The sequence below is a fragment of the Physcomitrium patens genome, chromosome 26, assembly GCF_059467195.1.
Source record: "Physcomitrium patens ecotype Gransden chromosome 26, ASM5946719v1, whole genome shotgun sequence".
Taxonomy (NCBI): Eukaryota; Viridiplantae; Streptophyta; class Bryopsida; order Funariales; family Funariaceae; genus Physcomitrium; species Physcomitrium patens.
In genome coordinates, this window is record NC_143435.1 from 9,081,632 (window position 1) to 9,153,720 (window position 72,089).

Below are 72,089 nucleotides of genomic sequence, written 5' to 3' on the forward strand. Positions count from 1 at the left end.
AAAATCTCAAGAAGAACAAAAGACCAATGCAAATGTCTTTAGCAAGGAGAAACCACAATTTAATGTAGGTGACAAGGTATGGTTACTTCATCGTAATATCAAGACTACTCATTTTTGTAATAAGTTGGACTATTGTAGACTGAGACTTTTTCCTATTTCTGAACAAATCTATCTTATTGCTTATTGATTACTTTTATAAGAGTCTATGAAGATCCACTTTGTATTTCATATGTCCCTTCTTAAATCATATAAGATAGTGAATATCTTGAAAAGAAGACAAATGCCACTTCCTCCTATAAAAGTACATAATAATCAAGAATTTAAAATAGAAGAAGTCTTAGACTCAAGGCGGTGTCAAAATAGGTTAGAATATCTTGTTCATTAGTACAGATATGATATTAGTGAATATACATGGGAACCATCAAAGAATCTTGCAAATGCAATAAAGAAAGTTAAAGCCTTTTATCAACGACATCCATCAAAATTAAGATGAAGAATTGTAAAGATCTATAAAAGATGATGATCGCTTCTCATGGAACTCGTCCCTAAAAAGAGGGATGACATCACGGATATATACATTTACCTCTATAGTTACTTATATGATTAGATAGAAATAGGTAAATATAAATTAATTTCATAAATTTTTTTAGATAAGCTTTTTAGAAGCTTCATAGATGCGGTTTTGACTTTAGATGTGTTTGTAGGTTGGAAATTTGGCCAACAAGTTAACCACATGTTGATAGCTTGTGGAATAAGTTAACCACATGTAGTAGCTTATAGAATAAGCTAACTATGTGGTGCATACATAGATAACTTGCCTTGTAAGTTAAAACTTATAACAAGCAAAGTCAACACATATTAGAGGTCCTAGAGAATATCGCCATGTAGCTCATACTTAGAGACTATATATGGATGTAAGAATGAAGCCTTCTTCATTCTTATCAACACTTTTCTAATCCTTAGTCTTGTTTCAAGACTTTCTAATTTTCTTGTTTTTGGCAATAGCCATTTTAATATAATATTATATCATCTTTGAGTGACTTTTTAGTTCCTTTCAATGACATAAGACTGTATTGAGGATTTTCTTTCTTTGAGATTCATGTCTTTGATAGTATGTTTTAAATTCCTTATGGAGCAAGAAAAGATTCAATGTCATCAAGAAAATTTATACTTATATTGTGGAAAAGCTAAGCACACTGTTTAATATTGTACAAAGAAGCAATGTAATCACAAAATGAAGAATACAATTGCCAAAGAAGACAATCTATTGGAAAACAAGTTTTTTCAACTACAATAGGAACTATGCAACTAATACAACACCTAGAAAAGGTCATATTTTCTTCTCAGATTTTTCACCTTGTTTTATAATAGATGTGTTTTTAAGACCTAAAAATCACAAAGTATTTTTATTATTAGATTTAAGAGCCTTGACATGTTTTATAGATGAAGACTTTGTCAAAAAAATAAGAAATATCTTTAAACAAGAAAATTAAATCTAAATGTATAGAAGTCATAGATAGTCATTTGTTGCCTTCTAGAAATATTACTCATGAGATTGTTCTTTTAAATGTAGCAATTAAAAATCATAATAGTATAATAATATTTAATGTAATAAGATCTTTCTCTAATCTAGTTATTATAGGATTATTGTGGTTACAAAATATAACTCTAAACTAAATTAGATTTTTTGTAACCTTAACTTTTTTATAGTTTAATCCAAAATTTTTATAATGAAATACAAATAGATAAGCCTAGTACATCCAAACCTTTACTAATAGATAAAAAAACTTTCATACATATGACAAAAGAAGGGTCAGCTTTTGCTATATATGCCACATTCATTTTTGATAGTGAAAAAATATTAAGATATGTTTCTAATCAATATTAAGATTTTAAAGATAATTTTTAAAAAAAGAATGCAAATATTCTTCGAGACCATTAATCCTATGATTATACAATTGATCTATAAGAAGGAGCTCAACCACCATTTGGACCAATCTACAACTTAATGCAAAATGAGTTGGCTATATTAAAAGAATACATTGACAAGATCTTGGCAAAAAACTTCATATGCCACTTGAAATCTCTAACAGGAACTTCTATTTTATTTGTGAAGAAAAAAGATGGTTCTTTGTGGATGTGTATAGACTATTAAGGACTTAATAAGGTCACTATCAAGTATAGATATCTCTTATCTTTTATTTCAAGATTTTTTGACCAACTTAATTAAATAAAGATCTATACAAAAATAGATCTATGATAAGCATATAATCTAGTCTACATTAAAAAATGAGATGAGTAGAAGATTGCTTTTTGAACTAGATATGGACATTTTGAATACAATGTCATATCTTTTGGACTCACAAATGCACTAGTTATTTTTTAATATCTCATGAATGATGTCTTTTGTAAATTTTTTGATGATTTTATTATCTATTATTTAGATGATATTATAATCTACTCTAAAAATACATAAGAACATGAATTTCATGTTTATCATGTAATACAAAAATTTAGAGATGTAGGATTATATACAAAGATAAAAAAGTATATATTTTATACTACTCAGGTTGATTTTTTAAGGTATATCATTTCCAAAAAAAGGTTAATGATGGATCCTAAAAAAGTTCAAACTACCATGGATTAAAAGGTTCCAAAAATAATCAAAGATGTGCAATATTTTTTGAAATTTTCCAATTATTATCCAATCTTCATAAAGAACTTTTATCAAATTGCAACTCTTCTTACACATCTAAAATATAAAGACAAGCTTAAGTGAAGCAAAGAATCAAAAACATCTTTTGAAGCTTCAAAGGTAATATTTATTTTTACACCAATTTTTTATCATGTCAATTTTTTTAAGGCATTTTTTATAAAAACAGATACATTGAATTTTACTATGGGTGTTGTTTTATCACAAATGGAAACAAATCATAAGCTCCATCCAGTTACTTTTTATTCTAAGAAATTCTCATCAAATGACATTAGCTACAAGATTAATGATAAAGAGCTTTTTGCAATTGAGGATTCATTTCAAGAATAACATCATTATGTAGAAGGTGCTTCTAAAACACTTATTATGTATACAAATCACAAGAATATTAAATACTTATGTCGGTATGTATTTTGAATCATTGCTAAGCCCATTGGAATATGTCTTTATCAAGATTTAATTTCAAAATCACCTATAGACCTAGAAAATAACAAGGTTTATCAAATGTCCTTTCTAAGCATTCTTATCTTCTACCAAAAGAAAGAAATGTAGCTTTTGATCAATAAAAAATAATTCTTTTGAAATTAGAGTATTTTTATCTTTAAGCAATAAAATTAAAATTTATTGTTGATTCAATCTTTGTCAAGAAAATTCAATCAAGTATGTCTTTTGATCCTCTTATTCATGATGTTAAGAATGATTCTTTTAAATTTTATAATACTTTGAAATTCAAGTTTAAAAATAATCTACTTTACTTCAAGGGATGATTATATATTCTAGAAGGCAAAGCATGATTACATATTCTTCAAGTTCGTCATGACTTTTTAATAATTAAATATTTTAGATACAACAAGACTTTAAAGCTAATATCTAGAGATTTTTGGTGGCATCAAATGTGAAAGGCAATTAAAAACTTTGTACAATCATGTGATATTTGTTCAAGATCCAAAACTCCTTGTCATTGACTTTATAGACTTCTTCAGCCATTACCTATTCTAAAACAACCATGGTCTTTTATTTCTATAAATTTTATAATTGATCTTTCAATCTTAGCTTTGTATAATTCTATATTTGTGATAGAAGATTTTTTTATCAAGATGGCACATTTTTTGCTATGTATAAAATTTATTATAAGTGAAGAAACAACTAAGTTCTTTTTTTAACAACATCTATTTCTATCATAGATTATTATATCAAATGGGGGGACTCAATTTATATCAAGATTTTAAAAAAAATTCTTTAAGATATTAAAAATAAATATAAAGCTCTATTTGGCTTTTCATCTTCAAATTGATGGATATACAAAATGGATGAATCAAGTTCTAGAGTAGTATTTGAGGTGCACCATTAATTATCATCAAAATGATTGGACAATTCTTTTGTCATTGACACAGTTTAAATATAATAACTTGATACATTCTTCTACTCAAAAAATACCTTTCTTTGCCAATTATAGTTATCATCCATAATTTGATACTTTTGACTTTTCAAAGTTTAATAATCCTACAACAAAAGATTTGGTGAATTATTTGTCAGAATTACATGCAACAATGAAGGAACAATTAAAAAAAACTCAAGAACAACAAAAGATCAATGCGGATGCCTATCGCAAGGAACAACCACAATTCAACATCAATGACAAGGTATGACTACTTTGTTGTATTATTAAGATCACTTGTCATTGTAACAAATTCGACTATTGTAGGCTTTGATCTTTTCCTATTTGTAAACAAGTCAATCCTATTGCTTATCAATTATATCTACCTGAGTCTATGAAGATTCATCTTATATTCCATGTATCTCTTCTTGAGCCATATAAGACAATAAATATCTCATGAAAAAAATTAATGCCACTTTCTTTTATAAAAGTGGATAGTAAATAAAAATTTGAAGTAGAAAAAATCTTTGATTCAAGGTCATGCCAAAATAGGTTAAAATATCTTATTTATCAGTATAAATATGATATTAATAAATGGACATGAGAGCCCACAAAGAATCTTGCAAATACAATAAAGAAGTATGAGATTTTTCATCGATGATATCTATCAAAATTAAGATAAAGAATAAAAAATATTTATTATAAAAGAAAAATGATCTAAAAAAGATAACATTCTATCTTCTGCTCTTTTTGGTACTTTTATGCATTTATAATGCTAAAAAAATAGAGAATCAATAATCAATAGATTCAACTCAAGAACTATCTCTTATTAACTTATTAGATAAAATATTGTGATTGTTACAACTTTTAAGATGATATAATCAAGATGAAGATCTTCAAGAATAATACATCCTTCCTTAAATAGATGGTGAAATATAATGTGTTTGGTATCACAACTTTTGAAAAGACTCCCAATATTTAGTAATTTTATTAGAAATTGGAACAACTCTTGATGGTATTCTAAATATTTTATTTGAAGGAAGTTACAAAGGTCTCAAAAATAAATAATTAATAAGGTAATTTTTTTACCCTGGTATGAGACACTACCTATAGCTAAGAAGATCTATCAACTATCTTCAAAGAGAACAAGGATCAAAATATGTAATAAATACAATTTACCATATTTTAATTTTTATCAATATATGATGACCACTCCTCATGGAACTTGTTTCTAGAAGAAAAAATAATGTCAAAAACATATATATTTACTATGATATTTATCTATATGATTAAGTAGAAGTATGTCAAAATAGATTTATTTCATAATATTTTTTAAAGATGCTTCCTAGAAGCTTCATAGATATTGCTTTGATTTTATATGTATTTATAGGATAGAAACTTAGTTAATAAATTAATCACATATTGATAGCTTGTGAAATAAGCTAATTATATGGTATACATATAAAAAATTTATTTTGCAAGTTAAGATATGAAGCTTGCAAAGTCAAAATGTTTTGGGGTTCTATAGGAAATCGCCACATAGCTCTTAGATAAGAGTATGTATAGAGGCAAGAATGAAGCCTTCTTCACTCTTGCCAATGCCTTTTTAGTCCTTAGTCTTTTTTTAAGTCTTTCTACTTTTCTTGTTTTTTGCAATAGCCATTCTAGTTTAATATTATACTATCTTTGAATGACTTTTTAATTCTTTAGAGTGACATAAGAGTATATTGAGGATTTCTTTCTTTAAGCTTCATGTCTATGACATCTTCTTGTCCTAGAATAGAACATTATTGATGGTTGAAAAGACCTATCAAATACTTTCAAAGGAAAAAAATATCAAAATATGTGACGAATATAATTTACTGTATCTAAGACTTTGACAGCAAAAAATCTCTCCTATCCACTTTAAGAAGAAAATTAACTATACAATAAGTTTGAAAGATAATAGAGACTACTTATGTAATTAATTTAATGGTTAATTAATTAATCAAGTAGTTGTAGTTCTAATTTTCTAAATAATACCTTCCAAGCAATAATTATCATTTGATATAACTTAAAACAAGTAATAAAAAATGAAATAAAAAAAGAAGAGAATGAGATAGAAATAATAAAATAAAAGTAGTCGATGTTGTATAGTAACACAACTATATGGTAAAAAATAAAAATATGGATGTTATAGAAAATCCTAGTAAAAAGATGTGGTAGAAAAATAAGTATAAATAATTAGAAGATAATAAAAGATTTAGTCTTAATACTATTTTTTAGAGAAAGAGCTTCTATTTACTTTATAGGGACATAAATGCCTCAAATCGAAGTAAATAAGATAAATAATTAATATAGACATATTTAAAAGAAAATTATCAAAAGTTTTTTACAAAAATTACTTCAAATTATCAAATATTGATATCCAAAGAAGATCGGTTGTCAATCCAGATCACAATCATACCATAAGGTACAAAATTGCATATCTATAGTGACTCAAGGATTTTTATGTAGATCAAAGAATAGAATTTGAAAGAAAACTTGATAAGATTCTTTTAGACATTAATTTTGAGTTATTTCAGTATGTAATGACTTTTTAAGAGCTTTACAAAGTAAGATTTATTTTGGATGATTCTAAAATTTATGAAATAAAAATAATATTAAGTTTTGAAGAATTTTTAAGTTTAATAGTAGATCTATAGATCAAATTTTGAGGACTTATGTGAATAGTTGTCCAAAGTATATGTTGTAAGTTTTAGCTTGATCAAATAATTGAATTGAAGGTTATTAAATTTCAAGTAGGTTGCAGTCTCAAAAATTAGACTTTGAAGGATAGTTAGGATTTCTAAGATCTTTAGAAATCCACTACTTGGATTAGAGTGAAATTTTTATGTAAAGATAATAGACTTGATTTGCTATACATTTGTGAAATTAAAAAATAAATAAATAATTTGAAAAGGATATATTAGCAATGGAAGTTTAATATTTAGATTGGAGTAGGAGGCCAGCCAATACCCAATTAGATTTTAGGATTTTTCTTCTATTTGGTAAATGCAATTACCTTCAAAATCATTTTATTATTTTTTAACTAAGAGATTGAGAGGTCTATAAATTTTTAAGCAAGATCAATAGTTTAATCAATAAATATTAGGATTCTAATTTGCCTTAGGATTTGATTTAGGCTTTAGGATTTGTTTAGGATTTAATTTAAGGTTTAGGATTTTTTTAGAATTTGATTTAAGATTTAGGATTTTTTTAGGATTTGATTTAAGATTTAAGTTTTATCTAGGATTTAGTTTAGGATTTAGGATTTATTTAGGATTTGATTTAGGATCTAGGACTTTATTTAGAATTTAAGATTTGTTTAGGATTTGTTTAGAATTTTATTTAGGATTTAAGATTTATTTAGGATTTGGCCTAGAATTTAATTGAAATCCATTAGGATTTTAATTTAGATTAAATTAAGACTTAGTTTAGATTTATTTAAGATATATTTATGATTATTTTAATATTTCTTTAGGATTTCTTAAGGATTATTTTAAGATTTGTTGTGGATTTCTTTTGAATTCTTTTAAGATTTTTTATTATTTCTTTTAAAATTTCTTTAAGGTTTCTTTTAAATTTGATTAAAGATTTTTTAAAATTATTAAAATTTTAATTAGAGTTATTTAATATTCTATTAGAATTAAGATTTTGTTATTATGATTTCTATTCTACTTTCTATGGCTAGGTGCTTCGTACATTTTTTAGCAAGATTTCATATAATACGACACTAGATGAGGAAAAAAGAAAAAAGAAAATAGCTAAATAAAATATCACAATTGAATGAAAATAGTACTATAAGACGGAGATAGCACTTTTGGATGAAATAGAAAAATCAAATAAAAACAATATTATTGGATAAAAACAGCACTATTAGATGAAATAATATAGTTGGATGAAAAAATTTAATTAGATGAACATAGCACTATAAGATGAAAATACTGCTATTGGATAAAATAGACACTATTAGATCGAAACATTGTTGTTGAATGAAAATAAGTGCAACTAGATAGAAACAATATTGTTGGATAAAAATAGATGTAGCTAGATAAAGATAGTATAATTAGATAAAAATAATCATAAATGGATGAAAAAAATAGCACATAGTAGAGCAATAGCTATAACAAACCTCCAAGGCAAGGAGTAGCACTAAAAAACCTCTCAACTTCAAAGTCTTATAATTTTTTCAATTCATATCTAAATTTGATGATTTTTTTTTCCAACCTTGTATCTCTAATCTAAAAAAATAATGATAAATAAAAAATAATAATCCACTAATAATGAATTCTAAAAGACCAATAAAGTTATAAAATAAGCAACTTATAACATAAATTTATAATAAATAAAAACACTACAATTCTTTAATGCCTCAATAGGTCACCTTTATCAAGAGCTCAAACCAAAGGTAGAAGAAAGAGAGACAGATGAAGAATAAGGCTTTGAAAGGGCCTTATATACATGAGCCTTTAAGCCATTCATTGGCAATTATCTTGTCAATAAATTATAATAAAAAATAATTCAAGAGCCTTTTCATTGATTAATCTATATAAGTGTTATAACTTAAATATCAATTTATCTAATTTTAAATAATTCTAACTACCAACTAAGATTTTAAGCACCATTATTTATTAAGAGGTCAACCTACACCTCTTAAGATCTCCAACCAATGCTATTTGTAGAAAAAATTAATAATTGGCATCCATTTATCACAAGGTGATGATAAATCACCATAGATACCAATCAATGGATAGGTTTTAGTTTCTAATAACTTATTTAATTAATACTCATATAAAATAATTTATTAACTTTTGAGAGAGATTAATTAAGAGCCGACTTGATTTATTATCATTGCAGTAATGGTTGAAAGATAGAATAGTTTTCTATATTTTTTCTTCACTATTGCTTGTGGCTTCAAGAGTCAAATAACTTTCTATCTTCTTCCTTCACCATCTCTTATAGCTTCAAGAGTAGAATAACTCTTCATCTTCTTCCTTCTCTATCTCTTCTAGCTTTAAGAATAGAATAACTTTTTATCATTTTTTACCATATTCCAACTATAATTATTTCACCTTTTCTAAAAACTTCATCTTAAATAAGAATTAATATTTTTTTAGAATTTTATTTTTTATAATTAGATTTTTTAAAATCAATTTAATAATTAAAGTTTTTAGTTTATAATTTAGACAAAAAATTTCTATTTTTTCACAAGTAAAAAATAAATAAAAATTTTACTTATAAAAACATCAAAAATTAATTAAATAAAATTTTGATGCAAAATTTAGGATTCAGAGACTTCGTCAATATGTAATTTTTACTCCTCATAGAACTCATCTCTAAAAAGGGGAGTAATATCATAGACATACATTTATTGTAATTCTTACTTAGATAACATGAATAAGTAGATTTTATTTAATAGATTATTAGATAATATAAAAAATTAGATATTTGATCTTATTTGATAAATAAAAATAGATTAATTTCATAATATCTTTTAAAAAAGCTTCTTAGAAGCTTCATAGATGCTGCTTTGATTTTATATATGTTTGTAGTTGATTAATAGGTTAGAAACTTGGTCAATATATTAACCACATGCCACACATATTCATAGCTTACAAAATAAGCTAACTATGTAGCATTCATATAGAAAACTTGCTTTACAAGTTAAAACATATGTCATGGAAAGTCAACACATTATTGTAGATCCTATAGAATATTGCTATGTAGCTCCTAGATAGATAGTATATATAGAGACAAGAATAAAGTCTTTTTCACTCTTATCGATTCTTTTCTTGCTTCTACTCTAGTTTCAAGAGTCTCTAATTTTCTTGTCTTTTGACAATAGCCATTCCAATTTGTTTTTAATATATATACTTATTTATTTTTATTTTGTCATACTTCTTTGAAAAAGTCTCACTTATTTATTTGCTTTCATCTAGTTTATGTTTTGATAATAAAACATTATCATAGAACTTGTAATTAAATAGTATATATAGAGGCAAGAATAAAGCCTCCTTTACTCTTGTCAATGCCTTTCTAGTCCTTAGTCTTATTTCAAAACTTTCTAGTCTTTTTGTGTTTGATAATAGCTATTCCAATTTAATATTATATCATCTTTAAATAGTTTTTTATTCTTTTTGAAAGATATAAGAGTTTATTAATATTTTTTTCTTTAAAATTCATATCATTAACTATATATGTTATATTTGAGATCATTTTTTTGTTCTCTTTCTTATATTCCTCCTTTAAAAAACTATCCAAATTTCATGTGATATTTTTAAAAATTCTATAACTTTTTGGATGCATTTGGTCTTTAGAGAAAATTACAATTTTTGGCCATTCTATAATTTGGTTGCTAGTTGGATTCTAGTAATAATATATAGCTTGTTATTATGAATAATATTGATGGTTGTAGGATTTTGACTACATTTCTTAAGAAAAATTTCATTCTTCTCCCATCATATTGACTAAATTATTTAGAAGTACTTAACATAGCTGATGTTAGTTGTAAGTTCTACAATAGGTTTAAGCTTCCTAGAATGGTAGATCTTATTTGATAGCTAAATCTAGATTAAAGGTTATATTTTTTACTTGATAATTACATATTATAGTATTAAAAATTACTATGAACATCATATAATACAAGAATTGATAAAATGATAGAATTAAGAACTGAAGATAGGTTTTCTTTTATAAATTTTTAACACAATCTTCCTTTGAATTTAAGAAACTTATGTAATAAGTGATGTACATAGTTGCAATTTTAAATATAATAATTTTAGGTAAGTAAAAAAATATTTGCATGCAAGGTACTATAACAAAAATATTAAAAATTTATTCAATTAAGTTGAGTGTCTTCAACTCCTATTGATGAGTCAAAAAATAGTAACTCCATATTTTATTTAATTGAACTATATTATGCAATTCAAATTTAAGCCATAGTAGGAAAATGAAATGCATAGAAAAGTATCAACATTGTAAGAAAATAATAAAAAAAAAAAAAAAAAAAAAAAAAAAATCATTAAACATTTAATTTTACTACACATTTGCAAATAATTTCATCATGTTATTCAATTCTAAAATTTTACAATCTATTCTCATACAATTCTTATTTTTTATTCAATCAACATAAAAGCACCAATCATCATAGTCTATCAAAGCTTATTTTAAACAATACATATGCAATATAACAATACTTTGTCCAACTTTCTACTTATTGATGTTTTGTCTTCCATTCAACTGAAGGTAGTAATATGTCTATTTGCTCTTTGGTATTATTTATTGCAAGCAAAAATTGGCATGAAGATAATAATTAAAGCATAGTAAGCAATCAAAAATTATTTGAATGATGGAAGAAGATAAAGACTTATGCAATGTAATTACATACACACAACTATGAATAAAATCACTACTACATGAAGAAAAAAAATCCCTACAATCATCATAAACAAATTCTCATAATTGATGTATTATTTTTATTTCTTAGTTTAACCTTTGCATTATTTTTATCAAAACTTCTAATGAAAACAATGATGATTGAATGATGCAACTAATTAGAAGACCAATTTGTCTCTTTGGTTTTATCCCATTGATTTATGCCTCTCCTTGATATGTTTTATAATATAGATTTATTTATTTAGTAGAGTTTTTTGAAATGTCTCTTTGCATTGTTTTTGTCAAAACTTCTAATGAAAAAAATGATGATTGAATGATGCAACCAATTAGAAGACCAATTTGTCTCTTTGATTTTATTCCATTGATTTATGCCTCCCTTTGATATGTTTTATAGTATAGATTTATTTATTAGAGTTTTTTGAAGTGTCTCTTTACATTGCTTTTTGACAAGGGAAGAAGGTGCAAATGGAGTCACCTTTAGAGACTTGGATCAAGTTTAGAATGAATTTTTTTCCTTATGAGGTGAAGGAAAAAAAAAAAAAAAAAAAAAAAAAAAAACTCATTCTACATCAAAAACACCACATCCTGGAATATATATATATATATATATATACGATAAGTATTGTCATACAATACAAAACCTAGTTGCATTAAATTTCATTAACTTTCATTAATTCACCCACCCACATTCAAGTACTAACATTAAAGCCAAATTCTAACAGTTAAGATGGAGTCACACGTAAAATGGAAAAAACATATCAGAAACGTAGCAACGGACAGAATTAAAGTAAAGTAAGCAAAGTAAAAGGCAATGGATTGAAAGGGGGTTGCTTGAGACAGGCAACAACGGGACAACAACAAAAGCGAAAAAGCGCGGGCCAAGTGGCGAGCGGAAATAGGGGGGATGTGACGATGACAGGGACCCAGGAGGCGCCCATCACCAGCTGTGCCGTAACAACTCCCGCCACTTATCGGATGCGTGCCTTATGACCACCACTTTGACTCAGACGGATCGAAGCACGAGGATCGAGGTGCACGCCACCGCTCTATTCATGCTCGGACGATGCTTCTCATGGCATCTTTTACTCGCAGGAATTGCTGGTGTCGGTACTGCAAGTCGTGTGCGGAGTGTTCGTAGTGTTCGTAGTGTGCGGAGTGTTCGTAGAGTGCGTAGTGTGCGTAGTGTGAGTAGAGTGCGTAGTGTGCGTAGTGTGAGTAGAGTGCGTAGTGTTCGTAGTGTGCGGAGTGTTCGTAGAGTGCGTAGTGTGCGTAGTGTGAGTAGAGTGCGTAGTGTGAGTAGTGTGCTTGGTGTTAGTATTGTTTGCCGCTGGAAGTCTCGGGGCGACGCGGCTTCGGAGGTTTCTGTGGCCGAGAGCGAAGAGGAGGTTCGACTAGTGTTCGTGAGCTAGGTTTGGTGTGAGTGTGTGTGTGTTGGAGTGGAGTGTCTTAGGACCATGGAACACTTACCTGAGGGCACGGATCCGCGGTCAGGATACTGTAGTAGCGATGGCATCTACTATAGCAAGCGGCCACCGGTGTGGATTCCGCCGACTCGGAATTTCGACTTGGTGAGTTTTGTGTTCGCGCCTCAGTTCGGGGATAGGGTAGCGATGGTGGATGCGCCTACGGGGCGGAGCTTGACCTACGCTCAGCTGGAGAGAAACGTTCGTGTGGTGGCTGCGGGATTGTACAAGAACTTGGGAGTGCGGCAGTATGATGTCGTGATGCTTTTGTCTCCGAATTCTATCGAGTTCGCGGTTGTCTTCTTTGCCGTTATGTCCCTTGGAGCGGTGCTGACCACGGTTAATAGCGTGAACACCACGGGGGAGATTCAGAAGCAGATGAATGACGCAGGTATAATGTCATCTCTACTCCCATCTCTGAGATGCCGTGGATACTGCTTTGTGGCTTCTACACCAGCAGGTTCACATTCACTTCTGCATGAGTGTGATTTGGCTGTAATCTTTCCAGTACATCAAGAAACAAGTTAACGAGTCGGGTATTGGATGAGCTGTCTTGCTCTTGACACACAATGCAATTTGAATGCCTGATTTGTGCATGTTTTCTTCTGTTGGCAAGTAACATTCATTCCCCCGTCTACGCACATGATACGAGTTATCACTTCGAGACGTTTGTATGGTGTCTCAATAAGGAGCACTTTTGCACAATGGAATGAATTGGAAACCTTGAAATCTTAATATGAGGTTTGAGTGGACGCTGGAATTATCTGCCCACGTTTTCCTTTTCACTTGGACTCTCGATTGCGGCAGTTTTGTGTATTACTTCATGGGGCGTTTTGATGATTTGGCAATGTGGATGAATTTGGAAAGGGAAGGTTTATTCTGATCGATTTGTGAATTATGTGCATCTGCAGGGGCGAAGTTTATTATCACTACGGCTGCCCTAACGGAGAAAATTGCGGGGGTTGACCTACCAGTGGTGATCTTTGGAGATGATGAGGTGGTGCCTAGTTTTGGTAGTAGAGCAACTCATCGATACTCTGAATTGCTGAGGACTGACACAAATGGTGTGCCAAGGTAAAGTGGAATAAAGAGACTGTTTTGCTTCCCTTTCTGAAATGGATTTAATGTTTGACGAACTCTACGCTCATGGTTTTTTCATGGTCAGTTGCCTTGAGAACGCATTGAGATCGTAAAGCTTAGCAAAATAATGGGGGTTTTACAGAAAATGTATTCATACCTGGTATTAGATTCCTGTAAGCTTTGTCTTCGGTGTGATCCAGCTTTTCTCTTCCTAAATGTGATTCCAGCTTCCAACTTGCTTGTATGTATTGTAATACCAGTAACCTTGAATGACTCAGTTGGTTCTATTGATATAATTTTCTGAAGTGTTAACACATTCCTGATGACGTTATGCAGGATTCAGATTTCACAAGATGATATAGCTGCTTTATTGTATTCTTCTGGTACTACCGGCCTGAGTAAAGGGGTGGTCGTTACACACAGAAACTTCATCTCATGTTCCTGCTTATATAATTCGGGAGTGGATGAGGTTTTTTCGTCTGATCATGTTCTTTTAGTCTTACTGCCAATGTTCCATGTGTACGGACTCGCAATCTGCACAATGTGCTCTTTAGCTCGTGGAATAAAGGTCGTTGTGATGCCCCAGTTTAACTTCGTCGAAATGCTCTCGTTTATTCAAACATACAAAATTACCCATCTGCCTTTAGTACCTCCTATCATCATCGCACTCGCGAAGCAAGACGTTGTACTCAAATTTGATTTGAGTTCTTTGTTCCAAATTGGAAGTGGGGCAGCTCCTTTAGGGAAAGATATCTTGTCTCTTTGTGCTAAGCGCTTTCCGAACGTGAAGTTAAAGCAGGTATGATGGATGACAATTAGGCGTGTTTATGTTTGGAGCTTATTTTCTTTGCAGATTATTATGTGACGTTTTTTGGCCTACTTGCGAGTGCTGGGATTTGACAAGTTTGTGTTCACATATCAGAAAATCCATATGCATGGATGTTCCAATTGGAACTATGTCCATACTTCTGGGTTCTAATGGATGTTAAAGTGTGCAAGAATCTCAGGGATATGGATTGACGGAATCAACAGGTGCTTGCTCCACAGCCCCAACAAATGTCAGTGATATGGACGCTCATTACGGTGCTTCTGGTATTCTTCTTCCAAATACGCAGGGTATGATAATCGACCCAGTTACTAATAAGCCCATGCCCCCAACCAAGCAGGGTGAATTCTGGATTCGAGGACCAAGCATCGTGAAAGGTATCAGAATTCAGCTTTAGATTGCCAACCGTGTATTGGATATCTAGGTTATTTGAGTCAACCTTTTGTTGAATCATATACAGGAAAACGTGGACATAGGAGCGGTAAATTAAACTTTATCCTTTTATTTTCACGTGTAGAGTACTTCAAAAACCCAAAGGCAACATCGGAGACCATTGATAAGGATGGTTGGTTGCATACTGGCGATCTTGTTATGATTGACAACGATGGGTATATTCATGTTCTGGATCGGCTGAAGGAGCTCATTAAATACAATGCTTATCAGGTGACCTGAACACGTGTTCATTTTGCAAATTTGCCGTTTTGTTGTTGTCGCAGTCAGATATCTTGCAGTAGCTCTAGATAATCTATTAGTTCATATTTCATATTTCATGCAGTCATCTGCATGACATCCTGTTCAAAAAACTTTATGGACAATCAGTTTAATGAATCCTTGTATCTAATTTTCACAATTCTGGCAATTACCTTAAGCACCTGCGAAAATCTTGAGCTGTTCTCTTATCTGGAGAAATGCCACCATGTGAGCTCTGTTGGCTAAACTGTTCACTATGTACTTGGTGTTGACCATTAAATTGATTAAATGTCTTACCTGCCGCCTTGTTGGTCCCGTCCTGGCATCTAACTATTTGGTTTTGATTGGAAACAGGTGGCTCCTGCTGAGCTCGAAGCTTTGCTACTATCTCATCCCTCTATTCTGGATTGCGCGGTCATTCCGTAAGTGGGATACCACTTTCTTGTTTGTGTCGTATGAATCCGAATTACAGCATGCCTTTTCGTGGAAGCTTCTGCGATAGTCATAGATTTCTCCACCAGCATGAATCTCAAGTTTGAAGTGTAACACCGAACCCCTCCAGGAATGAGAAAATATTGTGCACTTTTTGCTGGTTGTTTTTGACTCGGTCTATATAACAACTAACTTAGTTTGATTATTCTCAGGTATCCGGATGAGGTAGCTGGCCAGATTCCAATGGCATACATTGTGCAGAAACCAGGTAAAAAATTCACTGAAGACGAGATCATGGACTGGGTCGGGAAACAGGTAAATCCTTCATTTCATCAATTCATTGAAGAAGAGGTTAATCTCTCAGCGGCTTTACTGGTAGCCCTTAGTTTGGAGCCCGCAAAACATTGTTGCATGTGCTAGTTTCGCAAGCAATTACTAGAGTATTGAAATTTCGCCCAACCCAAAACGCTGTGAAGCATCGCCTTGTGTACATAGAAGCCTGGGCAATTGCAAATCAGCATATGTAATCTTATTGTTTAAAACGTGCATGTGTATTGCTCTTCAGGTAGCCCCGTACAAGAAAGTAAGGAAAGTTGCCTTCATAAATGCCATACCTAAGTCTGCATCGGGGAAGATTCTGCGCAGAGAACTTTTGCAGTCGGCAACAGCTAAACCACGTCTTTGAGGTGTGTTTCGTGTGCAGATGGGCAATAGTTAGGCTACTGGCGTTCACTCGAATATGTTGTATATCATGTAGAAATGGTCTACGTGCAAGGGGATTAGTATTCCCTTATGCTTTTCGTAGATAGGAATCAGAGAAGAGGAGGATGATTTATTCCTTGATGATCATCGTCCTAAGTATAAACTAAAGAGATCTCGGATATGGTTTCAGTGTGTGCCATTATCTCGGATCAATCTAAGTACTTGTCATAAGTCGGTTGTTCAGTATGCAATTTTTATTCTTACAGAACAAGGTCACTCTCTGGTCGACCTCAGTAGTCGCGGCCCATTCTCCTCCTCTGACCTCGTTATACTTCATTCCTGGAATGGTTTTTTTGTTTTCTCCTTTTCTTCTTTCCTTCTTTCTTTCTTTCAGTCTTCTTGCTTCCTTTTTCTTCATTGCGAGCACGTACTTTGATTTCTCGATATCTAAATGAGAGCATCCTATCAATGTATCTTGAGTAACAGCCAAAATCTTATAATTTGTAGTACTTGAGGTCTTTGAGGTTCGTGTTATACACAGTGAAGCAAGTATGATTTAGCAAAACTCACATCTCCAACAATGCATCTCTAGAAAGGCAGGCTGCGAGATTCATATAAAAGCCAGTCAAACGGCTCTTCACGAATCTACATTGTTGGGTATTTTTTTGGCCCTGTGCAGAGCAGAATAGAACAGAAAGGAAGCTGCTAGAGCATTCCAATCAGGCAGTGATGACTGGTCTGCAACCCGCTCTAAACCCAACCGCATCAGCATGCGTCTGCGATTGAATACAAATCTCGGCCGCTGTCGTATCCGAACTCAAGTGATAGTAAATGGTAAACGATGAGCCAGAAGACGGGGGGAAAGGTCCAGAACAAGAAACTTCAAGCTGCCGAATCAAGATGATGCACCATGTGAACGTCATGGATCTCGTACATTCAAGCGAGCGAGAGGCGGCAAGCTGCGAGTGCGAGGCACTGGAATGGAGGTGGAATGTTTTGTCACACGAGCTAGCATTGTCATGCGGAAATCATACCGCATCACGTTGCAGATATCTGGACCTAATGGATTACAGGTCGCAAAGGAATTCTGGGTGCACAACAAGCGCTTCTGATTTCCGTTGATTCTGCAATCCTGTGACTCCAAAGTTCTATATGACCCCCATAGAAAACACCTAGACTAGAAACCGTGAGGTGAGGCTGCAGAATCTCAGTGTTGCAGACTAGGTCAATAGCACCGTCCAATCCGATAGCCTATTGTGGACTACCTATTTGTTGACTAGGTTAACTGGCTCTGTTTTACATCTTCACACGGGGCACTCGGAGCATGGATTTGTGACGACATTGCTAGCAGCACGATTGTTGGAAAAGCCAAAAATCTGATGTATTTCGAACGACTCACAATCGACTTTGGCTCAAATTGGTAAATGTGGAACATGAGCCATCGGCAGAAGATTGGATCGACTTCTGAGCCACGGTAGAAGTATCGCCTGCGTCTGATTGAGCCCATAGATGATAATTAACAAGTGCTGGTCACGGAGAAATTGTTAGAAACTTGAGGAAAGACGAATGGGCATGTGGATAAGAAGACGTCAGTATTAAACATGTCTAAACTGTCAATGAAATTTGGAAAAGTTATTTAATGAAGCAGAAGTTTGATGTGACGATGAAAATGCAGCAATGTGGTGCAAAAGTAACGTTCCATCAATATTTCTGCCCCTTAAATGGAAAATAAGCACGTGTGCATGTCCACTCACATGGAAAATGTGTACATGTGTATATCTCTCATTTCGAAAGTCAGCTATTCTACTGGTGCTTTGTGGAACACTCTGGAGGAAATGAGGGACGATGCCTTAAAGCTGCGAACATATTCACATTAATGCCTGTGCAGAATTCTCTGACAATTGTGTCTACATGATTTAAACCTGGGTGAATAGCAGTCGAGCACATGGTTTGAAGGCCTGTAAAAGAATGGCGACTGCAAGGGCATATTTTTCGCCCCCGCAGGTTGTTTCCTAATTCGAATTACTACCGTAATTGAATAGAATTAAACGTTCTACATATCTACACTGCAGAATCGCCTGGACTAGCTTCGCTACCTATAAGGTAAGAATTGAATCTCGCTCCCTTAGAAGAGCGTCCATTTGCTGACTGTACAAGTCCTTCTTCAGCTTCAGTTGCTGTTCCCGCTCTCGTTGAGATCTCTCTTTCCAGTACTCCAGACATCTATTTTAAATCAAGCCACCCAACTCTTTCAGTTTAACCCCGTCAGGATAGACTCCAATCTGTCGGCAAAGAGGGCATTTGGCGTCACAACGGGCTGTTTTGGGACCCTCGTGTCCCAGCATGGAGGAGGCGGTGCAAGCGCAGTTATTACAGAACAGATGTCCACACCCCAAAGCTATAGGTTCAAACAACGGTTCCTGCATTAAGACAGCAAAGCACATCGATGTTAAAAATGTGCGCTGGATTACACGATTATGTTGACATGATAGGAGTAAAACTCAAAAACGCAAGTCATCAAGTTGCGTAAGGTGGAAAAACATAGGAACAAGTAGTTTGGAGAGTAAAAATAGACGGATAACACGTACCAAGCATATGGAGCATAAAAGGTCGAATTCCAGACTCGTAGACTCCCCCACCTTGCAAGTAAGAGTCGGCGAACAACAATCTAAATCGCACGTAAATTCACCGAGTGGTTCCGTTTCTGCAGAAAGATTCTCTTCAGCGTCAACAAAGTTTAGGTGCAGCACTCCAAGTTCAAGCAGATATGGTGACTTCAAGAGCTCGCCCCGCAAGGCCATCAAGCGACTTTTGAACAAACATCCTTCAGTCGATCCATGAACCTGCTTGTGAGGGTGAAGTTCAGAACCTGAGATGAAGGATTGATGAATATTTTGACAAACCAAGCCGATTATTTGAGCCCTAGCACGAATTATCACATTCTCAGACTTCACATTCTACATTCGGTTCTTGCGTTTCCCTCGCAGAATATACTTCCGCAATCCTGTTGCCAAGTGCAACTTTACCAACTGCTCTGCACGATTGTTGAAGCATCCAACCACTTCCAATAGCTTCTCCATCAACTCCCCAAAAAACTTTGCGTCGCCACCTGCAGGCCGCAGAAAGTTGAGAATGCTGCAAACATACAGTGAAATCAACCAACAGCCAGACACTGAAATACCTTATCGTACCTTCACCTGGCGGACACGGTTCAAAGACGGAAGGAGTTCGTTAAGAACCGACTTTCATGTCCACATTTCATCGAAGATGATAAAAGCTCAATAACCTCAGGCTAGTAGCTTCTGTCACGCAAAAGCTCTCCGCAAAATGTACCAGTCAGTCATCTTTTACTCGAAGTCAAATGCTACTCGGTAATTATCTTTGTACTTCAGCACCGATTCATACCCCGGCATGACACAGGACATTCTCCAGTCTTCAATGGAGATACGGGCAACCCTTTCCGAAGCTTCGTCTTCCTTTGGCAGCTCGAGATAGGCTTACGACCTGAAGTCGTGCAAGCCTGGGAATCCTCACAGCAAGAATGTGAAGAGCAAGGGGAGGTCGCGAAATCAAGGTCGTCGCCAGAGCTAGAAGAGTCGGGCGTTGTACATTTTTTGAGAATTTTCTTCAACCTTTCAAACTTCACATAAGAACAACCTGCCAATTGGTTGCAGGCCACTTCTTTCTCAATGAATTCAGTGTAAGTCTTGCCAAACTTCATCCTTGAATAGCCCAATCTGTTCTCTAAATCAAGTAGAGTGTTCGTCCAATTCGCCATTCGAGGATGGTATATTGTTCGGAGAGAAAGATTCAACCAAAAATGCCACTTCGACCAGACCAGAATCGAATGGAGTAATAGTTTCTAAAGAAGTTCAGAACTGGTTCTGTGCTACAGACTCACTCGCTGTCTAGTGAAGGATTAAGTGCCTTCCACCAGATTCCATTCAGAATTCCTGGTAAACGTAGTAAGGGTGAGACGCAGTCTAGGCACACGACGACGTTCCAAACCTACACAGTCTTGGCACAACGATCACAGGATCACGCAAGAGGAGGAGATAGGAGGCAGCTGCTGCTTCGGCTGCTACTGCCAGCGCCGTCTCACAGTTTTCCTCAAACTGTAAGCTCGAAAAATGAAAAATAATCACCAAAAATAATCTACAAACCAATGAAACGTGTGCCAAGACACGATTGACCACCGAGACAACCTGATAGTTCACCACATGGACCATGTGGCTCCAAGGGTAAGCTCGAAATACGGATCGCCATACTCACCGAGGCAAATTCGGCAACAGGGACAGAGTCACATGAAGAATCCACCAAGAGATCGCGTTTATAGATGTTTTCTATCTATCAAAATACTTATCTATAAACATGTTCATTAAAATAATTGTTTTATTCCTAAAGTGTGTAAAATTTACATTATTTTTACTAAACTATGTAATTAGAAAATAAAATATATTCATTTTTTAGACTTTATAGATAAAAATTTAATGTGCTTATAAATCTGAATTCTTATTGAAAATCAATTTTCTAAAGAGAACCTCGGCTTTGAATTTAAAATCAAGAATAATCATACTCTTGTAAATATCCTTCTATTACAAAAGCATAGTAAACTTTTTGACTATATATATATATATATATATATATATACTTCTATTTTTTTTTTTTAAAGCAATGAATAATAGCTAAGAATCATGTTGTTTAGAGAGAGAGAGAGAGAGAGAGAGAGAGAGAGAGAGAGAAAAGAAAAAAAACAAAACAAAACATCGATACAAATAAAAGAGATATGTTATTTAAATATGTATAGTTTTTTGTGCATATTATTAGATAAATCATATTGAATAAATTATATTGCTAAAAGAGAAAAAAAATATTATTAGATTATTATAATTGGCTCTCTCTCTCTCTCTCTATATATATATATATATATATATAATTACAACAGCTTTATAATATTGAATGAATAAATAAATCCATATTATTTGACACTATATTGAATATGCTACCAAAATATTAATTTTATTGTAATAATTGCATTAACACAATTGTATTGTATTAATTTATAAGAAAACATAATACTACCTTGTATTATTAACCTAATATAAATAAAAACAAACAAACAAACAAATGATAGCATTAGTGTATCAAAATGTGGTTTGATCAGGAGCACAATATGAAATTTAAACTTAAATGCTTTTTACATCTGGCCATTTCTACAATTTAATTAATATGATCTATTTATAAATAAAACAACCATAAAGATAGGGCCACTAAGTCTGAATATTAAGCAAATATCTTAGACCTTCTCAATAACCTTGCATCTATCTATTTCAAATAAGTAAGGAAATTTTTAACCGTTTTTTTTCAATTAATGTGAGTAACCATATTTTAGGTTTACAAGTGCAAAATTTGTTTAACAGAAAACCTGTGAGTTTTTATTTAGAAATAAATCCAAGATAATTTCAGTGTGAAATCATGTTTTGAATGTACAATCTCAAGAAATCTCGAGAATTGATATTTTGAACTAACATTATACCAATTTTATATTAGATGTGCCTCATGTAGTTTCAAAGCAACAGTAGAATACAAACTGTGCTTCATAAAATCCTGATCTAGTTCCAAAAGACAACCATATGACAGAGCACTGATACCATATTTGGTGGTAGACAATGATGGTATGTAACACTATGTATTGATTATAGTTTTTTTGTGTATTTTTTAACACTTGTAACCTAAAAAATACAATGAAGTTTTCGATGTCAACATTATATTTCTACTCTAAATCTCAGGTCAACCCCAAACCCACTTAGGGATGATCAATACTAATCTGGTAGATTTCAACTGACAAAACCCTAAAATCCTGAAACCTGGTTGCTTCAGGAACTGTTCTCGTTGCCAGGGTGGCAGTTGAAAGGAACCCCATTACCGTGCTTCGAACCTTCCATGCAATGTCGCAACAACCAAGGGAACCAGAATTTAGCATTGTTTGACCCATTACCACGAATGGGATGAGGACGAGTTACCACGACTTTACAGGGTCGAGATTAGGGGAAGGCTCTGTGTTGCCTCCACCTGGGATGCCACGGTGGACTCATACGCCACGTCGTCACTGCCATGTTATGGATAAGTATTCAAGTCCCCTTACTTTCGTGTGCACACCGGATCGGTAGCGCGCTTTTTGAATTCAAACGTCTCCAGACTGAGTTTTCTGAGGATTGGAAGGAAAGGATCCATGCAATCAACGGCGGCCTTTTTCGAAGAGATAGATCTCCCAAGACTTCGGGATTGTCTCAACATGCAGCACAGGTTTCTTTGATATTTGTTTTGTCTCCTGTTCTACTTCAGGTTGCAATTGAGATTTCCACGATCGGTGAGAATTGAGTTCTGGAGTTGCTGCTTTTCTCCACCCTGCGCAGTGGTGAATTACCTGGGTGATTTTACTCTCAGCAGAGATTCGACCATTGGGACTCTGTTTTAGATCTGTTAATTCTGCAAGGCCGGGAACCGAAATAGCGGAGAGAGTTGGATTGTGAAGGTTTGCTTAAGGTGTGCTTGTCCGGTTATCCAAGTGTTGGCCTCGTAACGTGCTGATTGCTCGTTACGATCAGAGTAATAGAGCTTCTGTATCGGCAATATGAATTCGATATTTCGTCAGGCTATTACTCTATTGAGTAGAAGTGGAATGATAGGCGATGGAATCAATGACGCTGTAGGAAGTTTATTAAGTGTAAAACATATAACTTGCTGCAATTTTGCAGAACAGGTTCGTTAAATTTGAGAGTAGGTGATGATCATTCTTGTTTTTGAGTTTATGGACAGTGGACTGGGAAGTTATAATCGAATCACAATATTTTTCATATAATAATAATAAAATGTTACTTATACGCACAGAATGTGAATGATAGAAAAGATATTTGCTTTTAGTTTTCGTTGTGTTTATTGAACTAAAACCTTGATACGTAACACTAAATACGTATTAATAGGAAAACCTACCCTGCTTTAGAAGGCACCATGTGAATGAATAATAATAAACAAATGAATAAAAAAAATACTGGTGAGACCAATTAAAGGTATTTTAACAAAAAAATATTGGTTCTAATGATATAAATCATTTTCTTAATAAAAATCAATGAACATGTCGAGAAAAAGTCAACAAAAATCTTTCTAAGTTTCTAATAAATTACATGCACATGCAATTTAGCTAAAAATATTTATTTTTAATCTTATGTAAATTTTGTGTAAAAAATATATAAATTAAATAAACGAGTATGAATATATATATATATATATATATATATATTTAAGAATTATATTAGTTTTGTTTATTCATAATAGATTTAATATTTTTGAAGTTTTCAAGTTTCTTAATTACATTTGAACCCGAATGAAAAATTAGAGGCAATACACAAGTATGATTATTATGCTATAGCTATGGTTTTGTTACCCAAGTATATGGATTAATTTTTAAATTGATGTGAGATTCATCTGCCTTGATACTTATACCCGGCGCTACTGCCGTCACAGTGAGATACCTGGTCGCGCCAAATTAAGGACAGGTATCTGGAAGCACCGATACCCTGTGACGCGTTTTTCAGGTATATACCCGGATTTTTCCTGGCTTCAAAACCCTAAACGTCGAAGATGGCGGTTGAGCGTCGGAGTATTTATTGTCCTCCCTCCATGCCCTCTATGTATTGTGGTTGTGGAGAATTGTGTCTGTGTATGTGCTGTGTAGCTAGGGTCTCTTGCTTGTTAATTTTTTCAGGTCTGTTACTGGCCCCCTTTAGGTGAGGACAGTTGTTTTATCATTTTTTTTTTTTTAATTTACAGTTCCGCGCATAGTGCCTTTGGTCGTGTTGCGTCGCACATAGAATGTCCTCATTTTCTTACGCACTTAAAAAAGCAACAAGAGTAGGGTTACCTATGAGCCTTGTTGAAGAAAGAGCTGCAAGAACATTAGGGATGGGGTGTGAATATGTGGCGCTTCTTCAGTGCGAGATCGTCACCGTCACTCTGTCTCAGCATTTACACCTTTTTTAAGTCCTCTTTCCTGTTCTTCTCTTAGGATGAAATGGTGTCCCCATCTTTTCTTGAGAGCTTACAATCTGTTTATCGCGCGATGATGATGACGCCGTGAGGCATTGTGTAGAATGCGAAAAGCATTGTGGACAAATACAAAAACGACTTCTTCTTCCACTGAGCGCCTGACTGGTATTTCCCTGAGTACTTACAGCTGACGATTTGATTTTTCGTTTGATATCTATTCAGCTCAAGCACTGAAACATGGATATGTAATAGATTTCAGTCGGGATACTCGGAAACCTTGTGCTACCTTCGAAATACTGATTCTGAAATATTTGTACAATTTCAACGGGATTTCCCGTTGAAGTTTAGGCATCATACTCCCCTCCGGCATAACCTACTCATTCTGCATTGTAACTCAACCTCTTTAGATAGCCTAACGGAAACCGACACCTGCTAACCCTTGGACGGTTGATTTGCTTTCGGTGGGCGAGAGTAAAAGTGCGAATTGACAACTTTTCCGATAATAAAACTAATCCATTAATGTGTACGCTGACGATTGCAAACTCCACAGTAATTTGAAGGATTTGTCGTAAATAAAAGTATCGATGACGATCACTTCTAACTTATGGAACAAACTATTTATAGTAAATTGACAGGCGAGTTTCGATAGACAAGGGACAGATCCCTATTACACAAGGAATGAGATCATACGATGATCCTTCTGTGTTTTAGCTTGGTTGAACGTACAGAAGTGATATGGAACAAACTTGCTCTGTAATCCCTCGATGCGGCGGTTAACAATCATGCCAGGGGATATTCAACCTTGTGTAATATGTACTATCGCGAATTCTGAGATTTGGTTAACGGGGTAGATTATTCTTCTGCACGTTCAGCGTCAGTTTGCAACGAATGCACTATTCAACTGAGTGACATTTGGCATGTCTAGCTCCAGTGGATTCTTTTCTACAGGATTTGTTCTCATGCTCCACAATAATGCAATTCATTCATCAGAGCGAACACCTGCTGACACCAAAGATAACATGTTGAAGTATTATTATCTGCTTGTCGTGTTTGCAATGGATGCCAATGTGTGCTCCTAACCGCGACCTAGAAACGAGGATTGATGGAGAAATTGCCGCTCCAGGCGCCATTCCGGAGACCCAGTAGCTACAAAACCTGCACCTAACCCACCGTACCACACGTAACCCAGGGATCCCTGGGGTCATCCACCACCATCCTGACGTGCAGGTCGAGCGGTAATATGAGTGACAGTGAAGTTCGCACGACTGCGCGTGAGCAAGTGCCAACCGCATTGCCTCGCACTCTCTCAGTTCGCTTGTGCAGTCCGAAGAGGAATTGCTGCAGAATGGACCTCTACTATGCCGTTCCTGCGAGGCGGAAGCAGTTTCCGACCACAGTAGGTAATTTAAGTGGATGCCTTGTGGTAGCGTGGATTCTGAGTTTAGTTAGAGAGAATATACTTCGGCGTTTTATGTCTGTATTAAAAAATCATGGCACCTACAACGGAAGCAAACGAACAATTAGTCCAAGGCAGAGGCATTTGGAGTATTGTGAGTGAAGCAGATGTCGTGGACCAGAATAATTTTATAGAGTAATCAATAGAATGGGTTGCTATAGATTTGAAGAATAATTCACATGCAACGATGGTCTGACACTCCGACGCAGTGTTTCAGCATCGGCGTAGTGAGGATGAGCTGGGATTTTACACTTTGAATGAGCAGGCTCGCAACGCCGAGCTTCCCACTGAAATTTGCACTGAAATTATGGACCATTGAGTGTGACACCGCACGAAGGCCCATTCCCGTGAAGTTGTGGTGGAAGTTTAGCATTGTTATTACACTGTGAGTGTTGGTTGAATCCCAAGTCTTCGACAATGTGATCACCGCACCACCTTCGCCTGCAGGGAACTGGTTTCGACGTCAGCCACTGTCCAAGGCACATGTTGAGCGCAGGAGCGAAGATCGCCGATCTGTATAATTTAAGCAACCATCACGGAATCTCATCTGACCAGAAAGATATGACGACAAGAGGGTCGACTGACACTCACAGCCCTGGAGTCCGTTTCGCTTGGCCACATGCGGAAACTTAGGGTATGCGCAGTCTATGTTAAGCGCATGCCGGGTGGGAGCATGTTGGGTTGGATCAGGCATCGCCGAAACACAACCGGGAATGCGACAAGAGATCGCGGATCCGAACGAAAGAGTTGCGCGCCGAATCGAATTCGTTCGGCTGGATCTATTTATAATCACCGAAGCACGAGTCGTCTTGCTAAATACCCAACTCCCTCTCTCGAGTTCGGATTTCAGCTTTTAACTTCCGTTCAGTTAAGTATTTGTCGCTGCTCCTGTTAAGTGCTTTTCCTTCCACTCCACGCCGTCTTGTTGCTGTTGGAGCTCGCTTCCATGGTCCTGATCACAAGATGCGTCGTGCTTTAAGTGTGACACGAGCAGTAGAGCACTGGTAGCACTCCTAAGATTGCCTTCTTGGAAGCCCATAACTAACAGAATGTCTTCAAAGCCGGAGAAGCTGTGTGGAGTATTGACAATTTTCGTCTCAGCACTGTCAGCAGATCGTGTGGCAAAAGATGTTGTCTAGACAGCTAGTTTCTCTGCTGTTTGGTTGGTGAAGTGTTGGCGGTTGATCAGAATTCGGCGAGCAAGTTTGCGCAGAGCAGCTTTTGAGTAAGTAAGATTCAACCTACACCAGAAGATTCCATGAGTTTGTTGATGTGTCGCGTTCTGGAATCGTATGATGTTGCTGGGTAAGTCTAATGAGCTACTCGTCATGAAGGGTCCAACCTAAGAACTCTCATTGGAATCTCCACCCGAGGAACGCAGAGTGATGATCAATTTGTCGAGCAATTCTTCGTGTTATTTTAAAAATTTGTCTGCACTTTTAGTGGTTGGTGAGAAGTCTTTGTGGTGACGTGAGTTCTATAAATAGGCTTGGTTTGATCCCTCGGCCAGCTTTCGAACTCCCCCAGAGAATCGACCCACGGGAGCCCTTGAGTTGTATCGTCAGTCGTTTACATGCACCACTACCGAAGCTATTGCGCCAGTGCAGATAGTAATGCGACGGTTACTCGTACTGACCCTGCCCAAAAAGCTCAATTAGCAAATCCTCAAGTGTTTTCGTTTGTTTGAACTGGGCAGGGAGCGATCCACAAAGATGTTGGACCCGTCTCCGTCGCTGCTGAGCCGCAGGGCGAAGCTGAAGGAGCCATCCAAGGCTGCGGAGGAACAGACCTTGATCGGCGAGACGGACATGCCGCACTTGATGCAATCGCACGCGCTGCGCGTGGCATCGGAAGCGCTGGACTCGCACAACGTCACCGACTGCAAGGAGATCGCGTGCTACATCAAGAAGGTTAGTTAGTCAAACGCCTGCTCGGCGATCCCTTTGCTCGTTCATTCGCAGCTCGTCGCAATTCTCGTGGCGCTGACGATGGCTTCGGGTGCTCCGCATTGCAGCAATTCGACAAGACATATGGCGCAGGGTGGCAGTGTGTCACCGGCGTCGGCTTCGGCTCCTACATCACCCACTCATCGGGCTCCTTTATTCACTTCTGCATAGGAAGACTGGCGGTCATGCTCTTTAAAGCCGCAACGTAGTCATCTCGCGGAGCTTGCAGCAACGGATCGATTGTGTTGTCGGTGTAGCACGATGTATATAAGTAGTTCTGTATGAATCACGGCATAGCCTTGTGAGGTTTATGTTTATATCTCTAGCTAAGATTGCCACCCGCTGTGTATTTTGTCAAGCGGAAATGTAACGCCCAGTGCGACGGGGCACTTTTTCTTCACTTCTTTGTCTGTTTTGAAGCGTCGCATATTCATCATTAGTCTTCTTAATAACTTAGTCGAGGGGAACGCATTTCTACCAGAAAAATGTATCAAGGAGCCATTAAAATTCACCCGCATTAGAAGACGAGGATGAATGATGGGTAAGAGTGATTGTATCCATATGCGACAACGCTGTGTCTGTGAACGGACAATCACTTATATTAAAACTTTTCAGTTTATGAATCAACTATTTACTTTCGTACTATTGAATGATTTCAATGTTTCTCTAGAAACGACCGCTACTGCAGAACAGAACCTTTCTCCTCGATCACCTATCCCATGTACTAATTATGTCACAAAAATGAACCACTCAACAACTGTTTTTCTGCAAATTGCTTTCTGAGAGCTGGGTAGTTTACAGGAGCGGGAAGCAGAGAGAGACCAGTAGTATCATTAGAACTACTGTGCCATGATGTCCAATCTCCAGAACCGTCCATGAACACGAGGGAAACATCGCTCAAAAGCGAGGGTCTACCAAGGTCTGGCACCTTTAGATCGTCATCGGACACTCCATTTTGCCCTCCTAAGCGTTAAAGTAGCCCTGCGTAACCAGAAACGTATAATCAGGAACATGAGGGACTATTTGGTCACCAAATCTTCAGACCTAATCATAAACTGTTGAAACTTCGAGTTCTGGGATTCGGCGTAACTTACTTGAAACAGAGGGAAATCATAGTCGTGACAGGTCTCGAGAAACTACAAATCCTGAGAAAAATCATCCGTGAACTGGCAGGTGGATTCCGAAACTATGATGGTTACGTTCTTGTTTCCGGGTCAACCTTCAACGCAACCGCTAGGAAAACGGCAGGGGCTACCTATGTACAGAAAAAACTCAAACTCTTTTAATTTCTAAAAGTATAAGGTTTCTGAGGAAAGTAATCTATAATCGGCTACTCTGGCCCCGAAAGCAAAATAAACTAACCTTGGCTACGAAAAAATGCACTAAAGTGTCATGAGCAACATATGCCCGCTAAAGCCTCTGCGTAAATAATATAGAAATTTATGTTAGGTTTGGTGCACTAATGAATAGAGAAAAACCAATCATCATTGTACTCTCCTGCAACAAGACAGTTCGGTCAAACGGTTACGAATCTCAGATTGTTACAGAGAATCTGCTAATTTGACCAGTAGTCCTTATTGATCACCTACTTGAGTTTTAAGTCTAGGGCTTTTGAGATAGTTTTGTAGAAATGAATGTGAGGTTCATGATCCCGGATCTTTCGAGGCTTGTGCACATTGTACGCAGGGTTCGGAGAAATCTTCTCCGTTTGTGCGCATTCTTGCAGCAGCTTCAGGCTTGCATAGCTACCAATGGCAAACGTTTGGTTTTCACCACTTGAGTTCAACGAATGAAGAGAAGCAAAAGTCTTGCTAGTGACTTTCTGTACTGGCAATGAGTTCGCTTTTGTCAATTTACCAAGCACAGGGACCGCTAGCGGTTTCGGAGTTACAGGTGGTTGTAGTTTTGACGGTGGCTTGGATAGAGAAGTAGATGATCTCCGAAGCTTGCTGAAAAATCTTCCAAATTCTCCAGTTAGCCTTTTGGTTTCAGTGTTACCACCGTCTGGCTTTAAGTCCTGAGAAGAGTAACAACAGTACTTCATTACTTAAATGAAGGTTGTTTTAACTAACCGCATTCTCTACACGAAAACAAAAAAAAATCAGAAAATGTTTCAGGACAAAGCAATCAGCAGCATTCGTCAGCATGACTAAAGATGCCCTCCACAAAAGCCCCTGCACAGCCAATTTTGTTTTACACAAAAATGTTTATTGCTTACAAACTTGATTGAGCCTCACCCAGATGACTAGCATAATTCGGACATTCAGACACGTAACTATATGAACAAGAAAGAAATTAGGATCAGCCAATGGATGTGATTAATGTACAAATGTAGACTATTCTAAAATTTTCGATTTAAAGCAAGTTGTGCAAATTTAGAATAGAAAAGCACAAATCACCCGTTCTTCACATTAAAGCATAACTGGTTGAAGTCGGTCTTGACACAAGTGTGAAGATATGGACAAATTGAATTCTAGTTGATGGTGCGTAGGTCTTGAAACCCGAAGAAGAGTTGTAAAGTACAGTGTCGATTACCTCGCCCGCTGTCAGGAAATCAAGGTCTTCGTGATATCGGACCCCATTGCTTCGGGGCAGAGAAGAGCGATCAGATACGGATTCTTTTATCTTGTCTTCAGTTGAAGATACGAAGGTACTGGAGGCCGGAAGCGACATATAATCGTGATTGCCCCCACCGCGATATTGCTGTGAATCCCAGGACTGAGCCACCGTCCCCGTCGAGTTCGATCGATCTTGCATTGCAAATCCATTCTCAGTTTCCAGAGAAGACATGGATGCTCTCATTGCGGTCTTAGCAACACCGCCTTGACCCCTCTTCACTTTGATGCCATGCAGGGTAGGTCGAACAAACTTCTTGGGCATGGGCGGCGCAGCCTTTCCGATTTTTGCTGAACGATCCCAATTTGGTCTCTTGAGGGGGCTTTTGCTGCGGTTTTTTTGAGGCAGAAATGACGATGTCGTTGCTTTTTGGGGTGGACTGGGCGACTCAAGCATTACCTCGTTGATGAAGGAGACCCGCAAGGAACAGCCCCGGCTTGATTCCGTCGATCGGAGCGACATGCTATTGCTTCGATCGTCCAGGGCGTTGTCCGAATCAGATCTGCCCGCGGGTTGTGATGAAGGGATTCCATTTTCGAGTCTAGTGCTGTGATGACGGTGGTTCTTTTCCGGCCGAGGACCTATTAATTTGGGTACCGACACATGATTAGTGGGTTCAGTCGCGGGCTTGATTTTGAGATGATCCTCAAAACCTTCCACGGGCATTCTATTATCGGCACCATCCTCAAGCTGGTCTCTTGGGGAAGTTCTCTTAGACTCGGACAAGGTAAGCTTAGACGGGGCAGCTCTGTGGATGGAATGCGGGATGCAGACATCTCCATTGATCTCTAGGAGAGGAGTGGAGCGATTGTGATTGTTGTCTTTCAGCGGTGGAAGGCCACCAGGAGACGCCTTGTTCTCCTTCACTGGTAGCCAGGCGCTGTAAGACGTCCCGTTTCCATTAATGTTTACGAAAGGCCTGGAGCTGGTCGTCTCTGTCGGCTGCCATTCCTTGAGGGAAATGCAGTCGTTTCCATCGTCATCTTCGACTTCATTGTCGTTTGCCTGTGGAGGTTTGAGTGTGGCATTGTTTAACGTGGAGGGCTGCACAGGCTTCAGATGCGCACCACCACTCTCTCCCCTCATTTGCGACGCTGGGAGCTCCGACTCTTTCTCCATAACTGAGGCAGAAAGAAGGCAACCATTTCACACTCCAAACAGAAGAGATGCTTGAAGTAACATGCGATCACCCTTGTTTATTTGTATTAAAATCCTATGTTCGTTCCCTAAGACGAGAGCCACTCAAGCATTCAAATTGCCAATCTAGGAATTCAAAGAACTCGTATTCTTGCGTCCCGAAGGATCGACCTGACGATGGCATTTAAGAAATGCGCAGTTAATTAATAGCCTAAGGAAGTGCTAGAAATGCGCCGATCGCATACTATGAAATGGCCATGAATCTACAGAGGAGCTCTGAAGCCTCTCCTCGACGACTCGAGATTCTTTTTACAAAGAACAACCTAATTACACGAACCAGGTTGTCAAACTCATATGACATTCAATTGTGTAAACATGAGGGTCGTCACAGCCAGAGCAGCATCGCAATCAATATTTTTGCGCGATAATTTGATATACTACTGCACGAGAATCAACAGGCTCACCGAACGACGCGAACACACTGAGAACATGAAAAAAACAGCATAAGATTCAGAAGTGCCTGTTAACTGGATACCAGACGCACATTGAATCTAGTACGAAACGAGTTCCTACATCTCGCGCTCAACAACAACCCCGAAGAAAATGGAACAAAGTTTTTCCACACGGTACCAATCAATGCCAAAATCGAGATTACAATAACAGCACATGAAGTGTCTCTAGTAGACTTATGCTTTCCCTCGAAACGCAGTTACACACGAATCTCTAATCGACATCCACCAAACACGCGAACGCAACAAACAACTCAACATGAGAAAAGAACAATTCCACGATCCAGCATCCCAGACCTGATCCAAAAACTATTCCACTCATCATCCAGACACCAGAAACAAGCGATCTGGACACCGTACTCAATTGTCGCACCGGTCCGCGAAACAAGCCACGCACAATTCCGACCTCCGCTCCACAAAAACGCTACCAAAGCAAAAATAACAACAACAATCTCTCCTCGCTTACAACAACCGAGCCTGCAACACAATTGGCACCACAAACGTACCTAACCAAGGATCAAATTGAAGGTTTCGCGCAAGCCTGCTCGTTGCGCGCCTGTCCTTTACATGCCACAGCAATCGGAAGCCAAACAGAATATAACAACAACAACAATACACGAAAAAAATGTGGAAAAAAATCAGGAAAAAAGCTGAAATACAACAAATAGCGGCTCAAAAGATAGCGGCAAAACGATGGAGGAAATGTGAGGCAAAGCCAGCACAGATTGACGCGAAACAGAGCATTGCGTGTGAGGAGTAACGATCCAAAGGCGAAGCAAGGCAGCGCTGAGCTCGCGTTGCGGATGCGAAGCCATTCCATTCCCAGCTCTTGTTTTTAGTCCCCGCTTTCAACACTCTTCACACTCTATGCAGCTTTTGCTTTTTTCACACTCGGGCCGCCCGAGCCGGCGTGACGCGTGCACGTATTCCACGTCATCTGCCCGCCGTCCACGTCACGCGGGTTACAATAATTCGAGTCGCTTACCCGTGCTTTTGAAAAACACACAAGGGGGTGTGTGACAGGACTCACGCGATGGGGTGAGTCCCGCCAAAATATTGCCAGTGCCACGTTGGCAGCGGCAACGCCAGCTCGGCGTGGCGTTAGGGCTGACTGGACGGGGGGTCCCTTGATTGGAAGGTGCTCCGTCATGTGATGGATGCAAATGGGGTTTTCTTTCATTGTTGTTGTTGTTGTTGTCTGCACTGTTCTGCGATTGTGACTTAACGAGGGGGGTGAGACTTGACTATATGATTTGTAGCCAATAATTGGTCCTTTGGAATGGCCAAAACAAAAGAGAGGGAGAGAGAGAGAATAAAAAAAAAAACAAAAAAAAACAAAAAAAAAAAAACTACAATTGTTGTAATGCATAATGGGAGTTTGGTAGCTATATTAAAAAGCACTACCAAATTGAAGCAGTCAATACATGCATGTATACACATATAGATACACACACAAGCTGATTTCATTTTTCTACCTTCACATGTTTGAATGCAAAACACTTTAAAATAATAATGGCGATAGTATCACTAGTGGTTATGTCATCTAAATTGGTTAGAAAGGTGTCAGAATAAGTAAATAAAATACATCTATCTTGTTTGTTTAAAATATTGGGATTATATATATATTCTATGGTAAATTTAACATATGTATTCAGAGAAAAAAAAACAGAACAAAACAAATAAAATCGTAGAAGTTGCCTAAAACCCAACATGATTTTGCTAAATTAATTATATCACGAAACAATATTCGAGCCCAAAGTTACTATTTATGAACACATATTTGTTTTGAATCAGCACACAACCACTCCAATTTGCTGACAATAATCGAAAGAAAGATTACAGTTATGTGCTTCACAACAGGCGAATTGAACCAGATTTTAGGATTTAGGGTTTTTACTACCAACGTGCTTTTCCGAAAGTAGACGGGCAGATCGCGGAGAATTTGCGAAGGAAATTAACTAGGCGGAGCGATGGCCATTGCTGGGAGACCTTCACGACAAGCTTCACGGAACCCAACACAGACAAGCCAAGCTTCCTTGTCCTGAGAGTGCAAGCGAAGAGCATTTTTGGAGCTTGGCACCAAACTCGGCAAAGGTCCACAACCCCCGACGTTGGCACGATATTTTAAGCACCAGTGAATCAGCACTGCCGGAAACGGCTGTCTGGGCCTCCTCCCCTATTACCCAATCGAAGCAAAACTGGCATGAGTCACAGCTCCCTTCGCAGCAGCATCTGCAAACCAACGGCAAATACAGTCGTCGCCATTTTCTCCAATCCCATGCATTGGCTTCGAATCCTAATATTAGCCCCAGATGGTGAACGATAGTGTCGCGAATCGACGTTTTCGTTACAGAAACACTCTCCGTCGTGGGGATTGGAGTCTGTCGAACTTCGGAATGCGCGTTTGCGGTCGGAGGCGAGTGCGGACACTGGTCTCTCGTCTTCCCCATTTCGCCACCTCTCGCCACAAATTTTAGTGCAATCGAATTGTCCCGAGGTGTAGAATTCGTCCTTCGTTGCTGGGCTTCTCCGGCCACGATTCGGAGAATTGAGACAGGACTGGAGTGCGCCGTAGTCCCGAGAGGAGCGCTGTTCCGTGGGGTCCGCCCCGACAACTATCGGACTATCGGATGGACGATGGATGGATGATCGATGGATGTGAGTTCTTGGATGATGACGAGATGTCTTGGCTTTAGAGAGGTTTTAGTGTTATTATATAAACACCCTCTTTCATTCAAAGAGAGATATATATATATATATATATATATAATATCACACCTACAAATAGCCATCCTTGCCCTATAAATTAGCACATAGGGAAGTTGTGAAAATTGATGATGCCTTTTTCATCTTAGCATCTTTAGTAGTCCCATGCTTTTTTGAGCTTTTGGTCTTTGTACACTCTATGCATTATGAACTTACAATGTATGTACTATTTTACATAAATTGTTTGGGTAAGTTTTGTGGGATTTAATTATTTCCTCAAGTAAGTGTTTTGGGATTACGTTGTTTATGAAGGTGTGTGATAAACGTAAAAAATGAAGACTATTTTATTTTTATTTTTTATTACATGAAGAAATATCCAATAAGTACAAAAGTAGGTGGTAAAACTTTGTGTTCTACATTGCTACAAATACAAAAAATTAACTTGAGGATACTAAATAAAGGTGCCTCATATTTTAAAAAATATAAAAAATATTTCAGAAAGAATGGACTAATGTAAAAGGACAACCAATTTGTAATTTTAATTTGTAAGTAAAAGAGTTCCAAATTAAGATAATTCATAGCTGTGTTCATTAAGATTGTTTTTCTTTTTTCTTTTTTCTTTTCAAATAGCTTATGATTATGGGTTTTCATGGAAAACTATTCATTTTCACCTTTGATTTCTGGCATCAAGTAATCCAATTTATTTTAATAATAAGTGTGACACACACACACACACACACATTTATACATGTACACACTCACACATTTATACATGTACACACACACACATTTATACATGTACACACACACACATACATAAATAATTTGTTTTAATTATTTCTAAGACTACAGACTTTACAATTGCATACATTATTTCATGCAGATGAAGACAAATAACAGCATGGATTTTTAAATGTTATCTGAATTTAGTATTATTATTATTGCTTTCTTACTTTCTTGTTTTCATGCAGGTGTGATTTTCAATGATGAATTTTAGACAAATATATACAATTCGAATTGATTATAACTAAAAGATTTAAATATTTTTTTGTAATACCAAATCAACAAAGGATAATGTTACAATACTTCTTGGGGTTACATAAAATAATGGAAGAATATGATGTTGGTATATAACTGTAAAGCATCACTTAAAAATTGATTTTATACATTGTAATTTAGAATAAAAAATGATATGATAAACAAAATATTTTTAAAAATTAAGATATTTAAGAAATTAATTTAAGTTTTTGGTGGTGAAAAAGAAATTGAACCAACACATGATTAAATTATTCAATATAAAATAAAAAATGTGAAAATTTTGGTTGTATTCCTAAATTTTTGAAAACGAATACAAAAACCATTTAAGCCTTTAAGGGAAACACAGAAAAAAAAAAAAAAAAAAAAAAAAAAGTAATGGTGAAATTTTTTTACAAAAAATCATAAAGATGTATTTCTTTGGAAGACCCTGTTTGCTTATGTGAAATTCATGGAATAAAAATCATTATTCTCAAAAATCTGGTGGAAAATACACTATTTTTTTACGTTTTGGTAAAAATGAATGAAACCGTTATTTTAGTGAGATATTATAATATGTCATGTAATTTCTTATTTTGATTTATTGTACCTTAGAGTAACCCAAAGAGGTCTACTACTAAACATATGATCAAGTTCAATTTATAAAAACATATTTCATATAAGGAATATATTTATTATTTTTCAATCTATTTTAAAAAATAACTCATACCATGTTTTTTCCTTAAATTGTACAATTAAAAAAAAAGCTTAATAAATCCAGGATAATATGTAAAAATAGATTATACATTCTTATTTCAATTGAATGGTGAACTATTTGTATTCATTTTCTTAAAGTTTATTGACATTCACTCTTTTATTATTTGGGAAAAAAGTCAAAGCATGTTTATATAACAAATATTCAATTTCACATTTGTACGATTTTCTGAATGGGTATTCTTTATTGGGAATTATTGGATAACATGTTTATAGTGTATATGTTTAAAAATAAATAAATAAACAAAACTTGCATTATACATGTTTATAAACTTCGTAATTGAAATGAAATGAAAACAAAAAGTAGAGGAACGTTTTTCGTTTTTGCTTTAATCAGCAATGAAAACATATTATGTGGACTTTTCATTGCTGATTGAATGTTTCTGTAATCATGTGCAAATTCAAAGAAATTTTTTCTTTTTCTTTTTCAAATATATAATTCATGAACTGTGGTTTTTCTCTGATTAAGTCAATGGTATTGGAAGTCTAGTAATTAGACACTTTGTTTCATTCCTTAGTGACACATACAATTAATTTAAGGTACAGCTATTAATGATTGCAACAACAAATAAGACAACATGCATGTTACAGTAAAATTTAGCTAAACAGAAATAATACATTACATCCTATGCACATGATTTTACTGTACAAAATCTACAGTTCATGAACTTGGACTTGTACAACATAATAACTTTGGTCCAAATTTCATCAATAATTTTGATGTGTATGTTTGTTTAATATAAGAAGATGTATGAAATCCATGTTGAAAATCTGTTCTGCTCAACAGTACATTTTCTCACTTCTGTTGTCAGTTGAAATTGACCATATAGTGAACTTGGTGTTAAAACTTAATTGCATTAATTTGAGCACAAAATTAGACTATTTGAAATACCTGATGTATTGAAGTGGCCATGTTATTAATGAATACATTTCGAGGAATTCACTCAATTTCATCACTAAGATTGATCAATTGATATCTATATATATATATATATATATATAATAACTTCAAAAAATAAAAAAATGACCAGCAGTCTCTTGTTGAGTGCTAAGCCTACACTAGAAATAAAACAGAAATCAAGAAAATAGTATCATTCAATTCAAGTAGCAAAATTCTTGTAGTCTGATGTTTATTTTTGATAAATCCTTAAGCTCATAGTTCTTACAAACCAAAGCTACGATTCAATACTATCAGGTTCTATCATCCCATGGTCTACATGGTCTACAAAAATGAACATCACAATCAACCAAAGCTCAAGATCAATCCTCTACGGTCATTACCAAATCAATCTCATCTATCCTCTCAAATTCAGTATATAATTTGTACATTAGATACTCAACTCATAATTTTTTTTGATAAAGCAGCTGAAAATTTTGAGTGATTTTTCCTTGTTATATATATATATATATTAGCTTGAGTTAAGAAGAATATATAAATACACACAGTAGATTTAGATTCAGCTAGGATTAAAATCATAGTTAGTATCCATGTTCCATGTCTCATTTTTAAGCTCAATGCTACACATATAAGAGATGCATCAATCTAGATAAGCTCATAAGTAAGGAATTACCATTGAAGAGACCATTCAAAAACAACATTCTCAGACCCCATGACAGACAATGCTTTTGTGGACAATACTTTTGTTTTTGATTGTACTTTTTGCTGGATTAGGTATGGCGACTGTTGCCTTGCCAGCTCTTCTTCAATGTTATCTATTAATAAGAAATTTAAATTTTTTGCTAGATACAGCCATGCTTCTCCAATTGCAACAAGATTTGGTTGTTGTAGCTTGTAGACATGAGCTCTAAATGGTGTCTACTTTAGAGTGCTCTCAAGTAAGTTCCAGACATGCTCTTAATGATAGACAGAGGCAACTATCATATATGCAAAAATCAATGTCAAAGTGCATTGAGATAGAGATCAATTATTGTTTCACTTGCAATCACAACCACTTAAGTGGCAACTACTTGCAATTTGCAAAAAAGACGAAGTAATTGGAGGGCAAAAAAGATTTTGAAGTGCACCAAGAGAAAATTAAAAGAAGGCCAAAATACAAACATTTTTTTGGTGCAATGTAAGTTGCCAAACTTTATCAATTTGATTCCATAAAATAATTCCACTTAAATCTAAATGCTTAAAACCTCATTGTTCATTTTAAACTTGGAGGCTTAGTCTCTCATGAAGATCTAAAAAATGATTCATATATTAAGTCAAGCACATCAATTGACTCATTGATAAGGAATACACATTGGGTGAGGATCGTATGTATAAGTATTGGAGTTGTGATAAAAAGCTTGTTTTTTATACCATTCTTGTCATCATCCATTATGAACTTGCAATCCATGCTTGTGTTTTGTGTTTTGTGTTTTGCTCAAAGAAATATTGATTAAGCTTTATAGTATTGCTATGATGATGCTGAGTGAATTATCATGTCTTGGAATTTTAGATCCTAAATATATATCTATTATAAAACAAGGTGAAGGATCTTAGGGGAGAGAATAGGACCTTTACTAGGTGTTGTATATGATTCCAACAACACAGTCACTATTATAGCTGAAAAAACTTGTTGTTTAATATATTGTCTTCTTTGGCAATCATACTCTTCATTTTGTGATTGTGTTGCTCTTTTGAACAATATTGAGCAATATGCTTAGCTTTTCTATAATATAAGTACAAATTCTCTTTATGATATTGAATTACCATGTCATGGAATAATTGATCAGGACACTTGCTCCATTTTTTCTACTACATATAAAGCATCCAAAGCATATAGAAACCATCAAAAATTGTATTAAAAGACATGTTTTTATATAACCATGAAACCAAAAAAAAACTTATAGAATTGAAATGGTTGAGATATAATCCAAAAGAAGCAAAGAAGTCAAACGAACTCATATTCTTTATTGCTTCTAGTTTGCAAACTTGCAAATAATGGAAAAAATCAAGAATTATTTCAATATTTAACTTTGCTTCCTCTTGATTAAGCTTTTGTTTCTTTTCAATAATTCCCAAGGTTTCTTACAAATTCATACATAACAACAATATCACACCACCATTAATCATTGAAACAAAAATCGAGTGCCAACTATGAGAAAGGTATAAAGAAAAAAGGTTTTTTTTATCAAAAGATTTTCATTACTTACACTATACAACTTCCGTCGCACATAGCAGCAAGTAGATTTCTACTTATAATACATTGTTGATCAAGAACCATAGTTTTGTTAAAGGTGTGTGAACTTAAAACAATATTGAGTTTTTTGATGAAAACCAAGAAGGGTGTATACGGTGAATGAAAGCCACCACTTGTCTCTTTGAGCTTAATATATAGATTCTTAGTATATAGATTCTTAATATATAGATGCAAAGTTCTGTAAAACAACTTATAAAACAACCTACGAACTCTATAAAACATCTTGTAAAACAACCCATGAACTCTGTAAAACGACTTGTGAACTCTAGAGAAGGTGAACTTCTTTGATGAAAATAAAGACCCATCCATGCAACCATTGAGAATCACTACTTGTTTCCTTGAGCAATCTTAATATATAAATGCTGTAAATACACTCTTTTCATTATAAACATATACAAACCTTATATTAAAATTTTAGGTATATATTTTTATTTTTATTTTTATAATTTTTCATATTGAAGGTTTTTTTTACTAAAAACTTGTAATTTGATATTCTTAAAGTGTTCTATTAACATACATTTTTTGTTTCATGTTTAGTATGAAAATGATAATATTATACTTTATAATGAATTTAAGCTAACTTTGGATCACCTTCATAATTCTTTGTACTATTCTCCAAATATCAATCTCATTATTTAACACTTTTTATTGTTTACAAAATTTTACAATTTTTTAGTTTATAAGAACATATGTTGGAGACAACATTTGTGTCATTGTTTTATTTAACATAAAATTGAACAAAAATTATTGTATTATTATAGTTACAAGAATAAATTTTCATATTTATATCAGAACCATGTGAAGCAAAATAAAAAGACCACATTTCTTATAACATTCTACAAACTTTTGTAATTTTCATGGCCCAATTTCATTAAATAAAACATAGTAGTACATTTTTGTTTATAAACCAACTATGCATTGATCTACAATAAACTTGTGGCACTTGTAATTAATAAATGATAAAAAAAAATCACCCCAAAAATATATTTGTGGTTTTTTTGTGCTAGAATTGATTAATTATCATTAGTAATTCAAGCCACAATGTGGAGTTGTTTGCAAGTATACTATTAATGAGGGTCCAATAGTGCAGTGATATATGTTATATCATATGGAAATGTCAATGAAAAATATGAGGTGACAAATGTAATATTGAATCATATATATATATATATCAATGCATGCACATCCATCTGTCCATCCACCCACCAACCCACCCATTGTTGAAACAAATTTATTTTCATAAAAAGATGCACCAAATGGAACCAATTTGGAACCATTGTGACTTCCACCATTCACTCATGACAGTTACACATGAAAGGCTAAGTCAACCTTTGAGATTTTCCACTTTTTAATCCCTTAATAACTTCTTCAAATTAAAACTAAGAACACTTGATAATCATTCAAAATGCTCCACCTTCAACTACCTCTTTTGTTTGAATAGTTATCTTTCTTGCAGTCTTACCTGCAGTGCATCTTTTTTAGGGCCCAGATGCACAAAGCTTCAATTTAAGGTCACAATTTTACAGGTGTGCCCATATCCATATCCCCACACAGTCTTATCTATTCATAAAGGTAACTCAAACATATCAGTGAACTCCCATGTTCCTTTTCCAATGAACCCAATTCAATTATTTTTCAAAGCAATGCAAAAAGGTGGCCTACAATGGTCAAGTTGAGGGCCAGTTCCCCCTGCACTCAATAGACACTAAAGCCCTCAAACGAATGTAGGCATGGCACCCATTAATTTTTCCTTTGCCCCAAGGATACCATTCTTTTTTAGTTGCATCACAAGATGCAAAGCCAAAAAAATTCCTTAGTTCTCCCACATCCAATTGGGACCTGCTTCCCACCTCTCAGTACAACACCCATCTCTCTACAACACCCTTTCTCATACAACTACACCCATTATTGTTTTACATTATGCATCTACACTCTCATTATGTGACAGTGAGATGTGAGGCAGTGCTGATACAGTGCAGAAATTGACTCCTTGCAACACTCATTATAAGTTATATTTATTAAGGATGGGGTGGTACCTCAGGAGTTAGCCAGCATGGGAAAGTCCCTGGGTCCATTAGTAGTCAGGAACTGGAACATTCTCTTGTCTTGTTCACTTCCACTGACAATACACACAAATGGTTGAGAGATTGTACCTCAAATGAAAGTAGTGCATTTTAAGGCCCTTTGAAACCTGTTTGGTTTTTTTTCTTCATTTTCCACAAAATTTGATCTCAGATTGCAGTGATGTAGATATTTGATGGCATTCAAAGGGGTTTCATGAAACACACCTGCACTAAAAAAGAAAAAATGAAAAGGATAGACAGAGATTCTCATCTAACTTTGTCTGCTGCGACCATGAAGGGTGTCCTGTCAATGTAAAGATTATTGCACTAAGAGAGGCCTCCAACATTCCCCACTCTCTAAAAAGGTAAGCTGCACCATAGTGATGTTTGAACAATCAAAGGTCTATTATACCCTCATGTCAAGGTCCACCACCACACTGAATAATACAAAGGCTCTAGGAGGAGCTCACACTACATTCGTTGTTTCCCCAGAAAGCAACATCCAGGGCAAATGTTGTTGGTGTTTGAAAAGACTACATCAGACTGCAGAAATTTTGTCTGACCTTCAGAAAAGGTTGCAAAATATAAATCATGAAATTCAAATCAGACACAGACAGATATAGTTGAGTTTGCCAGCCCTAGATTAATGGTTTTTTTTTTTTTTTTTTTTTTTTTGTCTTCCAGAGCCAGTAAAATATTCAAGGGAAATAAAATCCATAGCACTGATTCCATGGAAGTTTCCACATATATCATGGATTTTGAATGCTGCTTGGACATAATCTAAGCCTACAGCCAAATCAATAATGGTGTATTGTCTTTCTAAACACATGTCTAACTAATAATGAGAAAAAAGGAAAAAAACAAACACCAACTGTACTTGACGGGACAGTGTACTAAGCCAAATGTTGATTTGGTGCCACTAATGGAATGCAACATGAGGGTAACAACTTATCATGATCTCAAATACTTGTGAAAAGATAGAAGCTGTGCAAATTGAACATACAACCAAATAAAGATTTGAGAACTTCAATGCATAGTCACATCATGTACATATGGTATATAAACCATTTAATGTAAAAAAGCACCAGATCCAACCATGTCTACCATATAGACACATGCACCCACAGCAGAAAAGGTTTCCATTTTTCAACATCTAATTCTCCACAGGTCCTAACAGCTTCATATGTATGAAAGATTACCTTCACAGAGCTGCATGTTTCCTCCTTCAACATCTACAATTTACACTCCTGTAACTCATCACATGTAAAACCTGGCCAATTTATTTGGAGTTGGAGATGGTCAATCAAATGCGTCAAGCAGCCCCAGCATGTTTTTGAGAAGCTAAATTACATCTTATTAATCAGTGTATATCAAACAGACTACTAACATATAACGTAAACAAGCTGTTGTATCATAGATGATATATTCAGCCTCCGTCTGAAGGCATATGTTCATGTACACCTACAGATGCAATATCCAGTGAAACGCTACAGAGGATACGTAAAGAGGAGTCTGTTGCAGACATGTCAAGATTTTATCTAATGAAGGTCGATCCCACAAATATTGATGCATTTGAGCACGGAATCAGAACTGAGCTTACATGAAATCCCCGAAGACATTCAGCCATTGTTCCCTGCGGTCAAGTTTGAGTCGCATCCTAGTGAATGTCTAAACGATATAGCGATAAACACACTTAAAGCCCTCGAGTTCAGCGAACATCAACGATTGGAAACAAGAGATGCTTGTAAACTCCAAATTCCACCTCAGACGACGACCGCCGATTCAGCATTAAGAGCTGATGCAGGAGTAGAGACTGTTTTTGAAGTGCCGGGAAGCACTTTATACGGATTCAAGATGCCTTTAGGATCTAGGAGAGCCTTGAACCTCTCCATAAGCGCTATCTGAAAATTGTAAAATTCAATACCAACGCCCATAAAAAATTAAAAAATAAAAAGGTCATATAATATAAACACTAGCAAAATTAAAAACTGATTAGTGGTTGTTCACAAATGCAGCAACGTTCCAAGTTGGTTGAAGTCTTTTTAGCTATTAGGTGAAACAAATGATCGTACACGCATTTGCGTCAGGCCAATTCATGAACGTGATTAACTCTAAATAAAGAGACGTCGCAAATCTAGTTGAGGAGATGTAAAAATTGTTAAACAATCAAGGCAGGTTTGATCTTTTCAATCCTATTTTGGGCATGTAGTTACCCCAGACCCCAATAAATGCATCACGAAGGTATAAATTTCAGATGTTCTATCAATTGAAATTTGTGAGCGTTCAGCGCTGCTTCCTGCAACAAAGGATATTTTGCACCAAATAAGACGACCAAAAATTGCTCGGTTTAGAAAAGACTTACAGCTTCAGCCGACTTGCTGTAGTGAAGCGCATGAGGCTTCATCAAACCCAGTCCATGTTCCGCACTCACGCTACCCTTGTGTTTGGCGACCCATTCAAATACATATGGTTCAACTTTCTCCAGTAGCTGAATTGCAGATTCAAACCGTAAATCAGCAAACAACTTTATTGTTAAACATGGTCATAAAATGTGCATCAAACAACTTCTTTCAACAAGCAAAGTGAGCCAAACGCAACAAGAATCAACTGGGATGAACACCCGCACCTCGTCTTTGTATTCGCGAGCTGAAACATTTAAGTGCACATTGCCATCTCCCAAGTGGCCATACCCGACCACCACCGCATCAGATCCTGGTGAGCGAGAAAATTTGTTACTAGTTTCCATTAGAGTAGTTAGACCACTGACGGATCCCAGGACAAACGACACACAAGGAAGCACTCTCACCAAGTCGGTCTCGAAGATCTTCTACAATCTTGTAAAAGTGTTCTGGAGATAGTGAGAAGTCGTATTTATACACAGCACCAGCCTTTCCAAGTGCTTCTGATATTCCCTGAACTTCAATCAAGTGAAAGATGTTGAGAGCAGTGCACAATAGGGTAATAAACCAGATGAGGGATACGATTTCATCTGAAGATGCGGGGACTTCCATGCTACTCATCGAGGTCTTCGGCAAGATTCAGCAAAATGCAAGTAGTTGACGTCATGGTTAATCAGCCATAAACTGACCTCTCTTATTTGCCAGAAAGAGGCTGCCTGAGTGCTGTCTTGCGCAACAACGCCATCCGCAACGAAACCCTTCTCCATGGTGCTCTCTAGAAATGCATCCAGCTTCTCCCTAGTTTGAAACACACATTACCACTGCTAATCAAAAAGACTCCCAACATGAAGATAGAAGCGCTATGCTGTTATTTAGTTCGGATCTAAAACGAATATATCAGCTAAACAAAGAGAATTTTCAATTCACTCGTACATTCCTCCTTTGAAAGTTCCACAAAAAGTTAATCATGTAGCTCTAAACATCCGAAACTTCACTCTCCACTGAACGGCACTTAAGCACCACTGCCATACACTGCAACATCACATGAAGAAAATTCCATACTTGTCATGGGTTTCATTACTGCCTGTTGTCTCTATCAAAAGATAAAAGTTTTTCCCAGATTGTGGCAAAGGATCTCTTGTTCCAGGCAAATGGGTCAGAGCCTGCCATCCCACAATGTATCATACTTGAGAAAAATCAATATCAGACAACCTGCAAACTAAAACTCCTCCAATCCGCCTCTATGAATCAGTGATTACAAATGTAACAATCTACCTTCATAAAATTCTTCAAAGACATCAACAAACGGGCTGCAAAGAGCTGCTACTTATGCTCATGACTTGCAGGCATGCACACTTAAAAAGGGATCCTACGAAACAGAATGTCTGATATTCAAGAAACGCTGTTTTAGTCTGAATCAGTGAGTCTAGTTTACCAGATACGCACCATGTCAAGGGCAGGACGATCTATGAATTCGAAAGCTGATAGGATTTCACCCAATTGCCGCTTTGCCTCCTTCAACACGTTCTGGAGTAAGAAAGAATAATACGGAAATCAGCAGCTGTATATCCACGTAAAACTTTGAACTGCTAACAAACTTGAAATTGAAAACGCAATAAAGAGCTTTACCTGACAGCTCGTATAGTCCTCACATGCAAAGAATGCTGTGTTGACCGACCCAAGCTTCGCAGGCACCAACAACGACACTTTAGTCACCACTCCCAAAGTTCCTTCACTCCCTACATTGCCAAGTGAACAATAATAGCCGCACAAGTTGAATACGGTAACCAAAAAATGTGTGCTCTTCAATGAGAGCTTACTATCATAAAAAGGTAGTCAAGCACTATAGTATACAAATTGGTTAAGACTCGAATGTCATAACGTTTTACAAACTTACCTATAAAGAGTTGCTTCATATCATAACCAGTGTTGTCTTTTACCAATGTCCCTAACATGTTCACCACCTCACCGTCTGCCAGAACAACCTCAAGCCCTGCAAATATTGAGCGAGGTTTAGCAATTCAAATTATTGCTCAAGTTTCACTAGATGGCATGATCTTGAAACAAGGCTCTCTGAGTACCAGTGAAAGTCAGCTTCATCTAAGTTTCTTGCAATCATAATGAAGTCGTACATAAAGCATAAAGAGAATATTTTCGTTCTTTGCAAAAGTTGATAGCGTACAATCATACCAACCGTCTCACTTAAAAAGTGACGAACTCAAAATGAGGCAAAATCTCTGATAGGAAGCTTTGGTGTACACCTTTTATCACCAATCTGTAAAGTAGTAACAAGCAAGTAGAGGTGAGAAGCTCTACCAAGAACATTTCCATGAAGAGATCCATATCGCAACAGTCGTAAGCCACCTGCGTTGGTGGATACGTTGCCCCCAATTTGACAGCTCCCCTTAGCACCCAAGTCCAAGGGCATTGTGAAGCTTCACAAAAATAAGGCACGTCAAAAGTGAGGTGGTACTAGAGAAGCAGAGAAATAGAGACGCTATTTTGTGATCCCGAAATCGAGAGCACCTCATAATAGCTAGTAACTTTTCCAGCAGCTGATTGTTACTAAGAACCAATAATGTTTTGTTTATTTTACTAAGAAAACTATCTTTAAAAACTTTTTAACAAAAAGAAAAAGAAAAAAGAAAGAAAGAAAATAGCACGTAGACAACTGCTATTCATTAAATGAAGCTTAAAATAGGCTCCATTAGGTATGGACCTTCACGCTTAAGAACGTTGTACTAATGAAATTGGTTTATCAAACAATACTCAATATGTGAATAAAGTGGTTTTGCTTCACGATCACATAAAAACTTACCCTTTGCCTCCAATAAAGTTATCAAGGTTCTCCAGAATGCAACCCGCTTCACAAACCAAGATTCCACTAACCTGCATCACGAATTGCGGTCAAATTTGAAACAAAGAACACATCATCGCACAATAAGAGATGCAAAAGCTTTGTGCTAAATGTTTGAACCAGAGACTCGTGCAATATGGAAATACTACTAAGTGCAATCTATAGAATACGAATCATCTCACCTCATCAAATTCAATAATCTTATTCATCGCTCCAAGGTTCACTATCACCTGCCAACAAACAGTTCTTACAAATGACATGTAAATGAATTGAGCGCCGGAAATGCAAAATATGGCCTCAGCAATGTCAAAGCACAGATTATATATGATTACCTCATCAAAAACTGGAACACTGCCTCCGACCAATCCAGTATTACCTCCTTGTGGGACTACTGCCAAATTCCTGGAATTGCAATAAGTAATGATCTCCGAAACCTGCCATCAAAGGCACACATTCTAACTTGATCCATCGCAACTGCTTACGAGCTACTGTAAAGGCACAGAAATAGGGCGACATTAGACGAAGCCCATTTTCCAACCAAATTGAAGCAAATCAAAAATCACAAATGCATCAGAAGTTGATGGTCACAGTCAAAACAGCCTCGATGAGGTGCAATTTAGTTTCGAAGGACTCATTTCTTGTTGGGGATTAAAATGCCGCCAAAATGATTGGGAAAATCAATCCTCTCGAACCATTGACTAAATCATTCGTGCGGAAGATATGACATTGCTACATTATTATGCAGGAGATGCAATGCAAAACAGACGGATAAATATACACTGTGAAGATCATACCTGTTGAGTAGTCTGGGGTCGAAGGAGTATCTGGCTATGACCTTGATATTTGTGCATCCAATCGGTATTTGCTGCAACTAATTCGTCTTTGTCCACTATAACGCCTTTCGCACCAACTATACTCTTAAAGTGTTCCATATCATTCGTTTTGAGACTGTCAAAGCGGCTGTTCCGGTTGACTTTTGTAGAGGTTGCAAATCTCCTGATTTGATGCTTTACATGCCTTTTAAGCAAAGAACCTATCTCTGCTTCAGGGGTCCAAAAGAATCCTTCGTTCACGGAAGCATACTCCTTGTTTAGGCAGCGGGCTGCATTTGATCACGGAAAAAACAAATGTTAAAACTTCAACATGCTTATTCTGAAGCACATCTCCAGGAAATTCATTTTACATTTCGTGTGATTCATCATTCAACTTGAGAAGGCAGATGTTCAAAGTTCAAAAAACTGCTACTATGGGGGTATCCCCGTGCAGGAAGCCATATCTTGACTACTGCGAAAGAGTATCTGAATCAGACCAATATAATTGCTTTCATAGATGTGAAACCATTCCAACCGGCAGAAAAAAAAAAAAAAAAAAAAAAAAAAAATGAAAACCTGCAGTACCTTGCAATCCTTGATTTCAATTTTGAAGAAAGTATCACAAAGATAAGCATAATTTGAGGAACAAATGACCCTTGAAGCAGCAACCACTAAATTCATTGTAGAAATCTAAGGGAACAGCAGCAAAGATTTGACGTTGCTCTGAACCAGATTTACACAAAACATTTGGGCAGCAAATGTAAATTGTGAAATGATTTAACCTCGATTCGTACACAGTCGACGATGAGACACCAATGCATCCCGCTGCGCAGCCCTGTTTATCGAGCAATCAAAACTTAGTGGCCATGACCACCTGCCCAAGAGTCTTGCCCTAACCAATCCATCCGCAGCTCTTCTCGCGGGATGCATTGCTGAATATTCTCAAAGCCGATTCAACTTGAACGCTGAAAACAAAAAGCCGAGTTCGATCATGCGTATAGCCTGATACAGCTCAATCAAAGCGAACACCTTAAACACGTGATTGTATAAGCCTGTCACACCCCTCACCAGAAGATCACAAGCAAGGCGCAATATCAATGATCACGTGATCAAGCTCGTATTATTAGAAATCTGCAGCGAGCATTAACAGAGTTTCACTGCTACTTCACACATAGCTGGAAACTCACAATCAGCAAAATGCGAACAACGAGGAAGAACAAGACTGTGAACAAATAATTCAGAGGACAGTGATATGCATTCCGCCAGAACACTCCTATAGAGAGCGCAAATACAACACACAGAGCCAACTAAAGCTAAGCTCCAAAACATTCAATACCGCCATCACTTAGTGCAAAGCAACCGATTAAAGTAAACAGCAAATTGATGAAAATTCAGAAAAATCGATTCTCAAATCTACAATTTACAAAACCGAAGCACGCTGAGTAAAAAACACAAAACCATGCGGATGACACACGTTGAGCACATGGCCGATCAACAAACACCTCAAGCAACAAGGGAAGTTCACAACCTCGTCAAATAATCAGAAAACTCACCGCTAAAGGCGCAGGAAAGGAAATACGGTCTGCAAAATTGTGCAGCGTGTCGCGGCGCATCGACGGAAGCACGCAACCAATTCCGCTTCACGCAACGGAGTGCGACGATTGTGTCTTGGGATCCGATGCTCGCTGCAATTCGGCGCTTCCATTGATCGTAAGTGGAATCCCGCGACGCCACCTGGCGTGGTGGTGATTCAGCTGAGACGAAGATGCCGCTTCTCTCGGCTGATCGCCGGGTCTCGTCATGGTAGGTTCTTCTGAATCAGAGTATATACCGGTGTATGTGTACCACCACACGGGTCCGGATATATATAGGCATTTAGGGTATCCGAGTATCAATTATGTAATGCCAGATCTTGGTCGCTCAGGTTATCAATTGTCAACGAGCTTAAACATATCCTCGCACTACCTCTCATGGTTATGTTTGCCAATAAAAGTAAATAAAAACAATTTTAATGTTGTTGTGCGAAGTGATAATATGCAACAAGTTCAATTGTAAAGTTGGACAATAATAATGAGATCAAACTGCTGTTTCAGTTTAACAGTTACAATTTGCTCTCTGTTTCAATCTCCAAAATAAAATAAAACTAGATAAATATGTGTCATTGTGATGGAGAGTGTGACTCAAATGAAGCATTTTTTGAGCCAAAGAATATTTTTCAAATACAAATACAATACAATATAAATAGAAAGAAGTAAAATACACAATAGAGCTTTCAGCTACAAAGTAGAATAGGTAAATCCATGCCATTATCACAAATAATATGCAAAAAAAAGTAGTTAATTTTGTTCAAGAAACTACTTGTGAAAATATCTTTAAAAATATATACTAAAAATCATAAAATTATGTTGAAATTCAAAGATATACTTAAGTCAATAAATTAATTAATTAAAATATAAAATACTAAAAATAAATTATTAATATTTATCTAATTAAAACTTATGGAAAAATAATATTTAGTGTGGAATTTAAATTGTTGTTTTGAGGAAGAAGAATTTTGATAGAATGGAAGGAAGTGCATCAAGAGAATACTACATAAAGTTGACTATGAGAAAAAATAGGTTGTAGTAGATCCAAACCAATATGCTTCATTGATTGTCATTGAAATTTATTTAATATTATTGCAAATGCAATGTGGATTGAAATTACTTTTTTTTTTAGAATGAATAGAAGTTCTTTTTTTGTAGAAGTTAATATAATTTCTAAAATAAACACCAAGTTTTCAACAAATTTTCCTCTAAGAATTCTTGCTTCAAGAACTCAATGCATTAATTATATAATTATTAATTGCATTCCATTGTAAAGTCCTTGTAGAGGAGCAATATTTCTTACTAGCATCATTGGAATGTCAATCTTAAGACAAAGCCTTGATCTAGGCATTCTTCATGAATTAAGCGACTTAATGAATTTTACTAGATAAACATTATTACTATCAACACCATCTTCTATAACAACTTCATTGATGCTTAGATATTCTTGTTCTTCCCTAGAGATATGGCCATAATCTTCTGAATAATATCTTCTATATCATCATTCTATGCAAATAAAATGATTCTATTTCTAAAGAAGGCATCATTTGCTATACCATCTTCTATCAGCCTTCAATAAATAACATCAATTAAAAATATTAATTATTGATTAACAATCATGTGATCAAGAAGCATAACTATATTATTGGAAAATAAGTTTGTATTGTTTCTAATCTAGGAAGTGACAAATAAAAATATTAGTCAATAATAATGTAACCATAAAGAATTCAAATGCACCACTATTAATATATACAACATGTGTATATTCTATATATGAAGAAGCTAATTAGCAAACTTGACATCTACTTGAAGTTCTCATGAATTCAATCTCATGTTTTTTTTAATGTATGGATTTTTATTTTAGGCCAAAGTATTGAACATCAAAAAGATGTTGTTACAATTTCTTTTTAAATTTCTTTCATAATCACTAGCAATATTTGATAAAAATCTCCACCAAAAACTATTATAGCTTTTCCAAATAGGAAATTAATATTTCAAATGTCTTTAAAAGAAGAATTAACTATCTCAAGATAATAATGATGTTGAATTAGAAGTTCATCCTAAATAATAAGTAAAATTTGGCAAATAAACTTAGCATGGTCAAAATTCTTAGTAATTAAATAAAAAAGCCTTCATTATAATCTAATAGAATTTTGAATGTAAAATGGACAATTCTTCTTCTTCCAAGTTGTTAAGGACATGAACTAAAAGAAGATGTATAAACTTGGAAAATCTGTGTGAAAAGAAAAGTGACAAAATAAAAATAAAGAAGTTTATATTTTAAAAGGAAATTAGAATGGCTATTGCCAAATGAAAAAGAAACTAGATATTCTTAAATCTAAACTAGAAGCAAGAAAAGAATTGATAAGAGTGAAGAAGGCTTTATTCTTGCCTCTATATATACTATCTAATTAAGAGCTATATGGCGATGTTCTATAAGACTTCTAATATGTGTTGACTTTGTAAGATACATGCTATAGCTTTCAAGGCAAGTTTTTTACATGTGGGCGATATAGTTAGCTTATTCTTCAAGCTACTAACATGTGTAGCACATGGCCAACTTGTTGACCACGTTTCTAATCTAAAAAGTCAATTAAAGACACATATAAAGTCAAAGCAGTGTCTTTGAAGCTTCTAAAAAGCTTCTAGGAAGCTTTTATGAAGCTTCTATAGAAGATATTATAGAATTGACCTACTTTTATCTACTATTATTTAATTCATATAATTAATTATTAGTTTACATGTGTATATCCATGACATTATCTCTTCTTCTAGAGACGAGTTCCATGAGGAGAGATCTTCATATGTTGAAGAAATCCAAGATGCGACAAATTATATTCGCCACATACTCCAATCTTTGTTCTCTTCAAAGATAGTTGATAGGCCTTCTCAGCCATCGATAGTGTCTCATATTAAGGTGGAAAGACCACCTTTTTATTTGGTCATTGTTGAGGCCTTCGTAACTTCTTTCAAATAAAACATTTGGAACACCATCAGCAATTGTTTCTACCTCTAATAAGATTACCAAACATTGGGAGTCTCTCCCAAGGTCATTATATCAAACACGTTGTATCTCATCACCTATTTAAGGAAAGACATGTCGTTCTTGAGGATCTTTATCTCAATTTTATCATCTTCAAGGTTATGACAATTACAATGTCTCATTTGATAAGTTCGTAAAAGAAAGCTCTTGAGTTGAATCTATCGGTTGTTAGTTTTCCATCTCTTCAACATTACAAATATGTAGAAGTTACAAAAAAAGATAAAAGATAGAATATAATCTTCTTTATACCTTATTTTTTTTATAGCAAAGACTTATTATTCTTCATTTTGATTTAGATGGATGTTGTTGATGAAAAGCTTCCATCACCTTTACTAAATTTGCAAGATTCTTTATTGGCTCCCATGTACATTCACTAATATCATATCCGCACTAATGGATAAAATATTCTAATTTATTTTGGCATTGCCTTGAATTTACAACTTCTTCTACTTCAAATTCTTCATTATTTTCTACTTTTATAGGAAGAAGTTGAACTTATCTTTTTCTTCCTATATTTATAGTCTTGTATGATTCAAAAAGAGATACATGAAAGATAAGATGGATCTTTATTGCCTCCAATAGATGTAACCAATAAGCAAGTGGATTGATTTGTCTACAAATAAAAAAAGGTCTAAGCCTCCAATAGTCCAACTTATCACAAACACGAGTAGTCTTGATATTACAATGAAGTAACTATACCTTGTTACCTAGATTGAATTGTGATTGTTTCTTTTGATAGGCATCCGCATTGATTTTTTGTTGTTCTTGAACTTCCTTTAATTGCACCTTCATTATTGCATATAGCTTTGACAAATGATTTGCCAAACTTTCTACTTCAGAATTATCAACTTTTGAAAAGTGAAAAGTATCATGTCGTAGATGATAACCATAATTAGCAAAGAAAGGTATTTGTTTCTTAGAAGAATGCATTGTATTATTATAAGCAAACTTTGCTAATCGAAAGAGGATTCTCCAATCATTTTATTGATAATTGATGGTAAATCTTGAATATTACTCTAAAACTCGATTTATAATTTGGTTTATAATTTGATTTATAAACTTGGTTTATAATCAACAGACACCTTTCATCAGTTTGAGGATGAAAGATCAAAAAAAGCTTTATGTCCATCTTGAAAATCTTAAAAAGAGTTCTCCAAAATCTTGAAATAAATTGAATTCACATATCTAATATAATATCTTTTGGCAATCCATGATATCGATAGATATTATCAAGAAAAAGCTTGGTAGTTTCTTCACGTATGATTGATTTTGTACATGGTACAAAATGTGCCATTTTGGTAAAATAATCTACTATCACAAATATAAAATCATATGATCCTGAGACTGAAAGATCCGTAATAAAATCTATAGAAATAAAAAACCATGGTTGTTCTGGAATAGGTAATGGTTGAAGAAGTCCATAAGGTCGATGACGAGGAGTTTTTGACCTTGAATAAATGTCACACAATTGAACAAAGTCTTTTATCGTCTTCCACATTTGCGGCCACTAAAAATCTATAGATATTAGCTCTAAAGACTTATTATATCCAAAATAACATACTGCTAGAAAGTTGTGACGTGCTTGAAGAACACATAAACATGCTTCTCCATCTGTCATATATAGGCATCCTTCGAATTAAAGAAGGTTATTTTTGAATTCAAACTTAGAAGTATCTTAAGACTTAGAAGAAGTATTCTTGATATCATGAATAAGAGGATTAGAGGACGTACTTGATTGAATTTGTTTGAAAAAAGTTGAATCAGCAATCAATATTGATTTCACTAGTTGAAGATGAAATCATTCTAGCTTCAATAAAATTATCTTTTGTTAATCAAAAGCTGCATCTCCTTCTTTAGGGACAAGATAAGAACATTTGAAAAGGGCATCAAACAAATCTTGTTGTTTTTTTGACTGATAAGTGATATTGAATTCAAATCTTCATAAAGACATACTCTAATAAGCTTGGCAATGATTCAAAATATGAGCTAACATGAAATACTCGAGGTTCTTGTGATTTGTATATATGGTAATTAGATTGGAAGTACCTTCTAGATAATGATGCTATTTTTAAAAAGAATCTACAATTATAAGAAGTTCTTTATTGTAGATCTCATAATTAATCTTAGGTACTCAAAATATCCTGGAATAAAAAGCTACTAGATAAAGTTTATCATCTATTCCCATTTGTCATAATATGACATCCCAAGTAAAGTTTGTTGCATCTGTTTCTATAAAGAATGCCTTAGAAAAGTCAACACAATACAAGATTGGTGCAGAAAGAAAGGTTGTCCTTAAATCTTCAAATGTTGCTTTTGTTTCTTAATTCCATTGAAGTTTGTCTTTACAAGTCAAATGTGTAAGTGGAACTATAATTTGAGAGAACTCTTTGATGAAGACCCAATAGTAATTGGCAAATCTCAAAAAATATTAGAGATCTTGGACTGTTTTTGGAATCTTCCAATCTATAATCATTAGGACTTTTTCAAGATCCATTATAATTCTATCATTTGAAATGATGTAATCTAAGAAGTCAATTTCAATAGTATGGAATATATACTTTTTTTTATCTTGGCATAGAGTCTATCATCTCTTAATTTTTGTAACATATGACAAATATGAAGTTCATATTCTTCTATGTTCTTGGAATAGATCAAGATGTCATTTAGATAATAGACAACAAAATTATCCAAAAATTCTCAAAAAACATCATTCATAAGATGTTGAAAAGCTGTTGATGCATTTATAAGTTCAAAAGGTATGACATTATATTCGAAATGTTTGTACTTGATTTGAAATGTAGTCTTTCATTCATCTCCTTCTTTGATACATACCAGATTGTATGCTCCTCATAGATCTATTTTTATATAGATCCTAGCTTCATTCAACTAATCAAGAAGTCCAAATATTAAAGATAGTGGGTACCCATTTTTGATGGTGATCTTGTTGAGTCTTTGATAATCAACACATATCTACAATGATCCATCTTTTTACTTCACAAATAGAGTTGGAGCTTTTTTTAGAAATTTGAAATGACATATAAAGTTCTTGGTTAGATTTTCATTAATATACTCTTTGAGTTCGGCCAATTCATTTTATGATAAATTATAATTTGGTCCAAATGGTAATTATAGTCTTTCTTAAAGGTCAATTGAATAGTCATAGGAATAATATTTTGGAAGAATATTTGCATTCTTTTTTTTTAAATATATCTTGAAAATCCTAATATTGGCTTAGAATATCACTTGAAGTCTTTGCACTATTAAAAATGGTGTCGTATTATGTGCTATCTAGCTTGAAAATACACTGGGCATTTGGTTGTAGAAGATAAAACAATGTTTCGCAAGTATCCAAGTAGTTTAGTGGATTTCAACCATCTAAATATAAAATATTTTAGATTTCAATGTAAAAGCTTAATCCCGATACAAAGAGCTTAGAAACACTATTTTTAATAGCTTCTAGATATCATAAGCACAAATTCTTTTGTTATTTTTTATTTTATTTTTATTTCATTTATTTTATTTATTTATTATTTATTATTATTTTTTTAAACCCTAACCCTAAATAGCAAGCTTCAGTAAGCTGTAATTTTCAGTCTAATCATCCGATTGTTGTAAGACTTCTACCGCTAGTGTTTTTACAAGTCTTCTAAATACTCAAGAAGTTCAATCCAATCCAACTTATAGATTGCAAGAAAATGCCGTAAATCCACACTAATGTCCCTTGACTGCCACTTAGAAAGTTGATGACGAACTTTAACTTGCGATTTCTCCTTCTCTAACCATTAGTTCTCATTCAAACTTTGTGTCTAGCTCTGCCTTTAAGTCCTTGACTTATCGCGTCAAAATTCACCTTATTCCAGTTGATAGATCTCACATATTACAAAAATCCTAAACAACTCCAATATGCCAACTTCTGATATCTCTTTACACTAATGATCAAATATCTTCTATCCATACCGTTAGATAAATATAAATTTTTGCATACACTTGGCATACTCAACCATCTAGACACCTCTAAAATTTCAACCATAGATGTCTCTCCAATTTTGCAAAACAATCAAGAGTACTAGCCTTTACTTTACTCCAAAAACCCAATTCATCAATACAAACACAAACTTTGAGCAACGATTGCAAAGTCCTCCCAAACCCTATGAAATCCAATTCTATACCTTTCAAAGGAGCTTGAAGCTAGCTCTCTGATCCCAAAATCTCGATCTCTTGAATGTCCTCTTCTTTTTTCTCCCTTTTTCTTTAACTCCGTGAAGTTCCCTATTCTTCTACCCTGGACTCCGAATTGGAATAGCAGACGACACTTCTATGGAATTCTTGCTTCTAAGAGGATCTTTCTATGGAAAGGATGTTTTTTCAAAATGGCATAGAGAAAGGAACAGCTTGAAATGGAACCAAAGCCTCTGTAATTGGAACCTCATTGAACTGCCCAACCGAGTCAAGTCTCATACTGAGTAAGAGGCCCGTAATAAGACCTCGATTGAATGTCCCTGTAATTAAGTCAAATTGGTCCTTCACATCAAGCTCATCCAAATGTTGAATTGGTTCTTTCTCCTTTTTCCAACTCTTGGTAAGAACGGCTTGGACATATTCTACCCGATTTATCGGAGTATCTTGAAGACCTCGATTTATCTTCTCAATTTTTCCTTGACTTTGGATCTGTTAATCCCGATTATTGAAATTAAATTGAATATTATATTGATGATAAGTATGCCCCGACTGCTTGCAATTCCCACACTCTAGTATGTAATCGTCACTAGCTTTGGAATTGGGACATTCACTAGCATAATGACTAATTTGTCTGCAACGAAAACAATAAAGTGGTCTTCTTGTACCTCCATTAGGCATATTGGGTGTCTCCACCGGTATATACTTACTAGGCTTATTCTATGTAGGGTTAGAAAATGATCTTGGTTGTCCCGTTAGTACAGAGGATACTTAGTTTGATGACACCGATAGAGCATATTGCTAATGTCACGTACGGTGGTATAGCTTACAATGGGGTGATATTAACTAGCTTCTTGAATATTGGCACTGGAATTGGCTACTGTTTCTAACATCCAATTTGACTAAATATTAATAAAATCTTTTTTATTTATATTTTTACTATATAGTCGTGTTACAACGCGACAACAGGTGTAGCATAAATGACACAAGGTGATCCTTCTTTTGTAGCATATAAAAAAGCTCTTGTACCTACAAATATAGGTTTAATGATACTAGACTTATGATTTTCTATTTGATTAATTATAATCTTAATTATACTTTTAAAAAAATCAAGAGTATAAGAAATCTAATTATACGATTGCAATATTGGAGCAATAATAGGTGCCTCCTTCAATCTATCAAAGATGCTTTGTTGCTCCAATTTTCATTCAAATTGAGCATCTTTCTCTAATAGATTTATCGATGAAGTAGTAATATGTGCAAATTGTGGAACAAAATGGTGATAATATCTAGCAAGACCTAAAAATGAATGGACTTCAGAAGCATCATTTGACGTTGGTCAATATTCCATTGCTTTCATCTTATCTTATTCTATATGCATGCCTTTGAAGGACACCACATGCCTCAAAAAAGTGACTTCTGACTTCCAAAGTTCATATTTTAATTGCTTGCAATAGAAGTGACTATCTTATAGCTAGTGCAATATTTTTCATAGGTGTTGCTCATATTCTTGAGGAATTTTATTATATACAAAGATATCATCAATGAAGACAACTATATACTTATCCAAAATATCCCAAAATAATTTGTTCATGTGACTCATGAAAGAAGCTAGACCATTGGTGAGGCCAAAAGGTAAAACCAACCATTCAAAATGTCCATAGCGCATATAAAATTTTGTCTTTTTTACATCCTCTCTTGCAATAGTTATTTGTCAATAGCCACTCCAAAGATCCTATTTATTAAAGATGATTGCGCTTCAAAATTAGTTAAGAAAATCATCCTTATTTAGAAGTAGATATACATTTTTAACAGTCCACTCATTGAAGCCTTGATAATCAATGCAAAGGCAAAGTCCACCATCCATCTTGGATGTAAAGAATAAAACTGCTCACTATAGTGATGTACTTTCTTGAATAAGGCTTTTCACCAAAAATTCGTCCAATGTCTTTTACAGCTTTGTAAGTTCTTTTAGTACTAGACAATAAATTGGTCAACTTGTTAGTTTGGCTCCAAACAATAGTTCTGTTTAAAAAAGGCACCTCAATGAGAAGGCATGCCACTAAGTAGGTCAATTAAGAAGACATCTTGATATTCTTGTATGAGTTGATTTGCCTGTCCTACTCCTTTGATTGTCTTTGCTACTACTAATGCGAGATTTGAAACCACCATATATACCAATTGCTATATTCTATTTGTTTTTTTATAAAGGTCGTCCATACAAGTAAGTCTTTTGTTGCAGATTGTCTTTTATCTTTACTTAATGTGGAGGTACAAAGAGTCACCTTGCATCCACTATCTTTAAAAAAGATTATCTTTGCTATTTAATCAACTTATTTATTTTCCATTTTTAGCCATAGCATACCAAAGATAACGTTATAACTTAATTTTGTTACCTTCAACTTCTCTCTTAAGATATAAATGTCAGTCAACCTCAAGGTTTCTTCTTCACATATCTCATTCAATACATTCTCCCAATCACTTGCAAGGTATATACTTCTTCTCTTAATTGCCTTAGTTTTAATTCTAAATTGGGTGGTAATTTTAGTTGAGATGTAATTTTTTGTAGAGCTGTAATCTATAAGTACTTGACATGGTTGTCCTCTTAGTAGTGCCATTAGATGTATCAGTCAATTTTTTTTTATAGTTATTCGAGGCTATGCCATTTATCTCTAAAAGATAGTAACTACTTCTAGTACTTAAATCGAGAGACATAATCTTGCACCAACCTTGATTGTATAAGACTTGCCAACTAATTGCATACTATCTTTTTTGAATTGATGGACCAAAATTGATTTCTAAACTCGGTCTTAAATTGCTTCTAATCACAAAATTTACATTGAGTTCTATAGCTTTGAACTCGATATTGCCACCAAATGACTGTTACATCTTTCAAATAGCAGGCTCCATATAAAAATCCTTCAATGGTTTTTGTTCCAAATAGTTGAAGGTATTGTTGCATGTTGAAGAGCTATTGATATACATCTTCTTATCTTAAAGTTTCAGAGTATGTACTAGGCTTACTCAATTTCAGCCTAATAGATGTTGACTTCCTTATCTTCAACGCTTCTATTTGCCTTTCCAAAGTAGCTATCTGATCTAGGAGGTGTTGTATTTGAGCCTCCATCTAGAATTGCTCTATCATATCTCCTATGTTGTAATTTCTCTTTTGGAATCCTTTATTGTAATGCCTTGTCATTTTTCAATTGATTTTTTTTAAAATAACTTGTGGTAGCATCAACACAATACCCAATGTGACTACAACAATTGATCTTGGACTAGATGATGACTATTGATACTCTACCAAAAAAAAACAGTCTAACACTTACTGTAATGCTAATGAAATAAGACCGGTCTATCTTAAGTATCTAAAATACTACTAATCCACAACAATATAAAACCTCATTACAAAGTATGACAAATTGGACTAGAACAAAATTGAATAAAATTAAACAAAATGGGACACAAAAGACAAAATTGAGTAACTAAAATTTAGACAAAATAGAAAAAAATAAGAAGATACAAAATCCAATTGTATTAAGAAAAAGAGTCCAAAGCCATATCTGACAAGATGCCCCAAAAGATCCTAGCTAGTCTTATTTATATTTTATTCTATCATCCTAGACTTTCTAAAATATTTCTAGGTAGTGGATCTTATTTAGATAACCGCCTTAAATTCCTTCTTAAAAGTTCCATAATGGACTCCATCTAAATAAATACCTTAAGCCTTTTCTAGAAGTTTCTATGGTGGACCTATCTAAATAATCACCCTAAATTCCTTCTAGAATGTTCCATGATGGATCCTATCTGGTCCATCAACTTAACTTTAATTCTAAAAACTTCCATGGTTCTAACTATCTATCTCTATATGTCAATAATATAAATATCTTATCTATATCTTATTACACAATAGGAATCATGTGGTTAGAATCTTACATAATTCTTAGTAAAGGTTTCATTTTCTCTTTAGATGCTTGACTTTGTTTTATAATGAAAGTTTTTTTAGGACAAAAAAATTTTAAAGTTTTAGTCTTGTTGGATTCAAGAGTCTTAGCTTGTTTCATAGACAAAAACTTTGTCAAAAAAACAAAATATATCTTTAGTTAAGACAATAAAATTTGTGCATGTAGAAATAATATATGATTGTTTATTGTCTTTTGAGGATATTATACATCAAATTTTTTGATGTAAAAATAGTAACTAATGGTCATAAGAATTTAATAATATTTAATATGATTAGATTTCTTTTAATTCAATTTATTTAAGATTATTATGGTTAAAAAGATATAATTTTTAAATAATATAGATTTCTTGCAAACTAAATTTTTTCTATAATTTAGTCTAAGATTTTGCTAGGTTAGTAAAATCTTGTAAGATCAATACATCTAAACCATTATTAATGAGTGTAAGAGCTTTTATTTATGTTGCAAAAAAAAATCAACTTTTGTTATATATGCTTTACTTATTATTGATGGAAAAAAGATTTCTATTAGCATTTCAAGCCAATATAAAGATTATTAAGACGTTTTTGAAAAAAAAATATAAATATTCTTCTAGATTATTGTTGTTATAATTGTTCTATTGATCTTCAAGAAAGAATTCAATCACCATTCAAACTAATCTACAGCTTATTACAAAACAAATTGGTTGCACTCAAAGAATACATTGATAAAAATTTGGTTAAAAACTTTATAGGCTATTTTCAATCTCCAAATATAGTTTCTATCTTATTTATGAAGAAAAAAGATGGATCTCTATAGATAAGTATGGACTATCAAAGACACTACAAAATTATCATAAAAAATACATATTCTCTATGTTTGATTTTAAGACTTTTTAATCATATGAATGAAAAAAAGATCTATAGAAAAATAGATCTATGAAGAACATATAATGTTATATATATTTAAAAATGAAATAAATAAAAAACTATATTTTAAACCAAGTATGGGCATTTTTAATATAATGTCATGTCTTTTGGACTTATGAATGCACTAGCTACTTTTCAACATCTAATGAATAATATCTTTTATAAGTTTCTTGATAATTTTATAGTGTCTTATTTAGACAACATCTTAATTTACTTTAACAATACATAAGAGTATAAACTTCAAATTTGTTATGTCTTACAAAAACTAAAAGATGTAAGATTATATTCTAAAATTAAAAAAAATGAGTATTTAATACTATTCAAGTTGACTTCCTAAGATACATCATTTCTAACAATGGTCTTATGATGGATCATAAGAAGGTTCAAACTATCATAGATTAAAAGATTCTAAAAATAGTCAAAGATATATAATATTTTTTAAGATTTGTCAATTATTATCAGATCTTCAAGCAAAATTTTTATCAAATTGTGGCTCTTCTTACATGCTTCATATATATATATATATATATATATAAATAAAAAATAAAAAAATAAAAAAAATTGAGGGGAGTAAAGAAACTGAAACATCTTTTGAAGCTTTGAAGACAACATTTATTTTTCTACCAATCTTATATTGTGTCAACTTTTCAAAGGTATTTTTCATAGAAACAGATAAATTAGACTTTGTCATAGATGTTGTTTTGTCACAAATAGGATAAGATGACAAGTTCTACCTAATAGCTTTTTATTCTAAGAAATTTTCAGTAATTGAGATTAACTATGAGATTCATAACAAAGAACTTTATGCGATTGTAGATTCATTTTAAGAATGACATTATTATTTAGAAGACACTTCTAGTCTAGTCATGATATATATATATATATATATATATATATATATATATATATATATATATATATATATATATATATATATATATATATATATATTTCACAAGAACCTCAAGTACTTCATATTGGCTCATGTTTTGAATTATTGCTAAGCCAGTTGAAGCATATATTTATCAAGTTTTGATTTCAAGATCACTTATCAATCCAAAAAATAACAAAGATTATCAAAAGTTATTTTTAGATATTCTTATCTTGTATTAAAAGAAAAAAATATAACTTTTAATCAACAAAGAATAATTTTTTTTGAAGCTGGAACATTTTTATCTTTGAGCAATAAAATCAATATTGATTGTTGATTCAACCTTTGTTAAGAAAATTCAATTAAGTATGCCCTCTAATCTTTTTATTTATAATATCAAGAATAATTCTTTTAAGTCTTATGATACTTCCAAATTCAAGTTCAAAAATAATCTATTCTATTTTGAAAGATGATTATATATTTCAGAAGGCAAAGTAAAATTACATATTCTTCAAGATCATCATAACTTTCTAGTAGTCAAACATTTTGAAAACATTAAGACTTACAAGCTAATATTGAGAGATTTTTGGTGGCCTCAAATGTTGAAGGTAGTCAAAGACTTTATACAATCATACAATATTTGTTTAAGACCAAAAACTCCTTGTCATTAATCTAATAGACTTTTTCATCTATTATCTATTTTTGAACAACCATGGTCTTTTTTTTCTATAGATTTTATTACAAATCTTATATTCTTAGATTTGTATGATTCTATATTTGTGATAGTAGATCATTTTATCGAGATAGCACATTTTGTACCATGTACAAAATCTATCACAATTAAAGAAATGGCTAAACTTTTTCTTAAGAACATCTATTACTATCATGGTTTATTTAAAGATATTATATCAAATATGAGGACTCAATTCATGACAAGATTTTCAATTTTTTTTTTTAAGATTATAAAGATAGATATAAAAAAAATTGGCTTTTCATTTTCAAATTAATGGGCAAATTAAATGAGTGAATCAAGTTCTAGAGCAATATTTTGAGATGTACCATCAATTATGATAAAGATGATTAGAAAAATCTTTTGTCATTGGAAAAGTTTGTATACAATAATTTAATACTTTCTTCTACTCAAAAAATACTCTTTTTTGTCAATTATGGTAATCATCCATAACTTGATACTTTTGACTTTTCAAATTTTGATAATCCTATAGCAAAAGATTTGGCAAATCATTTGTCAGAGCTACGTGCAACAATAAAGGCATACTTAAAAGAAGTTCAAGAATAATAAAAGATCAATGCGGATGCCTATTGTAAGAAACAACCACAATTCAATGTGAATAATAAGGTATGGCTATTTCATTGCAATATCAAGACCACTCATTCTTGTAACAAATTGAATTATTGTTGACTTAGATCTTTTTCTATTTGTTAATAAATAAATTCTATTGCTTATTGATTACATCTACTAGAGTTTATAAAGATCTATTTTATATTCTATATATCTCTTCTTGAGCCATATAAGACAATGAATATCTTGAAAAGAAGACAAATGCCACTTCTTCTTATAGAATTAAATAATAATCAAGAATTCAAGGTGGAAGAAGTTTTAAATTCAAAGTAGAAGAAGTCTTAAATTTAAGGTGTTGCTAAAATAGATTATAATATCTTATTCATGGGCACCGATATGATATTAGTGAACATACATGAGAGGTAGCAAAAAATCTTGTAAATATAGTAAAGAGAATTAAAACTTTTTATTGATGACATCCATCAAAATTAAGATAAAGAATAATAAATCTTTACTATAAAACAAATAAGATCCAAAGAAAATAAAATTCTACCATCTACTCTTTTTTATAACTTCAATATATTTCTGATGCTACAAGGATGGAGAATCAATAATCAACAAATTCAACTCAAGAACTATTATTTGCTAAATTATCAAAGAAGACATTGCAATTGTTTTAACTTTTAAGACAATGTAATTGAGATAAATATCTTTAAGAATGACATATCTTTTTTCAAATAAATGGTAAAATATAGCATGTTTGATATCACAACCCTCAAAAAGACTCTAAATATTTGGTGATTTTTTAGAGGTAGAAACAACTCCTATTAGTATTTCAAATATTTTATTTGAAGGAAGTTATGAAGGTCTTAACAATGATCAAATAATACGGTGGTCTACTTGCTCTAATATGAGACACTATTGATAGCTCAGAGGACCTATCAACCATCTTCAAAGAGAAGAAAGATCAAAGTATGTAATAAATATAATATGTTGCATCTTGGATTTTTTAAACATATGATGATTACTTTTATGAAATTTATTCCTTGAAAGAAAAATAATATGATGGATATATATATTTACTCTAATATTTATTTTTATGATTAAATAAAAATAAATAAAAATAGATTTATTTTATAATATTTTTTAGAATAGCTTCTTAGAAGCATTAAAGAGGCTAGTTTGACTTCATATATTTGTAGTTGATTGGTAGGCTAGAATCTTGGTCAACAAGTTAACCACATGTTGATAGCTTATAAAACAAGCTAACAATATAGTACACATATAAAAAACTTTGCTTGCAAGTTATAATATATGTCTTACAAAGTCAACACGTTTTGGAGGTCCTATAGGATATTGCCGCATAGTTCTTAGTCCAGAGTATATATGGAGGTAAGAGTAAAATCTTCTTTATTCTTGTCAATGCCTTTTTAATTCTTAGACTTATTTCAAGACTTTCTAGTCTTCTTATCTTTGATAATAGTTATTCTAATTCAATATATTACTATCTTTGAGTGATTTTTTAGTCTTTTTAAATGACATAAGAATGTATTAATATTTAAATTCTATGAGATTCATGTCTTTGACAATTGACAAAAATGTTATATCATAAATCATCATGTTTAAAGTTGTAGTGCATTCTATTGTACTCATGTATAGTGCAAAATATATACTTCAAAAATATGATAATATTAGAGATATCTCACCTTTAAAATGCTTGATGAAGTCAGATTCTAGAAAATAATCAAAGTGCAACATCCATGCATGTATATAAGACTAAATCATGGAAATAGGCTATTAATTCAATAATATCCTTTCAAGAAAGTGTATATCATGAATTTGAAGACTACATTATTTTACTTATGATCTATTCCAGAGCCTCTTCAACTTTCATCCATCTATCAAATTTTTGTCACATTGATAGATAAATATCTATAGCATATTGAGTTCACTTCACATGTAAAATTTTTGTAAACATCTAATTGAAATATGGTTTCTATTTCAAAATTAGATAATTTTAAAATAAATAGTAATAAATTCAAATAAATAGTTCTAATATTAGCTATAGGTGATTTTTTTAAAATAAAAACCATGCCATATTTTTTAGCTTTTTCACAAGTACTGTCCATCCATGGATTAAAAAAAGATATTGAAACTCAACTTTGAAGTTTTCTTCATAGTGCTATTTGCTACATTTGTCAATAACAACAAAGAGAGTAATATCTCATACATATTATGTAATAATCATCAAACTGCAAAGATATAGAGTGCAAAGTAAAAAATAAAATAAATATGTATCTATTTTACTACACCACTAAGTTGTGCATTGAGCCATGCTTTAAAGTCAAAGATTGGAATTAAAAATGCACTTCACAAAATCCAATGCCCATTGTTTCTCTTCTCTCACATCTTCTTCACACCTTTCGTCTTCTACATAGATAAGATATTATAATTTTGTCTTCCTCTCTATTAAGGACCAAACTTCACTTTTAATAAGTAAGTCTCATCTTGAGCAAAAAAGAAATGAATATCATATATAGCAACAAATAGATTCCTACCTACAAAATATTGTTGATGTAGAATCATGGTTTTGATAAAGGCCTATGAATTCCATACAACATTAATTTTTTTGATAAAAACCAAGAAAGGTGCATTCGGTGAATCAAAGCCACCACTTGTTTCTTTGAGTGATCTTAATACATAGATGTAATCTAATTTATGTAATATGAAAACTATAAAAATTATAAATATAACTATAAAGATAAAATTTATTAATATAAAATAATAAAATAATAAAATGATTTTATTTCTTATAAAATCCTTTTATAAATCCGTATTTGACAATGATATCTTAGCTTTTGTTATTGAAGAAAGAAAGATGATTGTCGAAGGATGTAAAATATGTGCAATATAAAATCATGAAGACATAAAATTCTTCTATGTATGGTTTTTTTACAAAAACTTAAGAAAAGTTATAATTCTTTCTTTTTAATCTTCATGCATATATTCCAAAGTACTAAAAAATAATAATTGATCAAATTCTCATTTCAATCAACTATACAATTCAATTAACATTTCTATTTGAGCTTTGAACAGTGTCTACTTCAGAGCGCTCTTGAGTAAATTCTAGACCTACTGTCAATACTTGCTTTACTATAATTCTCTAGTGCAATTTTAGATGATTCTTTATTCCATTGCACATCATCAATATCTTCCAACAATCAAAAAAAATGCAGCTTCTATCATTGTAGTGACAATATTGAATTTGACAAAGAAAAATATACAAAGTCTGCAAGAATGAAGATGATGTAGCAACAAATATTTATTCTCTACCTTTATTTTAAATCAATTGAATCCACAATATACAAAATGCAACATACTTGAGCTTGAAAAATAATCCTATTAGAATAAATTAGAATAAAATTTTGTTCTTATTACACAATATACATTTTATTTTTTTTCTTTTACAACTTGCATCTTGCATTCAACTATACATTCACCTTAAATTGCATTCAATTGTAGAAAAAAGAATAAGCCTTGTAAATTCTTTATATCATTGATTGCTATAATAATATTATGTTGTTGATATTAATCAATGTTATTCATTATAATATCATGGACAACAATATGGACAAAGTTTCACCTTATTTAAAGCATCTTTTAAAGTGTGATGAAATGAATTCATGATATATAATTTGATTTATGATGTTTACATCAAAATTTGATTCAAACTAGAACAGTTCCAAAATAAAATTTTACATGACTTGAAATAGCATTTTTAGCCCTATCTCATAGAAAAATATATGGTTAATAGTAGCAACAAACAACCTCCACACTCATGTCAAATATCTACCTTATTCTAAATGTTACTTACTAGCATATTTTTCTTACCTTGCATCTAAATGTAATATTAAAAATAAGTAATCATCTAACATTTGATTGCCTGATTTTCTCTAAATTATTGAACTTCACCTTTAATTGCATTCAATTGTAGAAAAAAATGTAGCTTCAATTGCATTTTCAATTGCATTCAATCACAAAATTATAGAAAAAAAATGAGCCATGTTAATTTGTTGTCGATTCCGCTTGAATTTCAATCAAGCTTTTGATTCCTTTTAAACTCTAAATAATGTTAATTTTTTTGATAAAAACTAAGATAGGTGCAGGCAGTGAATGAGAGCCACCACTTGTCTCTTTCAGCATTCTTAATATATAGATAATATATATATTAATAATCAATAAATTTACTATTTTTTTATAATTTCAAAAATATATATGATTATTTTTGGTGAATTATTTTTTATTAATATAATCTATAAGTTAAATTAGGGCAATACATTTATACATAGTTATCTCTTAAAATAATTTAATTTAAATTTAATAATAAGATATATTTATAATATTATTATTATAATTAAATATTTTATTGCCAAATAAGAAATATATATTTTTAAATTCATTCTTATATAAACAATATAATAGGTAATCAGCATATATTTTTAAATTTATATAGAATATTATTACAAAATAAATGTAATATTTGTGTCACTAAGTAATTAAAATTTGAGAGTTATCAAATAAAATTATATATTTTTTCACTTGTAAGTTAAAAACAAAAAAACGAAACAAAACAAAACAAACAAAATGAACAAAAAAATACCAATAAGTTTAAAAATGCAAGCTTCATTTTAATTTGTTTTAGTGCTTGTCTTTTATTATATGTATGTATGTATGTATGTATGTATATATATATATATATATATATTACACGATGTCATGTAAAATAAACATGAAACAGTCTCACATCCCTTTATTTTAAATCTCATGTAAACAAATAATCAGTTGATTATTTGTTGAAATAATACAAAAAATAAAATTAAATAAAATAGAGGTAGGGATATTCTTTGCAAAATTTCCTCATAAATATAATATAAATAATAAAAATAATAAAATTGATATTATTATGACATATATTATGCAATTTATGACAAGTTTTGAATATTTGATTTAGACTTGTCTACTTTGACTATTACGTTTTTTATTTTAATTAATATCACAAATTAAAACATGTAATTCATAATAATGTTTTATTTATTTGATCAATGGTATAGATTTATTTTAAAATTTATTTAATATTTTTAAAAACAGATTGTAATATGTATATATCTATTTAAGGGATTTTTAAATATTTAAGATCCACTTTAGAAAGCTATGGCACAAAAGTTTTTCAAAGGTCTCTCACTCTGCAAAGAAAACTCTTCATGAAAAGTTTTGACTCGTGAAGATAATATAAAGTGAGAAAATACTGTAAAAGGTATAATTTATTATTATTATTATTATTATGATTCTAAACTTGTCACGTTATATCTCATTTTTATGAATATGGTTTCATGAAGAGTTTTTATATTTATTGTTTATGGTTTTTATTTTTAGTAGTTATTTTTAATCAAAACTTAATTGGGTCTTCAACTTTTTGTAAGAACCACTTCTTGCAGTAAACCTATTACAAATTCCAATAAACAAGCACTATTCATGTCATGTACAAAAATTATGCATTCTATCTCATCTTTTGTTCTTATTGTATTTAGAATGATATTTGTTAGAATAAAGTCAACCAAGTAAGACTTTTCAATTCCAACTTATCTAATTTTTTTTAAGTTCTGGGCTCTTACCTTTGCTTCTAAGTTTGAAGGCCTTCTCATATTATCTAATTTTATTTTCTTGTTCATTTGAATTCTATAATATATTTAAAAATTGGAAAATAAAACATATCTTTTGTAATATTTATAATTATTATTCAATATTATATCATCTTAACAAATGACAATAATTATAATTTTTTAAAGGTTTTTATTATTAAACTCGAGCTTTACAATTCTACAATTAATAATTATTTTAAGATAATTCAATGAAATATAAACCTTCTGTTTGTAATATATAAACATAAATATACAAAAATGTTTAAGTGTATATATATATATATATATATATATATACATATATATTTTTATGCATATATATTGACACATATATATTTATGTTATATAATAACATGTATACATATATACATATATTTATGTTATATAATAACATGTATACATATATACATATATTTATGTTATATAATAACATATATATATATTTATATATATATATTGAACCTTTTTGTTTGTAATAATAATAATAATAATAATAATAATAGTAATATATAGAATTGATTCAACTTACAATATTAAAAAATAAAATTTTAGGAAAAATAACCTTATGAATTAGCAATTATGCCAAAAAGCGTCTCTACTATTTTTGCACATTTAAAAAAATAAATGGTTTTCTTTTATGAAATCAACTGAAGAATACTAGTTTTATGAACAATTGAACTAAATTCGGCACAATATTTTATATTTATATTTACTCATTATTATTTTTTAAAATTTTATACCATCATGGATGAATGCAAAAACAGAACACAAAGAAACAAAGCAAAAAATATATATATTTAAAAAAGACCTTGGTGGAGATTAATAATAAGTTTCAGGATGCCGTTTGTTCAACAAGGCATTACCGTGCAGGGACTGATTGGCACATGTTCCAGACGACAAACCGGAGAAAACGAAAGATGCCGGCAACAACGAACGAAGCATATTTTCGTTCGGGGGCAACGACTGTCGTGGCGGCATTTGGACGAAATCTGACAGAGAGAGCAACGTCGCGTGGGGGGGGGCACCCGATCACATGCGAGAGTGGACGCAGATTCCGAGGTGGAACGGGCGAGAGTAGGCAGAGCACGAAGAGAAACGAACACACATTTCGAGGTGGAACGGTAGAGGAGGAAGGGAAGGGAAGGGCTTGATGCTGTCAGGGCCAAGTTGTGTGTCATGAGAGCTCAATCGCACTCTTCAACGTTGGCTTAGCCCAGCCACCAGCAGGGTCCTTACACTGCCATAGCCACAGCCCTACGCTGCTCCCTACTCTCCCCCCGCTGCTCCTCGTCTCTTCTTCATCCCCCGCACCCTCATCTTGTTTCTATCGTGGTGATCGCTTCCTCTCTTTCTCCCCTACTGGTGGACCTAAGCCTCGCCTGAATCCGTGCTCGGACGCCTCCGCGAGGTTTGTCTCGTTTGTTGCGGTGGTTTCTTCTTCGTACTCTTCGTCTTCTTCTCCTTCTGCTTTCTTCGCTACGGTATTAGTTGCGTTGAAGCGTGCGCCGTTGGATGGCGGATTAGGGAGGCTATGCGTCAGGTGATGAATCCGTCTCGAGCGCGCGGATTTTTTTATCATCGCCTGCCGGTTTGGTTGATAGTCGAGTGTGTGTGAGAGGAGGTCGGCCTGGGTTGTTCGAATTCGGGCCTCGGCTGTGCGGTTTGGGTTGAGGCGGATTCGTTAATTGCGTTTCTTATGGCAACTCGGTATTAGGTCAGTGCATTCTCTTGAGGTGGTTTTTGTGGGGTTGTTATGAGGAGAAACGGTGGAGGGAGGAGGGGGGAAGGGTTTCGTGGGGCGTGGTGGTGTTATTGATACGAGACCTGTTGGTGTCGCGCGGTAGTTGCGGGAGAGGACGCGTCGGCATGTGAGGTGAACATGAAGCTTCTGGGTGGAGGTTATGAACAAGTTTGCGTGCTCCGGACGTGTTATCGGGACATCGTATGGACGAGCGCTCTAACGGATTGCTCTGTGCTTTCGCTCTGGGTGCTCATCTGAGTGTGACGTTCTTCACCAGGGCTTGAGGATTTTTTACGAAGCTCGACTATGTAGTTGTGCATCATCTCAGACTTAGTGGATCCCTGGACCTGCTGAACTGTTGTTTAGGAGGGAATGACTTCTTGTTGCTGAGGAAGCTCTGATTTCACTAAATCTCCTACATGTATTTGTTCCCGAGGCGGCTGTGTGGGTTGTGACAAACTCTTCATAAATTGTTTAACACACAGCACCTGACAGGATTTCAAAGCAATGAGCATGTAGTTTTTGTGTTATGTTATGTTATGTTATTTTTTTTTTTGGTTTGCTAGGGGATATGTTT

General features: G+C 33.9%; 6 protein-coding genes across 30 annotated transcripts in view; 3 read left to right on the forward strand and 3 right to left on the reverse strand.

Annotated features, from left to right (window-relative positions):
- The first annotated feature begins 12,501 nt into the window (after positions 1-12,501).
- On the forward strand, positions 12,502-18,432 carry LOC112277953 (beta-phenylalanine coenzyme A ligase). 6 transcript variants are annotated; one of them, XR_016501162.1, is made up of 9 exons: positions 12,502-13,361; positions 13,882-14,044; positions 14,387-14,849; positions 15,058-15,253; positions 15,394-15,539; positions 15,921-16,108; positions 16,211-16,313; positions 16,564-16,684; positions 17,380-18,432. XR_016501162.1 is itself a non-coding variant. In XM_024510850.3 (9 exons), exons 1-8 carry the CDS (start codon positions 12,962-12,964, stop codon positions 16,681-16,683), a joined length of 1,659 nt encoding a protein of 552 aa, XP_024366618.1. In that variant the 5' UTR covers positions 12,502-12,961; the 3' UTR covers position 16,684; positions 17,380-18,432. The 6 variants fall into 6 exon arrangements, 3 of the variants coding, with proteins under 3 accessions (XP_024366618.1, XP_024366619.1, XP_024366617.1); XR_016501163.1 differs by having other exon boundaries at positions 17,385-18,432; XM_024510850.3 differs by having other exon boundaries at positions 15,921-15,988.
- Positions 18,433-18,527: 95 nt separating this feature from the next.
- Positions 18,528-20,618, reverse strand: LOC112277909 (putative E3 ubiquitin-protein ligase BAH1-like). The gene is given in 3 exon segments (XM_073531637.2): positions 18,528-19,120; positions 19,289-19,809; positions 20,106-20,618. Coding segments are annotated over 3 exon segments (1,086 nt in total). The 5' UTR covers positions 20,479-20,618; the 3' UTR covers positions 18,528-18,928.
- Positions 20,619-27,914: 7,296 nt separating this feature from the next.
- On the forward strand, positions 27,915-28,548 carry LOC112278135 (uncharacterized). The gene is made up of 2 exons (XM_024511253.3): positions 27,915-28,112; positions 28,217-28,548. Exons 1-2 carry the CDS (start codon positions 27,915-27,917, stop codon positions 28,355-28,357), a joined length of 339 nt encoding a protein of 112 aa, XP_024367021.1. The 3' UTR covers positions 28,358-28,548.
- A 162-nt stretch (positions 28,549-28,710) lies between these two features.
- LOC112278133 (uncharacterized) lies at positions 28,711-33,250 on the reverse strand. Of its 3 annotated transcripts, XM_073531737.2 has the most exons (5): positions 32,917-33,250; positions 30,684-31,885; positions 29,734-30,165; positions 29,243-29,399; positions 28,711-29,129 (listed from the first exon to the last, which is right to left on the reverse strand). In XM_073531737.2, the coding sequence occupies exons 2-3, from the start codon at positions 31,881-31,883 to the stop codon at positions 29,734-29,736; spliced, it is 1,632 nt and encodes a 543-aa protein (XP_073387838.1). In that variant the 5' UTR covers positions 31,884-31,885; positions 32,917-33,250; the 3' UTR covers positions 28,711-29,129; positions 29,243-29,399. The 3 variants fall into 3 exon arrangements, with proteins under 3 accessions (XP_073387838.1, XP_090104301.1, XP_090104302.1); XM_090248175.1 differs by having other exon boundaries at positions 29,243-30,165; XM_090248176.1 differs by lacking the exons at positions 28,711-29,129; positions 29,243-29,399 and having other exon boundaries at positions 30,145-30,228.
- A 10,170-nt stretch (positions 33,251-43,420) lies between these two features.
- LOC112278127 (D-2-hydroxyglutarate dehydrogenase, mitochondrial) lies at positions 43,421-49,919 on the reverse strand. Of its 6 annotated transcripts, none has more exons than XR_002968605.3 (16): positions 49,780-49,916; positions 49,009-49,278; positions 48,209-48,516; positions 47,747-47,848; positions 47,597-47,644; positions 47,376-47,446; positions 46,874-46,992; positions 46,455-46,550; positions 46,187-46,296; positions 46,004-46,084; positions 45,620-45,720; positions 45,247-45,355; positions 44,965-45,070; positions 44,785-44,893; positions 44,521-44,646; positions 43,421-44,059 (listed from the first exon to the last, which is right to left on the reverse strand). XR_002968605.3 is itself a non-coding variant. In XM_090248180.1 (16 exons), the coding sequence occupies exons 2-16, from the start codon at positions 49,154-49,156 to the stop codon at positions 43,922-43,924; spliced, it is 1,749 nt and encodes a 582-aa protein (XP_090104306.1). In that variant the 5' UTR covers positions 49,157-49,228; positions 49,780-49,919; the 3' UTR covers positions 43,421-43,921. The 6 variants fall into 6 exon arrangements, 5 of the variants coding, with proteins under 5 accessions (XP_090104306.1, XP_024367009.1, XP_090104304.1 ...); XM_090248180.1 differs by having other exon boundaries at positions 44,785-44,870; positions 49,009-49,228; positions 49,780-49,919; XM_024511241.3 differs by having other exon boundaries at positions 44,785-44,870.
- A 21,117-nt stretch (positions 49,920-71,036) lies between these two features.
- Positions 71,037-72,089, forward strand: part of LOC112277865 (putative E3 ubiquitin-protein ligase ARI2) — a 6,708-nt gene continuing 5,655 nt past the window's right edge. For 2 of the 13 annotated variants that reach the window (XR_016501164.1, XM_024510659.3), the window contains exon 1: positions 71,037-71,179. The gene's annotated coding sequence lies outside the window, so the exon portion shown is untranslated. Of the gene's footprint in view, positions 71,312-71,343; positions 71,486-71,615; positions 71,961-72,089 lie in introns of those variants that run through there. The other 11 variants (XR_016501165.1, XM_024510658.3, XR_016501166.1 and 8 more) reach the window with 7 other exon arrangements.

What these genes read in the sequence shown, in the direction of transcription:
- LOC112277953 (XM_024510850.3), top strand. Translation starts at nt 12,962, where the DNA reads ATGGAACACTTACCTGAGGGCACGGATCCGCGGTCAGGATACTGTAGT. An exon ending in CGAACGTGAAGTTAAAGCAG is followed by an intron (nt 14,850 to 15,057) that starts GTATGATGGATG and finishes CAAGAATCTCAG; the next exon opens with GGATATGGATTGACGGAATC. An exon ending in TTAAATACAATGCTTATCAG is followed by an intron (nt 15,540 to 15,920) that starts GTGACCTGAACA and finishes GATTGGAAACAG; the next exon opens with GTGGCTCCTGCTGAGCTCGA.
- LOC112278135 (XM_024511253.3), top strand. Translation starts at nt 27,915, where the DNA reads ATGTTGGACCCGTCTCCGTCGCTGCTGAGCCGCAGGGCGAAGCTGAAG. An exon ending in TCGCGTGCTACATCAAGAAG is followed by an intron (nt 28,113 to 28,216) that starts GTTAGTTAGTCA and finishes TCCGCATTGCAG; the next exon opens with CAATTCGACAAGACATATGG.
- LOC112278133 (XM_073531737.2), bottom strand. Translation starts at nt 31,883, where the DNA reads ATGGAGAAAGAGTCGGAGCTCCCAGCGTCGCAAATGAGGGGAGAGAGT. An exon ending in ATTTCCTGACAGCGGGCGAG is followed by an intron (nt 30,166 to 30,683) that starts GTAATCGACACT and finishes TACTCTTCTCAG; the next exon opens with GACTTAAAGCCAGACGGTGG.
- LOC112278127 (XM_090248180.1), bottom strand. Translation starts at nt 49,156, where the DNA reads ATGCATCCCGCGAGAAGAGCTGCGGATGGATTGGTTAGGGCAAGACTC. An exon ending in AGGACTATACGAGCTGTCAG is followed by an intron (nt 46,085 to 46,186) that starts GTAAAGCTCTTT and finishes TTCTTACTCCAG; the next exon opens with AACGTGTTGAAGGAGGCAAA. An exon ending in CTTTCTGGCAAATAAGAGAG is followed by an intron (nt 45,071 to 45,246) that starts GTCAGTTTATGG and finishes ATTGAAGTTCAG; the next exon opens with GGAATATCAGAAGCACTTGG.